Source organism: Octopus bimaculoides, chromosome 7 (genome assembly GCF_046866305.1).
Source record: "Octopus bimaculoides isolate indiv1 chromosome 7, ASM4686630v1, whole genome shotgun sequence".
NCBI lineage: Eukaryota > Metazoa > Mollusca > Cephalopoda > Octopoda > Octopodidae > Octopus > Octopus bimaculoides.
In genome coordinates this window covers 105,971,629-106,043,717 of record NC_142934.1, presented here as the reverse complement: position 1 = coordinate 106,043,717, position 72,089 = coordinate 105,971,629, and the positions used below count along the sequence as shown (strand labels likewise).

The 72,089-nt window shown below is 38.4% G+C and overlaps 1 protein-coding gene across 3 annotated transcripts; it reads left to right on the top strand.

Annotated features, from left to right (window-relative positions):
- Window positions 1–34,585: 34,585 nt before the first annotated feature.
- On the top strand, window positions 34,586–70,469 carry LOC106876063 (uncharacterized). 3 transcript variants are annotated; one of them, XM_014924467.3, is made up of 3 exons: window positions 34,586–35,230; window positions 39,459–40,454; window positions 69,671–70,469. In XM_014924467.3, exons 2-3 carry the CDS (start codon window positions 39,505–39,507, stop codon window positions 69,954–69,956), a joined length of 1,236 nt encoding a protein of 411 aa, XP_014779953.1. In that variant the 5' UTR covers window positions 34,586–35,230; window positions 39,459–39,504; the 3' UTR covers window positions 69,957–70,469. The 3 variants fall into 3 exon arrangements, with proteins under 3 accessions (XP_014779953.1, XP_089211887.1, XP_052825792.1); XM_089355761.1 differs by lacking the exon at window positions 69,671–70,469 and adding an exon at window positions 54,782–54,971 and having other exon boundaries at window positions 34,609–35,230; XM_052969832.2 differs by lacking the exon at window positions 34,586–35,230 and adding an exon at window positions 38,730–38,990.
- Window positions 70,470–72,089: the final 1,620 nt, after the last annotated feature.

The following is a 72,089-nucleotide window of genomic DNA, read 5'->3' as shown; positions in this document are numbered from 1 at the left end:
GCCAGATGGTTAGATAAAACAGGGGCTTGAGGGTTATGTAATACTTTTAAAGTATTTAAAAGTACAAAGGATTTTGTGAATGCACTATCTAATTTATTATTAATTAAATTATCATTGTTCCTATTTTTTGATATTTCATATAGCTCCATACAGCACAGTCCACACCCACACCCGCGATTGGAGTATGTTTGAGCTCTACGAATCATGCACCACATTATGTCGAACTTAATATTATTATCCTTACGTTCCCAAATTTTCGTGAATAATGATGTGCTACTACCTTTATGTCTGAGTTTAAAAGAAGAGAAATGATTGCACAATCGCTTCTTTAGGTCAGCAGAACAACTGATATAAGTGAAAGGATTAGTGTCTGTCATTACGGTACACTCATATACCACAATTTTGCCTAGACATCGATCCTAAAGCGGACATTGGTTTCTATCTCTACAATTACATTTATTATAGGTAATCATGTTATTATTATCACAAGATTCAACGGCGATATTATACTCATCAGTTAAACTGTCGCGTGTAATACTGTTAAAGTCTATGTAGATACAACAGTTGCTATCAGAAGCTGTGTTTATATTGTTTGAGTTGTTATTGTAATTTTTTTATATTAGCCGCGTCAACCTGCACATTATGATTTACATTATTAGGAATTACATAACAAGAATTTACTGGCTGCAGGTCGTGGGATCATGGTACAATAGATTGCTTGTCAATATCATTAATCACATTCGGCTTGTTTATACTACTTTCAGCAGATGGTAGTACAAAAATAGATTTGTGAAGGCAAGATCCTGATTTAGTCAAAAGTTAAGAACCTCTAAATATCTGATTGATACAATAAAATGCTTTTGCTCGTGATCTCGAAGGTGACATATTTGGAAGCTGACAGTATTTGTCAGTCCGTGCGTTAAAGTTCTCTCTAATGCCGAACTTTGAAACATGCACCTCCAGGAGATAGTATATCTCTCTCTTCGACATTAAAGAGAGTAGAGACGTAACGCTTTCAAATGCCCCCAGCAATTAAAGCTTTTAACCGAAATTATTTTACTGATGAATGTTTTTTTAACCCTTTAATTTCTCCTATGAGACAGGATGAGTTAAGAGACCAAAGCTGTGAGCAGTAATCTAATCTGCTCAGAACTAAGGTTTTCCATAGTGACCGATTCTCTTGTTACGAAGGTTCGTAAGATCCATCCTGTGAGATGTCTGCATTTAGAGGTCAGTTTGGTGATGTGGCTAATGAAAGATGCATCACTTGACATAATTATTCCTAAGACCCGTTTGTCATTAGCGTTCTGAATCATTGTGTAAACTGGTGTCAAATATTGTGATTCGTGTATATTCCCTCCGTAATGAAGAACCTGGAATTTCGATATTGTAGCGAACAGCAAGAAAGTCGTAAAAGGTGGTAATATGACGTAATGGTAATGTTTCCCGAACAAGTATAATTGTTGGTTTCCCATTGGTTAAAATTAACTGCCCATATTTGAATTCTAAATTTTCGTCAAAGAGAATTCTTTCACGAAATACGGTTCTTAGAATTCAGGTATGAGCAGTTATAAAAACCCTGATTTGGGGGAAATTAATCAGTGATCGTTGGTTGCTACTAAACTTCAGAACACTCACAATAGTGATCGTTGGTTGTTAATAAACTTCACGACACTCACTCCTTCGAGATATTGGCTATTTTTATGCCATGTCTATTACTTAAAGCCCAACAAGACTTATTTGAATTGTTGTGTAAACTCTGATAGTTAGCATGAAGGAATTAGGTAGTAATAAATTTATGTCGTAACTCTCTACGACAAATTAAATGTACATAAATAAACCAATGTAGTAAATATTTTCTCTTTCTTCGCTTCTTTTCAACCTGTTAATGAAATTTATTTCTGAAATTATGAAACTATTTTTATAGCGGCGAAAAAGAACACGAACTTATCTTCAACAAACATGCACATTCAATATGTCCTTTCAAGCGTCTTGATATATGTAAGGGACGACCGTGCGAACTCATAAAAGGAGAAATGGTGACGAATGGAAAAACAGGACTCCTTTTATTTAAACGTGTCACACGGTCGAACATACAAATATATTATATCAAAGATGATATAGATGATAATATGTTATGCTACGATAACATAGATGACCAGTAATGAAAGACCACAACCGTATTAGATGAATAACAGAGATATTTATTGTAGTGTTAAAGATGTATGTCTGTGTGAGAGTGTGAATGCGACATATAAGAACATAATCAAAGACAGGCCGTCGTACAAAGAAAAGTATGTATGTGTATGTGTATTATTACAGCGGATAGAAAGAGTCAGTAAATGACACGTGAGCAATTATACCAGATCGTTAGTACACTATAGGAAAAGTTCTGTATGTGAAAGTGAGGAGAGGCTGAGTGTGGCAGTGCTGATCACTAGTTGTGATGTCGTGGCATCGATGCCGGGCCGTGATTCTTGTTATACAGATATTCATCGCTGGCTGAGAATTTCTTGTCTGTTTAAGAACTCTTGTCTGTTTATTTACCGTGGTGAAGCTGAGTCACCTAACAGAATCGAAGAGAGAGATGTGCCGCGGAGGTTTGGTTTGGTGTACATAGTAAATCGTGTTGACGCTGGTAGCGTAGAGGCTGCTTGGTAGGTGCTCGTAGAATCGTGTTGGTCATGATGATGATGCTGGATAGTAGTAGTAGACTCTTGTTGCTGATGTGGCGACGGCGGTGGTCATCGTTGGCTGGACGAAGCTGTTGAAGTGGTCGCTGGAACTGCTGCTGCTGTCGTGTGGTACACGGAACAGTTCTCAAAGAGAAACTGGACCGAGACAAATTATTGGGTATGAGTTGATCTATATATAGCGTTAAGAGGGCTCCAAATGCCTTCAGAATTTTACTCTATCACGTGACCTTATTAGGGGTCGTGATTGGTCAGTTTGCGTTCTGGCGGGAACGGTTCGAAGAAGTTGCCGATTCGAATAATGATCAGTCACGTGATGGACAAGAAATGGGTTCTCTACTACGCTCGCATTTATTTATATTTAAATGAGAAGATGTATGTAATGGCGATAGTAGTTTGTATCTAATGGCAGGAGGTAGTTTCACTACACCTATATACTTATCATTATGTATCTTGATTTGAGCTTTATGTATAGTGATAATACTTATAATTAAGTTATAAGTGACGGGTTTATCAATATAGATTTTTACTCAAGAAATAAAATATATTTATTATCTATTCCAAATAGAAACTATATAAATAAGATAAAACACCGCATTATAATTATAAAAGTGGAAACCAATCAGCCGTTATAACAATTCCACCGTTATGATATATTAAGTTTCATATTATTTTTATTTGCTCATTGACAAATGAGGTTTAGTTCATTTTGGAGTGTGATGTCTTCGGGAGCTTGGGTAACGATCGATATTTGTGCGTCACTAGCGTAACTTGTAACGCTATACCTGATACAGTGATGATATATAATAATGGTCCTAGAACCGTTCCCTGGGGTATACCACTTATTACATTTGACTTAGCAGAGAGAAAGCCATTTGCAGTAACATATTGACTCCTACTGTGTATGAAGTCAAAGAGCTATTCTCCGAGTTTTCCTGTGATTTCTTGATTTATGACAGCTGATTTCACGGACAATCTTGTCAAAGGCCTTAGCAAAATCAAGGTGTATACAGTCAGTGAATACAAGGTATATACAGTCAGTATATCCAAGAGATTGTTGAGAATAGTGTTATGGTACTGTAATAGTTGTGACAGGCAACTTCGTCCTGTTAAAAACCATGTTGTGTGTCATCTAAGAGATTGTTTTCCTCAAGGTATGTAAATATTCTTTTTCGGACAATACTTTTGATAATTTTAGGTGTGTGAGATGTGAGTAAAACAGGTCTGTAATTTTTAGCTTCATCCCTGCTACTTTCTATTGGGTCTTTCAGTAGTTTTGAGAATATGCCGGTTTCTAGCGACTTTTGAAATAGTATTTTTAATAGTTTCACAAGGTTGTTTTTTTTTTCACGTTTTTAACAGTATGGCTGGGAGATCATCTGATCCAGATGTTAACTTTGAATTTACATCATTAATAGCTGTAAGATTTGTGAAGTGTGAAAGACATTGTACATTCATTATAATCATTGAGTTGTTGTCTGGAGGTGTTATGGTGGCACTGTTGAATATGGTTGTAGTTATATGGTTTGCTGGTGTTGATTTTACTATTGTATCCGATGGATATCTGGGTGACTTCTGGGTTTCGGTGGAAGTCTGGATCAACACTGCCACTGTAAGGAATGTTTCTGCTAAGGATTTGGTGGTGGCTTGGAGTCATGCTTTTAATAGTGCGTCGTGTCCCTGGAAGATGAGCGAAGAGACAGTCACATTTCAGACACAATTTATCGAATTTGGAATAGCAGCAGATTTTAGGATTTTAGTTGCAGTCACTGTGTATGCATAGTCTCTCGCGTTGAGAATAGCAGCATATTTTGGGGTTTCGCGTGTTCATAATTTTACTTTATCTACAGTTGGCAGATTTATTGAGGCGAACAGTGGCGGGGAGGGGGAGAGAAAGAAGTGATTCTTCACTAATTGGAGTAGTAGTAGCGGAAGAATAGGATGGCAATGGTAATTATGGATCTTTTGTGTTATTCTGAGAGGAATTTGAGTGACCTGGCTTGCGGAGAAGAGCTAAGAACTGCGTTGTTTAATAGGTCATCATCAATTGTACTTGTATTGAAGAGTGACTGTGGATGTTGGTCTTGTGCTGTTGTTGTTGTTGTTTAGGCGTGCCAAGGATTATAGTAGTAGAACATGATTGCAAAGATAAAGATGATGGAGTCAATTGTATTCAGAGGAAATGATAAACGTGGATAGCTGGAAAGTGAAGGGCTCTTCATTGAAGAGTTTAATAGATCATCGATTGTGTTAGTATTGAGGAGTGACCATGGTTGTTGTTGTTATATATATATATATATATATATGTGTGTGTGTGTGTGTGTGTGTGTGTGTGTGTGTGTATATATATATATATATATATATTGATAGAAAAGGTAAGACAAGGATGTCATTTGAATTCTTAAATGTTTATCTGAAGCACTTTACACAAAATGGAACAACTCAAGTAATATATGTTCCTAACATCAGTTTATAAGTCTTTCCAATTATACGTTTACGAATGGAAAGATGAGTAGCATGAATACTTGTCAGAGATGCAGCAAACATGTATTCTTTGAATAAATTCTAGCCACATGCAGAAAATGTTTAGTGTAGAACATTAAACAGCGTAGGCTTTTGAAACAATAAAAAGGTGGAGTATTAGTGATATAATGAAAGTTCACAAATACTCCCGTTTCATATAAAATAATATAGCCAAAAGTTTTCTATAACTGCATCTCATTGACATGGAATTTCATTATTGTATCATCCTATCACTGGAATTCGACGAATAAGTTGGTTAGTAACAGGCTCAGTACATGCATTATCAGCTGACTCGACCACCCAAGTCTGGCTCAATGTACCGACAACTCTGGCGATCGTCCAGGGTGTCACGGTCACGTCCTTGGGAGCACTATACCTTGTATTTGGGATCTTTGAAATAAAAGGCGACAGGCGCATGCGTAGCTTCCCAACCAAGTGGTTTAAGGTTCAGTCCCACTGCGTGACAGTTTGAGCAAGTGTTTTCTACTATAGCCTCGGGCAGACCAAAACTTTGTGAGTGGATTTCGTAGACGGAAACTGAAAGAAGCCTGGCATGTATGTATGTATGTATGTATGTGTGTGTGTGTGTGTATGTATGCATGTATGTATATATATGATAAATATGTGGGTACAGGACGCCACCAATGGTGCAAATAACATGAAATACGTAAACAAACGAAGGAAACGAATGAAAAACGTAGACAACGAGTAAAAAAATGGAAAACAGGACAAGTAAACACAGAGAAAGGACCCTTCATCAGTTGTCGGCTGTCTATCTACTCCTCATTTCGAGCATTCAACAATATGAGTCTTCAAAGACAGATGCTCCCATAAATTCTAAAATAAAATTTAGGATTTATGAAAGGTCAAAGTTGCACACACACACACACACACACACACACGCGCACGCACACACATGCACACACACACACACACACACATGCACACAAACATGCCCACATAGAAAGAAAGAAAGAAAGAAAGAAAGAAAGAAAGAAAGGAAAAAAGTAAGATAGACAGATAGATAGATAGATAGATATAATTGTGTGTGTGTATGTGTGTGTGTGTGTGTGTGTGTGTGTGTGTGAGGGCACCAAAACTCTGTTTTTCCCAGGGCGTAAGCAACTGTAGGGTCGGTCCTGTCACCACTTACCATCTTTTCTGTTGAAAAAAAGGAAATATTTCGAGCTACACTGTAATCTATTCAAAACGTGAGATAAAATTAGTTGATACTAGTGAAAACCTTCAAAAACACTGTTGTCAGGAGAGCTTTTAAATAGATTCCTTTCATCATTTGTAGTCAAAAGGTCGTCATTGCTATCGGCGTCTATTACAACCAAAGCACACGGAATCTCATTTTTCTTAGAAAGATCTAGCAACGATTTCTTCGGTGTTATCATCCTTCTTTGCTCCAATGACATTTGAAGAAAAAAGCAGGCGCTTGCATACCGCCATCTTTTCCGTATATCCCCCTTCTCATTACTCGTCCAGAAATTCAATTTTTTACTTATTCTTTCTTGATCCGCTTTGTTAATTATAAACATCATGTAACTATAGGCTACTGGCAAGTCCATCTGAAATAACTTTTCTACTCTTGGCACAAGGCCCGAAATTTGTGGGGAGGGGATCAGTCGATCAGATCAACCCCAGTACGCAACTGGTTCAATCCCACTGCGCAGTACAATGAGTAAAATTCTTGCACTAGACCGATCAAAGCAATGTGAGTGGATTTGGTAGACGTAGACTAAAAGAAGCCTGTCATGTGGGGCGGGGGTGAAGATACACAGCTCAGTGGTTAGAACCTCAGACCTGCAATTATGAGAATGCTAGTTCGATTCCCAGAGTGGGCTGTGGGTTGTGTTTTAGAGCAAGAGCTTTATATTAAAATTGCTCCTGTTCACTCAGCTGTAGTAATGAGTTGCGACGTCACTGGTGCCAAGCTGTATCGGCTGTTACCTTTCCCGTGGACATCAGTGGCGTGGAGAGGGGAGACTGGTATGCATGGGTTACTGCTGCTCTTCCACATACAGCTTTGCTCGGACTTGTACCTCGAGGGCGGGGACTTTCTAGGTGCAATCCTATAGTCATTCGTGACCGAAGAAGGGGATTTTCTTGTGTACGTGTGTGTGTATGAGAGAGCGAGAGAGGCGATAAGTGTAGTTAACTGTTGCCAAGATAGACATAGAATGAAGGATATTAGTTGCTGGTAGTTGAGTTCAGGCTGTGTATAATGAATGCACAATACTATACCCGTGAACTTTTAACAGAATTTAATTTCACCGCACAAATATTTTCCATGTCAGTCACGAATTAAAAATGCGGCAATAAAGTTTGCACACGGGAAAGAACAATCCTGTAGCTCTCATGTTGTTTGTTGTTGTTGTTGTTGACACTCCGTCGCTTACGACGTCGAGGGTTCCATTTGATCCGATCAACGGAACAGCCTGCTCGTGAAATTAACATACAAGTGGCTGAGCACTCCACAGACACGTGTACCCTTAACGTAGCTCTCGGGGATATTCAGCGTGACGCAGTGTGACAAGGCTGTCCCTTTGAATTACAGGCACAACAGAAACAGGAAGTAAGAGAAAGTTGTGGTGGAAGAGTACAGCAGGGTTCACCACCATCCCCTGTCGGAGCCTCGTGGAGCTTTAGGTGCTTTCGCTCAATAAACACTCACAACGCCCGGTCTGGGAATCGAAACCGCGATCCTATGACCGCGAGTCCGCTGCCCTAACCACTGGGCCATTGCGCCTCCACCGTAGCTCTCATAAATTGTTGATTAAGAAGGCTTTGTAACTAAACTGCCAAGGCAGTTCATGAGTTCATGACGAAGAACTGCAGCTGTTTTCGAGAGTGAGTAAAGAGTCTAACACTCTACTTAATCTAGAATCTAAACACTACGTCTGCTCTAAGCGAAAAATAAATATTAATTTTTGGTATTAATACTGCTTCTGTTGCTGCTAATTATATAAATGTATATATTTAATAACGAATTAAAAGCACCGCTAATGTTATAAATATTATCGCTCTCATATATTCAATGTACCGTAAATCCTCGAGTATAGTCCGCCCTTGAGTATAATACGCAGGGGATTTTTGGGGGGCTGTACCTCTGAAAAACCTAAACCTTGTGTATAATACGCACCCCTTCTCTAACTTGAGTCAAGGAGATCTATATAACGTCCTTGGTTTGTTAACGTATATACGGTAACGTCCTTTATTATTATTGTATATACAACATAATGCAAACATGTAGCTTTTTTGTGCACTTTGTTTGCAGAAAATAAAGAAATAACAGTAATAACGTCAGTGAAAAATAAATATTAAGTAAATGGCCTTTACATATTTATCACTATCAGTTACAAGCCTGACATCACAAAATGCGCCTGAATATACATTGCCGGACAAGCAAATAGAGACTCGGACATGGCTTAGAGAATATTTTTCATTTTCAACATCGTATATAGTACGCACTAGGGATTTGACCTTTAAATTTTGGGGAAAAAATACGGATTATACTCGAGGATTTACGGTATGTGTTTTGTTTGTTCGTCGGATTCGCTGCAATATAACGGTTGAGGACGACACCCTCGTAACACTGGATGCTAGAACACCTGAAAGCTATAGACAGGCGAGATAACCCGCCTTCAGGATTGATGGATACCGATATATCGCTATTTTTGTGGCTTATCAACATCACGTACCTGAATCGAATCGGTGACAAATCATCTCACCAGTCTATGACTATATTTAAATAGAATAAGAACTATTTGCTGACGTGCTACGGCGATGCATATGTAAAATGAAATTCGTTATTGAATTTAATCTTATATGTGCATCGGCGTGACACTTCAGCATAGATAGATAGATAGATAGATAGATAGATAGATAGATAGATAGATAGATAGATAGAAATACAGATAGATAGATAGATAGATAAATAGATAGATAGATAGAAATACAGATATCTTTTTATTATAGCCACACAGGGCTAAATACAGAAAATGGACAAATTACAAAGTAGAGCTTTTCTTGGGGGGGGGGGATAATTTGGATCAAAAGGGATCGCGGGAAGAAAAAAAAAAAAAAAACGTGGGGAGGGCGATCAATAGGGATCGTGTATCACAGTCGATGTAAAAAACGGGGAACAGATTAGGTTTATCCGTGGAGAGAAAAGCCTACGGAAAAGACCACGGTCACCTCAGGCTTTTTTTTTTAAAGGTACATGAAAGTAAGTACCTTCTCTCTTTTTGTCTCTTTTTGTTACAAGTCTATGCTTAAAATGGTGTCGTCTTTCATTCTTACCATTCTTGCCACATTTATCCATTTTTTATTGAAACTTTCATTCGACAACACCTTCTTCTCTATCCTCATCCTCCTTTTCAAGTGGTACTTGAAAAAGTTGACGAGGGACTGACCAGAGAGGAAAGTGTTTGTTTGTAGACCTTTCAAACGCGTCCACCACACGCATTCTTTTGCCATAGCTATCAGTGTTACAAAAACCGTTTTTCCTTCCCGTTTAAAGGAAGGTGGCGGAACAATATTCACGATAGACTCGGCTGATAAGTGGGCTCGTCCCACACGCGACAACAGCCGTTCGACGAAGGTCCACAGCTCTGAAATATCTGGACACTGCACGAGTGCGTGCAGAACGGTTTCGTCGCTCTGACCGCATCTCGGGCAGGTCGGTCCGGTGGTTTTCGAACCGTGTCTGTAGATCTTCTCTCGAACTGGTAGTGCATCTCGATAGCATTGCCAAGCCAGGTATCTCTGGAAATTATCCATAGGCCCCGGCCCGAACGTCGTCTTGAAAAGGCGGGTTAGGAATTTCTCGTCGACACCCAGGTTTGCCCCGAGAGTGTCGTCAGACCTCCCCTCCACTAGTCCTCTATAGAACGCATTGGTCGTTTGGAAGTTGCACAAGTTTGATCCCGGACGGCAGAGCTGTTGTAGAGCTTGGCGACACTCGCGGTGCCAATCGCCCAGTTTCGGTCTCTTCCTGATCCATGTTTGCAGTTCGGTGAGTGAGACGAGCTGCGGGAAGGCGTGCCTCACAAACGGCGCCCACACCTGTTCACCGTCGTCAATGAAGTTCCAGAGATGCCGCAGTCTCAGCGCATGTCTGCGCATCATTAACCACGGCATCCCCAGTCCTCCACGTAACGGTTGTTGACAGCAAATGGATCGCCTCACCATCGGAACGCCACCCTTCCACAGAAAGCGGAAAAGTATGCGTTCTAGTTTCGTGATGGTGGCATCGGGACAAGGCACGACGGTCAGGCGGTAATCGATGACTGATGCGATATACACATTAGCCACCTCCGCCCGGCCTTTTAGAGATAACTTTCTCTCAGCCCATGTTTGGCTGAGTTTGATCACTCTACTGGTGATCTCGTCCCAGTTCTTATCCATTTGGAGGTCCGGACTGAACCAGACCCAGAGCAGTTTAACCGGTCCGTCCGTCCAGCGTCCCACTACGGAGTCACTGTTGGACGGTATGGGCTTGCTTCTCCAGGTGCCGAGTAACAAACCCACTGACTTTTCCGGGTTAATTTTTGCTCCTGTCACCGTTTCGTATTGTTTAAGTGTCTCGCCTAGCATCTCGACGTGCTTTTCGCTCGACACTATGACGGTGACATCGTCCGCATATGCAGACACGCTCGTCCCGCAACCGAGCTCTCGTGGGATACCCCTCAGTGTCGCCAGCTTCCGCAGTAGTGGTTCGATCGTCAATACATACAGAAGCGCCGACAGGGGACATCCCTGACGGACCGAACGCGTGATGTCGAACGGTTTTGACAGGTGACCGTTTACCCGTATTACCGATCGGATGCCGCTATACAAGGCAGCGATCCAACCGCGGAAGACGGGACCAAAGCCAGCTGCCCTGAGGACGGCCGCTAGGTATCGATGGTCGATCCTATCGAAGGCTTTAGATTGATCTAAATTGATCAGCGCCCCACCCATGCCAGGATCCTTAACTACCCTGTCCATGATGTAGCGCATGAGGTGGAGGTTGTCATGGATACTTCTGCCCGGCACGGCGCATGTTTGCGCCCTGTCGACCAGTTTAACGATGACAAGCGCCAACCTCTCGGCTATTACTTTGGCCAAAATTTTCAAATCTGCGTTGAGCAGAGTGATGGGCCTGAAATTATCTATAAAATTCCCCTTGTTTGGGTCTTTCTTCAGCAATGTCACTGCACCTCGGCTCACGAAACCGGGAATTCTCCCGTTTTGTTGCCAGTTGCAGTAGACTGATGCCAAGAGGTCGCCAAACAAGTCTGGCATTTGACAATACAGCTCGTAGGGTAGACCATCCAATCCAGGTGACTTATCCCTCGCGCAGCCCGCCATAGCATCCCTTACTTCAGCAGCTGTGATGGGACCCTCACAACACTCTGCCTCTCCCGCCGAGAGCCGCGGCAGGCCGGTCAGGTAGGCAGTGAAGTCCATCCTGCGTTCCGACTCACCGCTCGCACCGAACAGTCGAGCAAAGTGCTGTTGAAAGGCCCCACACATCCTTTCGGGTTCGAGCAGACTACATCCCTGTTCATCGATTAGAGACCGAATGGTGGCTCTGTTACCGCGTTGCGCCTCCGCCACCCGGGCTTCTCGCGCAGCTTCGATCCCTTCGTTCCTTAAGGCACGCATTTTAGCTCTGACGACGCAACCTTCGTGTTTGGCGTTGAGGTGTTGGTCGAGGGCCATCCTCGCAGCCAAAACGTTGGTTGCGCTGCCAGTTGTAAGTGCCTCTTCTAGTTTCTTAACTAAGTCTCCCTCTACTCTATTTCGATCTATCGCTAGTTCTTTACTAAACCTAATAGATTCCGATTTGATTGCCATTTTCATGGCTCCTGTTAACGCCCTCTTAATTAATTCGCTAATCCGGTTCCTGTAAACCTGCCGCGCTCAAATTTTTTTGAACCCAGAAGTGAGCTGGAAAGATTCTGGCTTCAGAGATTTGGGACAAAGACGGAGTACTCCTCATAAAATACCTGTCAAAGGGTTATACCACCAAAGCAGAATATTACATGTCTCTGTTGAAAGAACTGCATGAAACTTTGAAGCAGAAACGCTGTGGAAAGCTGGACCGTGGTGTCCTGTTTTTGGAGGAAAATGCACTAGAACACACAGCACATGAAACTCTACGTAAAATACGCGACTTTAGCTTCGAATTGGTCTCCATACTCTCCAGACTTAGTCCCTCCGAATATCACCTATTTCCACAACTGAAGAAACATCACAAGGCAACGAAATTTCACTCCGATTCGGAAGTGATCGCTGCAAGAGAGGCCTGGTTGGAGACCCAACTTTCACAGGGCTTAGAAAAACTAAAGAACTGCTGCAATAAGTATATATAGTAGAAGACAGTAGCCCAAGGTGCCGCGCGGTTGAATTGAACCCGAAACCACGTGGCTGCAAAGCGAACTTTTTGCTCACGGCATCCTTCTTTATGAATCATTATTCGCTAATTTTATTTACAAAATTTGGTCATTTACAACTTTTGGCACATTTGTATGACGGTATTTAAAAAACAATCTGCGCATTTTTTATCTCCAAGTGTTCTATGCTATTTCAAACTTATTTGCAATCTGTGCATTGTTGCTCCACCCTGCAGCTGTAATTAAAACTTCATTCTTTTTAAGATGCAATTCACGTACTATTTCCTTTTTAAAATTTTTTTGTATTCCTCTCTCTAAATAGCTTCCGTATATTTCTTCAACAAGACAGCTGTGTTTATATGCAATATTGCAAACAGTAGTGTCGTCTGCTCGTCCTGTTTAAGTCTGTGAATGAATAAAGTATACAGACATAACTGTGTTGTTTGAGAAGCTTGCTTCCCAACCATATGGTTTTCGGTTCAATTCCATTGCGTGGTACGTGCGCGTGTGTGTGTCTTTATGTTTGTGTTTTGTTTGTCTTTCAGTTCCATTTGACAACTGGTGTTGGCTTGTATATATCCACATAACATATTAGTTTGGCAAAAGAGACAGAGACAGTAAGTACCAGACTTTTAAAAAATGTAATGGCGTCTATTGGTTTGACTACATCTTTCAGCATGGCCACAGTTCAGTGACTAAAACAAGTAAAAGGTAAAATGCTGTCTCCAAGGTTTTAGCCTGGTTGTGGTGTAAGATTATTATGGATTAGACCGGGCTGCGTGTATTATAAAACAGGAACGAAACCCGCGACCGTTTCATAATATAAGGCCGCACGTATCTTTCACTTCTATCATTTGTGTCAGTCATTAAACTGTGGCCATGCTGGGGCACCCCCTTAAAGAATTTTCAGTCAAATATATTGACCCCAGTACATTTTTAGAGCCTGGTACTTGTTCTATCAGTCGCTTCTGTCGAACCGCTAATTTACGGGGACGTAAACACACCTGCACCTGGTGGGGTGACAAACACAGGCACAAAGACACACGTCTAAACGTATATAGATATACTTACATTCGACGGGCTTCTTCCAGTTTCCATCTACCAAATCCAGTCTCAGAGGCTTGGTCGGTTCGAGGTTATAGATGACACTTACCCAAGGTACTACGCAGTAAGACTGAATCCGGAATCTTGTGGTTGAGAAATGCAGTTGCAGTTACTCACTGGTAGAGATATAGGATATAAAGATCGATTTTCATAATGTCTAAATTCAACAGTCATTAAGGGCTTACTCTAGAGACAGGAACGAATTGGTCTTGAATGAAAATTGAGATGTAAGTTTATCCGAAACTACACACGTCTCTGGTTTGCTTTGGACATGAATCAAATAACGTGTCTTTAACTGTGTTTACTCAGTCGTTGATTTTCTTAGAGTGAGAGGCAAAGAAATGTGAATCCGCCGGATCTTACTAAGCTTCTGATTTAAGAGGGCTTTTTGGTTTTATCACTACAAAAATCGGGAAATCTAAGGACATTCATTTTTCTTCTGATTTTATGGCGTAATTTGCAATCCAGGTGGTTGATAAGTAAAACGTACACGAGATAACTGCGTGATCTATTCGTGGCACTGGCCTGATTATTGGATTTAAATCCTAGGGCTCACAACAAGATAAAGGACATAATATTGGAGTATTCAATGGAATACAATGGAATAAACGCTCTCGAAAGACTATTCTTTCTGGACATAAGTAGAAAAGAATAAAAAGATTGAAAACACTGTGTACTTCACGAAAGCATTAGGCTTAGCATGAACAATCAGATAATTTTCTCGTATACTTACGCTACAGGAAAACATATTGGAATTTCGAAAATTCAAATTACATGTACTGCATCTATTATTAGCAACTTTATAACCCAAACTCTAATATTATACAGAGTATGCGATAAACCCGATTTGTGGAGCAATAAAAGGGTCGAACATTACGCAAGTATATCCCGTAGTTATTATTATCATTATTATTGTAATGTTACATTTTTGTAAATCTCAGGCTCTTAAATGTTAATCGGTTGGGACATTTCAGTTAGGGAGCAGTCAACTACAAGTTAACAAAGGTCCCTTACTGCTTCCTCTCCTGTGGCTTATATAGACAAGACTTGACTTTCCTTAAAATCCTTGCTGTACTAAGAAGTGCTGTCTTATGTAACATTGCATCAATTCCGATTTTATTTACAGAGTCATCCAATCATCACTAGACTCACTAAAACCTTCATCATCCTCCACGTCTTTCCAGCCTCTTCCTTCAGTGACTCATACTTCTCCGTCTTTTCATTCTCTTTATCTTTCACTCTTCTATCTCCTCAGATAGAGATATCAATAATTTGGGACTATTTTTCTTTCTTGCTGACAACTACAATGTCTGGCCTTCTTGACTAAATCATTCTATCACACTGAATGGTGAAGCCCTACAAAAGCTTAAATTTGTCATTCTCTAACACACCTGGTTTCTGCTCATATGATTTAGCTGTTATGACAAACCCATATTTCTCAGATATCTTCCAGTGGATATATCTGACAACACTATCATGTCATCTTTTGTACTCTCGCTGTGCCAACTCGGAACATTCGATTACAAGATGGCTGACCGTTTCTCCTTTTGTCCCACACGTTTCACATAACGGGTGATTCTTTCGTTTTGTCAGCATGATGTTTAATGTAGTTCGTTCGGAGAGCCTCTTCTGTGGGTTGTATATCAGAGCTTTAATGCAGCCTTTTAGATGGCCATTTCTGTGTCACGACCAACTCTTATCGTAATCAATGCCTACTTTATCTTTAGTGTACAACCCATGCATAAGTCCGTCTTGACGATCTCAATTCTCAGGTCTCCATATTTATCAATCTTTTCTCTTTCTTTCATGATATGTTGATCTCCTGGCACTGCCATGTCGATAATTAGACACTCTTCTTTGTCCCTCCTAAAGGTTACTATATCCGGCCTTCGGGGTTCTAACACCTTGTCTGTCTGGAAGTCAAATCCCAGAGTATTTTGTCTTCCCCTTTACATCCATTACTTTTTCCGGTGTATGTTGGTACCAAGCACCCGTTACCTCGTATCCTCACTTCCGGCATAGTAGCCAGTGAAGGTTTTGGGCTACCTTATCGTGTCTGTGCTTGTACTCTTTCTGTGCAAGACTTTCACAAGCACTAACAATGTGAGTCACGCTTTCGACCCTCTTTCTACACATTCTGCAGAGGCTCGTTGCACTTGTGTGGTATTTATCCCTTTTCACTGAGTTGGTACTCAATGCCTGATCCTGGGCAGCAATGATTAGGCTTTCAGTCTTCTACTTTAGGTCGCCCTTGCAGAGCCACTTGCATGATACTTCCTGGTCTTTCAAATTGTTTAGTTTCACGGTGGAACTGACCATGTAAGTCCATGCAGAGTAGGGTTTCTTCCCTATCGTTGTTTATTCGTGATCGGAATTTATGAGCACTCTCAAGTCCATTTTTGGTCAGTCCTTCTGCATTTGCAGCATACTGTAGGAGGTCTTGTTTGCTGTTTACCAAATATTCTGCCATGCTTCTCCTTTCACTGTTGATGCACTCCCGTACGTAATAGCAATAATAATAATAATTAGTAGTAGTAGTAGTAGTAGTAGTAGTAGTAGTAGCAGCAGTAGCAGCAGCAGTAGTAGTAGTAGTAGTAGTAGTAGTAGTAGTAGTAGTAGTAGTAGTAGTAGTAAAAAGGTAGCGAGCTAGCAGAATGGTTAGCACGCCGGGCAAAATGCTTAGCGGCATTTCGTCTGTCTTCACATTCTGAGTTCAAATTCCGCCGAGGTCGACTGTGCCTTTCGTTCTTTTTGGGGTCGATAAATTATGTACCATTTGCCTACTGGAGTCGATCTAATTGAATGGCCTTCCCCCACCAAATTTCCGGCGTGTGCCTATAATAGAAAGTATTATTATTATTATTATTATTATTGTTCAGTAGTTTTTTTTTTATAACGTGCTTTCACTTCACTACCGAGCGCAGCTCTGTGCGCCTTGGGTATGTGCTGTGGTTTGCTGTGGTGCTCTTATGTTTACTGTATTGAAAGTGTTTTGCGTAGAATGTGTGCAGTACCCAGTAGTGCAATTTTCTGTATGTTATATATATTTGTAAGTCCTGGTGTTTTTGTTATGTATTTGTCTGAATATTTTTTTATTATACCTAAGGCACCTACTATGATAGGAATTGTTTCTGTTTTTAGATTCCACATTCGAGTTATCTCTATTTCCAGGTCTTTGTATTTTGAAAGTTTTCCATTTCTTTTAGAGAAACGTTGTCATCTGCTGGTATTGATACATCAATTAGAAAGCATTTTTTTTCTTCATGATATTTGACAACTATATCTGGTCTATTTGCCTTAATTTCTCTATCTGTGTGTATTGGCATATCCCAGAGTATGGTTGCTTTCTCGTTTTCTGTGACCTTTTCTGGCGTGTGTTTATACCATCTTTTTTCTGTTGTTATTCCATAGTGTTGGCATAGCTTCCAGTGTATATAGGTCCCAGTTCTGTCGTGTCTGTGAATATATTCCTTCTTAGCCAGGACTTGGCAGCCAGAGATAATATGATTTATTGTTTCTTGTCCATCTCCACATATTCTACAGTTACTTGTTATATTTCTTTTCATTATGTGTTTTTGGTAATTTCTGGTGGGGAGGCTTTGGTCTTGTGCAGCAATTAAAAATCCTTCAGTCTCTGCTTTGAGTCCTGAGCTTCTCAGCCATTGCTGGGATTTTTCTCTGTCTATTTCTTTCGCATTTAGTTTAGCCCAGTATTTACCATGTAGGGGCTTTTCTTGCCATCGTATTATCATGGTTCGTTGCTGTTCTAGTTTTAGTTTGGATTTCATTTGTTTTATAGCTTTTGTTGTTTCTTCTTCTTCTTCTTCTTCTTCGTATTTGTTAGGTAGATTGATTTCTTGTTTGTATTTGTCAGCTTCCTTAAATACTGAAAACAGCTTTTTGTTTTGCTCGTGTTTTGTGGCTATTTGTATTAGTTTCCCTTGCTTTTGGAGTAAGTATTTTTGCAGTCCTATGGTGGTTATTTTATAATAGTTTTCTAGCTGTATAAGACCCCTGCCACCTTCTGTGCGTTGTATATATAGCCTTTCTATGTCAGATTTTGGGTGGTGCATCCTATATCCTGTCATTATTTTTCTTGTTTTCCTGTCTATTTTACATAGTTCGTTTAGTGTCCAGTTAAGGATGTTGTAGCTGTAGCTTATAACTGGGACAGCTAAAGTGTTGATACCCATTATCTTGTTTTTAGCATTGAGCTCTGTTTTTAGTATTGATCTAACTCGTCTATAGTACTCTTTCTTTATTTTTTCTTTCATATATGTATGTTGTATCCTATCTAGTTCATTGACTCCTAAATACTTGTATGGTTGGCTTTCGTCTAGTTCTCTTATTTCATTGGCTTTATCTAGTGTTATATTGCTGCTTTTAACTAATTTTCCTTTTTTCAGGGTTGCTTTGGCACATTTTTCTAATCCGAATTTCATATCTATTTCCTTGGTAAAGCCGTGTACTGTCTGTAGTAGTGTTTCTAGCTCTTTGTCGTTTTTAGCATATATTATTATTATTATTATTATTATATATATTATTATTATTATTATTATTAGCACTTCACTTCACGCTATTCTACGATTCCTTCGACACTTGACGTGTGTTACTCCGTGCACCTCTGGATGCAACATCGATTTGATGGAGTGAGCGAGCTAATGTGTGGCACATACATTTGATCACTATAAAATAAATCATTCAACAATAGCTGAACTTTCATACGTCGTCTTCGATGAGAGAGTCCAACATTATTATTACAGAAAGGTATATTTATTGTTTTGCAAACCAGATCTGTCCACAACGACCTCCACATCATGCGATACATCATAGAGAGAACGGTTAAGGAAGGAACCTGGCATTAGCTGAGACGCTGATCAACTTAGATCAGTCGAAAACTTTCGATGATATTGGCTATCAATACTTGGGAAACGTCTTCAAAGCAATTAATTCTGATTCCGTCTTCGGAGGTTGGAACCCGCAATGTACAGCGACATCAGCTCGGTGGTCAGGTTGAATGGCTACCTATTGGAACCATTCAGTATCATGAGCTCGGGCCGTCAAAGCTGTCTCCTCTTTTTTCTTCCGTGGTTACTGTTTCTTGTTTCTGCAAGTCTGGGCAAACAATACCTAGTCGATCACGATCATATGGTATTTAGTTGCAACCCTTGATACTTAGTTTCCTATTTCTTTACTGCCCACAAGGGGCTACACACAGACGGGACAAACAAGGACAGACAAATGGATTAAGTCGATTACATCGACCCCAGTGCGTAACTGGTACTTATTTAATCGACCCCGAAAGGATGAAAGGCAAAGTCGACCTCGGTGGAATTTCAACTCAGAACATAACAGCAGACGAGATACCGCTAAGCATTTCGCCCGGCGTGCTAACGTTTCTGCCAGCTCACCGCCTTGAAACTTAGTTTCCATCTATATTAAGGCGGCGAGCTGGCAGAATCGTTAACTCGCTGGATGAAATGCTTAGCGGTATCTCGCCCGTCGCTCTTTTCTGAGTTCATATTCCACCGATGTCGATTTTGCCTTTCATCCTTTCGGGGCCTGAAACACTGGGGTCAATGTAATCGACTGCTCCCCTCCCCCAAAATTTCAGGCCTTTAGTAGAAGGGATTATTAAAACGGTATTATAGATATAAGTCAATTGTTCTCAGTAGATCATTTTGTGACATATTTCACAAGCCTGTTGATTTGCTTATCATGTTGAGGTCTAGCTGTCCTTTGTCTCACAGCAATCAGTATAGAGTTACTAATATTAGACAAAGTACATTAATCGGATGTAGACCTGACAAACATAAATCAAAGCAAAACAAATGCCATATAGTAAGTTTACCAAACATTTCACTATGTGAAAATATATTTACTGTTTATTATAGATCCATTTATGTAAACAGTATTAGATAATAAGAACAGAAAAAAAGATGGGGGACGGTGTATTAAGTAGCACAACTGGAAAAGCCAGGAATCGACAGAATGCCAAAATTTTGATTGAAATGCTTCTCAAGGATACAAGATCTTGCCAGAGTTTTCAATAAAAGTCATATCAACCTCATATCAACTCTTATAAACCTCATATCAACTCTTATAAACCTCATATCAGCTCTTATCCTTCGACACTAGTAACCAGGAAATTTTCCTATCAAATGACCTAGCATGGACTCCTGATACGCTAGATAGACAGACGTGTTAGATTTGTGTCACTATTTAATGACAAAAAAAAAATTACAAGGTGCAGCGAGAAAGACAGAAAGAGGAAATATTAAAAAAAAAAAAGAGGTGTAAAATATTAAAAACCTGACACATACAGGGGTTGGACAAAATAATGGAAATACCTAATTTTGAAATATTTATAAAACCGTCAAAAGCTTGTTTATTTTTTATGTTTTTTTTAAAATTTATTATTAGTGTTGCTTAATATGTTTTGCTAAAATTGTTGTTTCTTTTCAGATATCATCAGAAAAAGGTAATTAAAATTCATTGAAATGACAGATCTATCGGACTTTCAAAGAGGTCAAATTGTTGGTGTTCGTATGGCAGGCGCTAGCGTAGCGAAAACAGCCGAAATGCTTGGTGTATCAAGAAGTACTGTCTCGAAAATAATGACAGCCTTTGAGAAAGGGGGAAAAAACCTCCTCGTCGAAACAAAACTCCGGAAGAAAACCAAAATCTTCAGATAGGGACCGTAGGACTCTTACACAAATTGCTAGGAAGGATCACAAAAGTACAGCTCCCAAAATTACTGCAGAGCTTAACAACCACCTCGAGAACCCAGTTTCCACAAAACCTGTTTGCTGGGAGCTGCACAAAGCCGGATTTCATGGGAGGGCTGCAATCAGAAAACCACTACATTCAAAAACAAACGTTGCAAAGCGTTTAGAGTGCAGAATAAACCTACAGAATTGGTCCTTAAAGCAGTGGAAGAATGTTATTTTCTCGGATGAGTCATCCTTTACCTTATTTCCGATCACCGTCCGAGTATACGTATGGAGACAGCCAAAAGAAGCATTTGACCCAGACTGCCTTCTTCCAATTGTTAAATATGGAGGAGGATCTGTGGTGTTCTGGGGAGCTATATCTTGAAAATCCGCCGGCCCAATGGTTTCCCTTCATGGCAGAATTAATAGTCAAGTCTATTTAAGCATTTTATCTGATCAAATTCATCTTATGGTTGCGGAACTGTTTCTGGAGGGAAACACCATCTTTGAGGATGATAATGCACCAATTCACACAGCTAAAGTTGTTACTGAATGGCACAAGGAACATTCTTGTGAAGTTGAGCATCTTGTCTGGCCACTACAGTCCCTAGATCTCAATATTATTGAACATTTATGGGGCGTTTTAGAAAAACAAGTAAAGAGTCGATATCCTTCACCATCATCACTACAAGAACTGGAGACTGTTTTAGCTGAAGAATGGACAAAAATTTGTTTGAAAACAATTCAAACTTTGTACAAGTCCATACCTCATAGAATTCAAACTGTAATTACTGCCAAAGGCGTTGCTACCCCATATTAAAATAAATTTGTTTGAAAGTTTAAGGTGTTTCCATTATTTTGACCAATCCCTGTATATTAAAAGGAAGTCGGTATTTCTACTACAATAAATTATAAACAAAGAAAAAGAAAGGTGAAGATAACAATGGGATATGGTGATTATTCACGTGGGTGTGAGGACAAATGCAGGTTTTTGAATCAGGCGGTTTATATGAAAGGAATGTGTATAATGTATGAGATAAAATGTGGAGAACTGATTACTGATTGGAGAAGTAGTGGTGAGTAAAATAACACTATTTTTACACGCACATGCACACGCTCTAGATTTTGTCACTTGCGTCAACTGACCTGTAGTTACACACTCAAACTATTATATTCGCTACTCTCCGTCACACACGCACACGCGCGCATATTGGATTTTATCCTGACAGAACAAAATCCTGAAGTCACCTGGCAACAAACACTACTGTGAGTACATCTATTAGATCCCTGCTCTCTCACAACTTCTGCAATTTTCAGGCTTTCCAGAACTTTCTAGAGTGCCAGTCTGTATTTAGTCTAGAAATCATCTTACAGCTTAAGAACTCATCCGGTTCCCAAATTTTGAGCAATGTTGCAAATGGCTTCGTCAGACGTACATGAGTTCAAGAAGAGGCTTGAAAGCAAAATGTGTTACCCGGTCTCCGTAGAAGTAATGTGGCAGCATTTCCCGAAGAAGCAATCGCAAAATTAATCCTGATTTTGACGGAACTTCACAAGCTGTACAGGTATCAAGGATATCGCTCCAATTTCACTAAGAACATCTAGCCAGCGAATTCCATCTTCTTCTTTCTTAGACCTGTCAAAAATAGCTGAACAGATCTGCAGTATGTTGGGTTCACTGACATGTGTTGTTAATGTATAAGGCAACAAGCTGACCGAATCGTTAGAACACTGAATGCTTGCCAGCATTTCGTTCTGAGTTCAAATTCCGCCGAGGTCGACTTTGTCTTTCATCCATACAGAGTCGATAAAACAAGTACCAGTCGAGTACGGTAGTCGACTTCCTCGCTCCTTAAAACTGTTAGCCTTGTGCCAAAATAATAAAGGATATATGTTGTTCATGTATCAGCATTGTATGATCTTTGTATCTTTCCTTGACTCTCTTTCCCTCGTTCTCTCACTTTTTCTTTATCCCTCTTTTTTCTCTCTCACTTACTCTCTATTCTGCCCTCTTTCACTCTTTCCTTCTCTCTCTATCATTCTCACAACTTATTTTTTTCACGGGGTTTCCTTTTATGAAGAAGGTGCAGTGTCCATGACCTTTGCAAACCCTCCCGAACGAGTGAGATTAATGGGACTGATATAAGATAAACATAGGCGCAGGAGTGGCTGTGTGGTAAGTAGCTTGCTTACCAACCACATGGTTCCGGGTTCAGTCCCACTGCGTGGCACCTTAGGCAAGTGTCTTCTACTATAGCCTCGGGCCGACCAAAGCTTTGTGAGTGGATTTGGTAGACGGAAACTGAAAGAAGCCCGTCGTATATTTGTATATATATATATATATATATATAGTAGAAGACACTTGCCTAAGGTGCCATGCAGTGGGACTGAACCCGGAACCATGTGGTTGGTAAGCAAGCTACTTCCCACACACACACACACACACACATATATATATATATATATATAATGTGTGTGTGTGTGTGTGTGTGTGTGTGTGTGTGTGTGTGTGTGTGTGTTGTGTATCTGTGTTTGTCCCCCCAACATCGCTTGACAACCGATGCTGGTGTGTTTAGGTCCCCGTAACATAGCGGTTCGGCAAAAGAGACCGATGGAACAAGTACTAGGTTTACAAAGAATAAATCCTGGGGTCGATTTGATTCGACTAAAGGCGGTGCTCCAGCATGGCCGCAGTCAAATGACTGAAACAAATAAAAGAATAAAAGAATAAAAGAATAGGTGAGAGATGGTTCTAGTTCTGGGAAGAAGATACAACACGGTTTTTTTTAATGCAGGGGTTGGTAGGTTTGAAATAGTGATGGGAGGACGATTGGATTTGAATGGAATGAGTATGCAACTAGTTAGTTCAGAGGATTAGATTAATTCTATTAGTATTAGAACAGGCAGGGAGAAGAAACAGTTTGTATAATAGTTAGTGGTTGAAACTTGGTTATTAGATCTTTGCTGCTTCGTGAGATGGCCTTCTTTAGGTTTTAGTCTACTATATTTATATTTGTAGCAACAGTACAGTCCCAGAAATATATCCAGTGCTGCAATATTGGTGTTACTTGAGCTTTGTGAAGGATCTGAAATTAATCATAGCTTAAGTATTTCTTGTGGTGGCCACGAGAGATCTTCAGACATTGTAAAGCCTAGAATTTACAGTAAATTCGAGGGTGGTGGAAAGAACCGGTCGCCTTGTTAGGTTGCAAACAAAGGAAGAGTTTTAAATTAGACTACTATTTTTATATAGTGTTGAGAAATAGAGGTAGGAGAATTTTATTGAATGCTTGTAATATGGGATTGGTGATCAAAAGGGCAAAAGGTGCTTGTCTCTGAACAACAACCAACCATCCATGAAACATGTCAGAGCACTTAACTTAAGTTTATGCTTGAGATAGTTAGTTTCAACCACTATTATACAAGCTATTTCTTCTCCTTGCCTATTTTTTAAACTGGCACTCCGTCGGTTGCGATGATGAGGGTTCCAGTTGATCCGATCAACGGAGCAGCCTGCTCGTGAAATTAACTTGCAAGTGGCTGAACACTGCACAGACATGTGTATCCTTAATGTAGTTCTCAGGGAGATTCAGTGAGACACAGGTTCTATTCATTTTTGCCATCTGAGTGGGCTGGAGCAACGTGAAATGAAATGTTTTGCTCGAAACACAATGAGTCGCCGGAAATTGAACTCACGACCTTTCGATCGCAAGTCGAATACCCTAACCACTAAGCCACATGCCTTCACTCTTGCCTACTCTAATGTTAAAAGAATTACCTTCAATCCTCTGAACTAACTAGTTGCATACTCATTCCATTCAAATCCAATCGTCCTCCCATCACTATTTCAAACCTACCAGCCCCCGCATCAAACAATTCGTGTAGTATTTCCTTCCCAGAAATGGAACCATCTTTCACCTATATTTCTCTTGTATCAATTCCAATAATCTCACTTGTTCGGGAGAGTTTGCAAAGATCATGGACATTTCCCCTTCTTAAAAGAAAACAAGATTTATTGTTGTCTATTTACTTTCCTAAGTGTACGTGCAACAAGCTTTAGTATATCTTAATCGAATTTGTTGAGGTTTTTTGATTTTGATAAAAAGGAATTTTGATATTATAACACTTCATTGTCGGCAAAAATATTGTGACCTCTAATTGTCGACAAAAGAATCAATTAGTTTCGAATTGTTGGTTTCCATCAAGTTTCTTGCAATTAAGCACGACTTGCCGATGTTTTAAACAGAACTACAAATATGCAGACTGCAAACAACCGCTGCAGTGATTCTGACAACTGGTAGCATAGCTAAGAGACAAATTAGATCAGAAAGTTAAAATATATTTAATTTCACATATTAAAAAGAAATTTCCTAAAACAACTTTGGGGTTATATGACTCTGAGAACGAAAACAAATCGACGTTTCTTCACAATTGCTCTGCATCACATATTTTTTCAGTGGGTCTTTTGACATTACGAAATTTAGAATAAGATTGCCAAAATTTGCTAGACAGATATTTCATTGAGTTTATGTAGCGCAAGATATCTGTTCATGATCCACTAGAAAATATTTCACTAGTAAATACGGATAGTACATCGCTGTGTGAAAAAAAAAAAAAAAGCTTTGAAACATTTTTTTTAAAGTTCAGTTTTCTTTCTTTATGTATTCTATGTTATTTTTGCAAACACGGATGTTACATACTTTGCATAGGCGAGGGGTGCTTTAAAATATTTTGACATTTTACTTCTTAACAGATACAGTGACCTCTAGAAAGATTTTAGCCATTAGTTGATTTTTAATTTTTGTTGCTCTACTTTTTATCTAATACACACACACACACACACACACACACACACACGCATATACACACTCACACACTCACTCATTTACATACACGCACATATATATATATACACTCACTCACACACACACGCACATACACACACACTTACTCATACACACACTTACTCAAACGCACACACACACACACACACAAATATATTGTTAAATCATAAGAATTCCATAAACTTTCGAGAGAACTCGAAATAATTCTTTTTGGGAAAAATAAATACCGAAAGCACATAATACTTTTCTGTCCAAATGGGTTTTTGAACCTAATATTTACATGTTATTATTTATAGCTTTGTGTCTCAAGATTGAGCCCATATATATATACATACATACATACATATGTACATATATATATATATATATATATATATATATATATATATATATATATATATATATATATACTTACATATACATATATATATATACTTACATATACATATATATATATATATATTTATATATATATATATATATATATCAAAAAGAGCAACACAGATTTTAAAGGTTATTGCAGTACGCACGTTTCATGCTACTCCATGTATTTAAGTAATGCGAGCATTACATTAAATGCAAAATGCAGAGCAATCTTCAGGTGTACAAGAATATAGAAAATTACAGCAGAATGGACATATTACTATTGTGGCAACATTTAAAATCTAAGTGGGAAGAAGAATACATAAAAATCCATCTTGACATAGCCATGGCTAGCAGGCTTATATATATGTGTATATATATATATATTAGCCATCTGTGTATTAATTTGAATGCAAGTATATATCGGAAGGTAAAGTATGTGCAGTATTTGTCCGGAGATAAGACCCTTTATGGACGTACTGTTTTAAATCACAAAGCTATATGAGTACCTGACGAAAATCGTCCAGCAGCAGCGGTGAGAATGCTAGATGTACATTTCTGTCTCATTGAGCTTCGTCGGTAGCATAATTTACCTTTCATAATGTATCTGCATTAAGTATGATACACAACTGGTTATTTTGATCTAATACTGCTTCTGTGGCATATAATGAATATACATGTATATATATCATATGTGCCTGTATATATTTATGTGTGTGTGTGTGTGTGTGTGTGTGTGTGTGTGTGTTTTGAATTAATTATAACTTTTATTTGATCAAATACCACAATGAAAACCGTTTGGGAAAATATATCAATGAAGTTACACAAGGGCAAAAGCCATCGTCTTGTATCAACGTAGAAAGCCTAGCAGAAAAAAAGCTCACATCAGATATTGAATAATATTGTTAAGAGGTGGATTGAAGAAGGGCATTATAGAATGGGGAAGAGATATGCCGTGGGCAGAGTTTCTAAAAAGATAACGACGGTAGTTATGAAACATCGATGGGCAACTGTAGGAGGGCGTTGCAAATTCTATGGATATGTTGCCACATTGCGTAACAACGATATCGAAAAACCTAGGATGTAAACGAAGAGTTACTCTTTACTCTTTACTCTTTACTCTTTACTTGTTTCAGTCATTTGACTGTGGCCATGCTGGAGCAACGCCTTTAGTCGAGCAGATCGATCCCAGGATTTATTTTTTGAAGCCTAGTACTTATTATATTGGTCTCTTTTGCCGAACCGCTAAGTTACGGGGACGTAAACACACCACCATCGGTTGTCAAGCGATGTTGGGGGGACAACATATACATATCTACATACGACGGCCTTCTTTCAGTTTCCGTCTACCAAATCCACTTACAAGGCTTTGGTCGGCCCGAGGCTATAGTAGAAGACACTTGCCCTAGATGCCACGAAGTGGGAATGAACCCGGAACAATGTGGTTGGTAAGCAACCTACTTACCACACAGCCACCCCTGCGCCATTTGTGTTGAAAATCATTTAAATGGTCCTCAAATACTGTCAAATACTTGAACTACTCAGAGTAGTAACTGTATAAGAAGGCTTTGACAACAATGTGGAGTCCTGTAATACAAGTAAGATATTTCAAGCTTAGGAAGAACATATGAAACTGAATGTCTGGAATGTGTTATTGAAAACCCCGATATTTATTATACAGAACACGTTTGGAACAACTTCATAGAAGTTTATGAGCAAGATCAAATTAATGTACATAAATTAAAGCAGTTAAAGGAGCATTGACCGAAGCATTGATAAATATGAGTCAGTGTATCGTTGATAATTAAATCAGATCCATGCCTCATTTTCTGAAAACCGTGAAATTAGATAAAAGGCACTATTTGTTGGCCACTGAATTTTCTACAAAAATGCAAAAACACACACACAAACACACACACGCGCACACCGCATACATACATTTATACATATCCTTCAATGTACACTGTATAAAGATAAGAACTAGAAATAGTTTCATGCATTGGAGGCGCGATTCTCGGCAGATTTTAAAAATACGTACGTACAAATTTCTTCAAAAAATTCCGGAACAACCTCCTACACCTGGATATGTCTCCAACAATAATAACTCTTTGTTAGAGTGGGTCATGGTGCCCCATATATGACTAAAAGACTTCACCACGTGGTGCTATTGAGTTAGACATGGCCTGGGTCTATACTGGCTGAAACCTATCAGAGTTATTACAGTTATATATATATATATATATATATATATATATATATATATATATATATATATATATATATATATATATATATACATATATATATATATATATATATATATATATATATATACATATATATATATATATACATATATATATACATATATATATATATATATATATATATACATATATATATACATATATATATATATATATATATATATATACATATATATATATATATATATATATATATATATATATATATATATATATACATATATATATATATATATATACATATATATATATATATATATATATATATATATATATATATATATATACATATATATATATATATATATATATATATATATATATATATATATATATATATACATATATATATATATATATACATATATATATATATATATATATACATACATATATCAGTTTCATTTCTATTACTTTCAATATGTATTTATATGTGTGTTTGTATATGTATGTACGTACGTATGTATGTATGTATGTATGTATGTATGTATGTATGTATGTATAATATTAAAAAACATCAATGCATGTCATCAAAGTGACAGAGAAACGGGTATGAGTAGGCCTACACCCGAGGCAGAGGTTGGGTGCCCATATAGGGGGCAACACAACTTGTCCACTGAACGACCATTGCAATACGGAGCCAGTTGTATACGAGGCAGAGGTAACAGCCAGAAGATTCAAGGGACAACCGAGCGTGTGGAAGTATGTGGGGGCAATAGAAGACCTCTTCAGAACCCGCTTGAACAAGTCCTCCTTCATCATCCCGGAGAGACGCAACACCACAACCCTAACCAAGCAAGTGTGGTCTTTGAAAGAAAGCGCTACAGAGTACAGCATAGGGTGGAACATCCTGGAGAAATGCAAATGATACTTATATAACAGCAGGAAGTGCAGGTTGTGCCTGGCTGAGAAGAGAGCAATGTTAAAAGGTACCCAACCCCCGGATGTTTACCTGAATAGCAGGAGTGAAGTGTTTAATCCTTGCCCACATGAAAGCAAATAAATCCTATCGTACTTGCGCGCCCCACCATGACTGCAACCACAGGCCTCCTGCCGCGACCTTCCACCAATACGTTCGGGCCCGGCAAAAGTTTCACCAAAACACCCAACAATGCACCAATGTACACACATGCACACCCCTATAAGGTGAACACCCCACGAGATAATCTGCCTCCCTCCTAACATACATCCTTTCACATACATTGTACCCCCGCACATATACAGACCCCTTCACACACATACACACATTATACACCGCACACTAACATAAAACCCCCGAGGAACTTAACCATTACAGAAAGAAAACAGACCAACGAACACAGCTATATATACCTACCCACCCCTACCCCCCGCCCCGGAAAAATTATGCCTGCGTCACCACTACACATATCACAAACCCTATCCCCACAGGAGCACCACACTTAATGATGCGCACCTTCCCCACAAACATTTCAGCAGACCCAACCAATGAGCAGAACTCCTCTGGCCCTTTATCGTTCCACCACCTTTTTCACAGCGGTCGTGTTAATCCACCTCCAACAACAGAGAGTAGTCGCCATATTCCCTCCCATATCGGCTAACTCTGATGAGCATAAGGTTATATAATCGAATTGTTACCTAACACTCCACTCTATTCCTTACTCGAAACCTATTGGTAAGATCAGCCGTGATGGATATATAATACTATGCATTTCGGATAGTATATATCTATCTATCTATCTGTCTACCTATATATCTATCTATCTATCTGTCTACCTATATATCTATCTATATATACAATAGACAACATATTCAATATAAAATATAAGAGAAATTGCCTATAACAGGCAATTTATACATACATATATATATATATATATATATATATATATATATCAAACATATATATATATATATATATATATATATATATATATATATATATCAAACATATATATCAAACATAAATTAAAAACCGAACACAAAGGGTATCACGGTACACGTATTTCAAGCTTTATAAACAATCTGTTATTACATCAGCATAGGTATATTATTGATATAAAAGACGGTGTAAAGCTCTCCTCAGCCGCAGAACATTGTTAGTCCAAAGATTACATCACAAAAGAAAACGTACAAGTAGTATTATCCATTATAATAGGTTTATCACATCCCTTTGAAAAGGTATATTTGTATAAAGGTTGGATTTCAAAAATTTGCCCATATTGTACCACTATTCAGCATAGAGTGAATGCTAAATAGATTGGATTGAGTTTATATTTAACTAGCGTGTATAAGATAGAAAGGAAAGATAAAAGGTACAAAATAAAAGTAAAAAATAAATAGAAGTAATAGAAGTAAAAACAAGGGATCTTGTCCAAAACGGGGGCACCAGTATTTTCTTAACGAAACACTTTGAAACTTGGGACACTGGTAGAATGTGTCATATAAAACATCTTTTTCTCTTAGTCTTCTTAACAAAAAAACGTACATCGCAAGTTATTTCATGTTAAAGTTGTCGTATATCTGTAATTTCAACCAATGACTGACGTCCATTCAGTCGAATACAGTAAGTGCTGACTACGTAAACAAACGATTCTCAAACGATTCTGGCGGTGATAAAATTATTATTTCCTTGTCAAAAAATGGCTGAAGCATATTGGCAGTAGGGTTAGGGTTAGGGTTAGGGTTAGGGTTAGGCAGTAGCTAATAAACCTTTCATACAGTTCAGGCAAATGTTAACGAAACACGCGTGAAAGAAAATGAAAAAAGCAAATGTTGTACACATACAGTTCAGGCAGATGTTAATGAAATTATAAATGGAGATTAAATACGCTTTACACCGCTTAAACTGCCAAAGGAGTAAGTATAAACAGCTGAATACTTGTCAGTGATTGGTTGAAATTATCGAAATAAGACAATTTTTTACATGAAATAAATTCGAATACAAAATTTTTTTTCTGTTCTATAACACAAAATAGATAAGTATACGAACTTTGAAAGTCTTTCGGTACCAAAAACACTACATAAAACATTAATGAAAACTGGTGCCCCCGTTTTGAACAAGATCCAAAACAAGAGTAATAAAAGTAAAAATAAGAATAATAAAGTTTGATACACATATAAATAAGATTTAGCAAAATTGGAATAAAGTAACAAAGAAAATAAAAACAAAGTAAAATACGAGATAAAGAGACAAAATAATATAGAGCTGAGAACAGGATGTTGGCTTGGATGAGATGTTAGGGGCCATAAATAATTTCTTAGCTTGCCCACTCGTTGAATTATATATTAAGGTTGTAATTTGATATCATTGTGTGGAATTGTCAGTTTACCCAAACACACCACTAGCATTTTCTAGCTTTATAAACTTATCTATTACATGGGTACATACACATACAAAGAAGTCATAGCATATGTATATGTGTGTATATACACGCACTCATACAGATACATACGCTAACATGCTCAAGCGTATACAAGTCTGCCTCGTTACGCACAGCTTTAAATACATGAATATACACACACATCTCTACACACACCTATAGTTACACCCTAGTAATCATTTATATATACACTCACACATCCACATATCCTTAAGCACACGTACAGATATAGATATAGATATATCTCCATGTATAGTATCGGCACGTCCATCCATGTATACACACATACAATACACCTTACAAGTGTATATCTTGTTTTTGAGTACCGTAAATCCTCGAGTATAATCCGCATCTTTTTCCCAAAATTTAAAGGTCAAAATCCCTAGTGCGTACTATATACGAGGTTAAAAATGAAAAATATTCTCTAAGCAATGTCCGAGTCTCTATTTGATGTCTGGCAATGTATATTCAGGCGCATTTTGTGATGTCGGGCTTATAACTGATAGTGATAAATATGTAAAGGCAATTTACTTAATATTTATTTTTCACTGACGTTATTACTGTTATTTCTTTATTTTCTGCAAACAAAGTGCACAAAAAAGCTACACGTTTGCATTATGTTGTATATACAATAATAATAAAGGACGTTACCGTATATATGTTTACAAACCAAGGACGTTATATAGACCACCTTGACTCAAGTTAGAGAAGGGGTGCGTATTATACACAAGGTTTAGGTTTTTCAGAGGTACAGCTCCCTAAAAATCCCCTGCGTATTATACTCAAGGGCGGACTATACTCGAGGATTTACGGTATGTAACAGTTATATTTAATATACTATTCTCAATAGATCGAGTTACATAGATTTAAAAATTTAAAAAGTTATTTTAGATTTGTCTATGATAAATCCAATAGGTCTGGTATTAGGTAACAACAAGTTGAAATGAGGGGTGATCAATAAAGGAAGTGATTTAAAAAGAAAATGTAGCAGCAAATTAACAATAACCGAATTAATTGATATAGAGATATAAGGTTCTATAGGAATAGAGTTTTACAAGAATCATTTTTAAAATTAGAGTTTTACAAGAGTCATCTTTTTAAAAAAAATAGTGAAAGAAAATTAGAAGTAGTAAAAAATAAACCGGTGATATCAGAAAGATGTTGTAAAATATCAAAAATATCAAAACCCATCAAATATATTTGGAAATACGTAAAAGACACATGACAAGACACATGACAAGATAAATCGTAATAGGTTACAACGAGGTAAAAATAAAATTGAAGGGTTAAAAAGTAAAGTGAAAATGTAAAATATGAAATAAATGAAATGAAAATTAAGATGGAAGAAAAATTATAATAATAATAATGATAATACGAAGAAAAATTATAATAACAGTGATAATATAGTGATTGGAAAAATATAGTTATTGGAGAAATTTTAAGTCTATCAAGTATTCCCTCTAAACTTATAGTACCTACGTTTCTATCTATATATATATATCCAGCGCCGCCGCGAGCGGTACATCATCTGTACGATGTGGAGAATATACCACCATCATTGCCCAAACGACCTGAACATTAGTTTCCAGGTTCATCCAAGGCTGGGACCACGGGTCATACGTCCCCTGCCCAATTCAGGATCACAACATATAGGTACACTGCGACACAATTTCTTTTCCTCAACAGGCCCTGCCCTGTTTAACATTGTCCCAAAACTCATTAAAGAGGAAAAGGATCCTATTACCTTTAAACAGAGTCTGGACAAATTTCTTCAAGGAATACCAGACAAGCCACCCATACCTGGATACAACTCACTCAACAAGAACTCACTACTTGAACGGACCATAAACAAAACTTGACTTAAAAAGGATTTGGATCTTTTTTAAAACGGGGGCCACATTTTTCATTAACGAAACACTTTGAAACTTGGAACACTGGTAGAATGTGTCATATAAAACATCTTTTTTTCTTAGTCTTCTTTAAAAAAAAAGAAATCCATAAATTATTCCATGTTAAAGTTGTCGTATTTCTGTAATTTCAACCAATCACTGACGTCCATTCAGCCGATATACATTAAGTGCCGACTACATAAACAAACGATTCTGAAACAATTAACCCTAACTAGGGTTAGGGTTAGGGTTAGGGTTAGGGTTAGGGTTAAAGCAAATTTAAAATGAAAAAAGCAAATAAAACGAAGGTATGGAGATTAAATACGCTTTACATCGCTTAATCAGCCAAAGGAGTAAATATAAACAACTGAATACTTGTCAGTGATTGGTTGAAATTATCGAAATAAGACAATTTTTTACATGAAATAAATTCGAATACAAAAATATTTTTCTGTTCTATAACACAAAATAGATAAGTATACGAAGTTTGAAAGTCTTTCGGTACCAAAAACACTACGTAAAAACATTAATGAAAAATGTGGCCCCCGTTTTAAAAAAGATCCAAGGAGGATTTAGATAATCCTATCAGGTGGTGCTATTAAGTTAGACATGACCTGGAACAACCTTTGGTCGAAACATATCTAAGTTTTATCTAAGTTTATATATATATATATATATGTGTGTGTGTGTGTGTGTGTGTGTGTGTGTGTGTATAATGTGAGTGCGAGTATGTGTGTGTGTGCGTGCAATTGGATGCAGCTTTAACTTTTAATTTATATCTCTCGTTTCTGTAACTGGACTTCGGCCATGCTGGTGCACAGCCTAGAAGAGTTTAGTCAAACAAAGAGACCCCATTACATATTTTTCTTTAAACGTGCTGATTATTCTGTCAATCTCTATTGTTGATCCGCTAAGTTATGGGAACATAAACAAATGAACAGCGGTTGTCCAGTAGTGAGAAACACAAATAAAAAGGCATACACGCACATAGATATATACATGTACATATACGCACATAGATATATACATGTTTCCATCCACCAAGGCTTAGATCGGCCCGTGGTTATAGTAGAAGACACTTGCCCAAGGTGCCACGGTGCCATGGGACTGAACTGAGACCCAGGTGGTTAAGAAGCAAACATCTTGCCACTCATCCATGCCTGTATCTATTTGTAGATGTATACACACGCACGTGTAAATTTGTGTGTGTGTATAAATGTATGTGTGTGTGTGTGTGCGCGCGCGCGCGTATATGTGTGCGAATATTTCTGTGCGTGTGTATGTGTTCATACACACACATATGTATATGTCTGTCTATCTGTGTATATATGTGTTTGTTGTATGCATGTTTGTATGTATGTATGTATGTATGTATGCATGCATGTATGTATATGTACACATACACGTATATGAAACAAAAACATAGTGTAACTTGTTAAACGTTATCAGTCAACATTGCCATAGCAAACAGTTCATTATGATTGGCTCTTTAAATACAAACGTTCTCTTATCATTCGAAGAGAGTAGCTGTGTACGTGATTAATAAATTTGGTGGGTGTCTGTCTATTTTATTTAAAATATTTCCCAACTTCTTACAGGGGATATTTAACACGCTTTCCATACGGATTATGAATATTATCCATCTAACAACATTTCTTTCCTCTTCATTCGATGTTAACAATTACTCTTGTTACAGGAGACACATATTACAAGTACATGTTTTATCAACGCTGAAGGCCGGAAACAAAATCGACGTCGATGTTATTTAAGCTGTGAAACAACTTATTTTGTAACTTTCTTTTAAAAATAGAATAATGATAATTGTTCGGTATTATCATGAAGCTTGAATTACGTAGCAACTATGATTTCCCTTTTTTGTCCAATTATTATCAGCTTAAACTGGCGTTAACTTTATTGTATGGTAATGTGACGTAAAGACACCTTCCCTGTATATCCGGCTTATTGTTGAAGCGACATAATAAATTTGGAAGGAAACGCAAACACATCAGAGTGATTCAGAGAAAATGTCAAAGAAAGACGACCGGCGTTCGGAAATTTTACCCATGTTTTGTTGACAAATTAATGTAAGTAGTACTGATTTACATTTTATATGTTATTTCTAAATTATTTATTTCTGATCCGCAGTCCGTTTCCCTATCTGCTGATTCTTATTTATGTCATATGTCGTTGTCATATGTTCTCTGATTTCAATTTTTTTTTTAACGACGTTTAGTGTTAGTTCATTTTTATTAAACTAGTGTTAATATTACTTATTCATTCTTTCATTCATTCATTCATAGTCTAACACTTTATTCACTAGAGTTATTCGCGTTTGGTGAACAAAGTTTCGATGTCATTCTTTGAGATGATGTTGATTACATTCATTAAAGAAACGTTTGAGTCGAGAGTTCTAACATGTTACTCTTAATTCACATATACATTTACTCATTTTGTTCGTTTGTTACCATTTTAAAAATATTTGCTATATTAAAAATGATAGGCCAATGGTATGCGGGATCCGAGATGCCACCCTTCTTGGGTTTCATGTTTCCCAGAATTTGGGACAGATATCCTTAGAGCTCAAAAGAATATGACGCGAACCACACGGCACTCTAAGTTAACAGATACAGTGTCAATGTCTGTTGCTTTACCGGATCGGAGTAACTAAGGGGAGAATCATCAGTCGGACTTGATCATGTTGATGGTTAGGGCACCATACTGTGAAAATAGAAGACAACCAAACATATAAAATCGAGGTACACTTATGTACTTTTTACTTGATCACAAAGTGATCTACTCGAAATGTCATTCCTGAGTTCGCTAACATACCTTAACCCTTTAGCATTTAAACCGGCCATATCTGGCCCAAATAGTCTACCTGTGTTTGAGTTGTGTGTGTGTGTGTGTGTGTGTGTGTGTGTGTGTGTGTGTGTGTGTGTGTGTGTGTGTGTGTGTGTGTTCAAACTGTTGAGATACAACCACTCACTTTTACCCTATTATGTCATTCTAATAGTAAGCAATCGCATCATCGAAATCTCAAAGCTATGAGACAATGCATGATTAATTAAAATCAATGAGAATAAAAAAGCTTTACTTTTGACAAAATAATTTGAATGCTAAGGAATTCATCTCGTATTTTACTTTGTTTTTATTTTCTTTGTTACTTTATTCCAATTTTGCTTTATTCCAATTTCTTGGATGCTGTCGAACAAAAAAATACCGAATTCTAACAACACAATTTCTCTCTCTCTCTTTCCTTCTCTCTCTCTCACACACTCTCCCTCATTCTTATTTTCTCTCTCTCTCTCTCTGTATACATATATATATTGCGTGTGTGTATTCGCGTGTGCGTGTTTCTGTGTATGTATGTATACATGTATGTATGCATGTATGTATGCATGTATGAACGCACTTAAACATGCTTACATGCAGGCAGCTATCTGAACACATATGTATGTGTATATGCATGTATGTACATTCATTTTCTTGGTTTTAGTTTTCAAATTTCCCGCCAACGAAGAAAGAGCCAGTCTGTTGCCTATAAGCAAGTAAACATGACTCTTTCATTATAATGTGTACATCAACTGCAGCCTTGTATGTATGCATGTATATTTGGATGGATGGTTGGATGGATGGATGTAGGTAGGTAGGTAGGTAGGTATACAAGCATGTATGTATACATGCACACATGTACATCTGCGTGTACATACACATGCATAAGTAGAAATAGACATAGGTGTCATTGCAAATGTGGATCATAACATATGCTAAACATCTTGTTTTACATATTTTGGGAATGACGGATAGTTTGCAGCTGTAATCGCTTGATTCGACGTATTCTTCCCGATTTTGTGACATCCAGTTTTTTTAGATTGATACTGGGGTAATTAGTTACCTATTCAAGTGCTCCAATAATTACTAGTAGATACCTACTGTTATAGACCAGGTGGAATAACTGCAGATTTCTCATTAGTTCAGTGTAGATGTTTTCGTTTCCTGTAATTTTTAACATCAACTGTACCTAATTTATTTTCCCCTTCATCGTTGTCTGGTTTGTTATAATTGTAATGAATAGTTTCCTAGATTCTTAGCCAGGATTCGAAACGGAATCTACATTTTTCTACGAGTTCCTTTCCTGTTGTTCTCGGCTTTTGCACTTCGAAATTCATGAGAGCCAAATGTCACACTTAGGTTCTATTGTTTAAGCTAGTTTCTTTAGGTTAAATAGGGATTAGGTAGTGAGAGACTTCGACGCCTAACCGAAGAGCATCTGTTTCTCTCTCTTCATTTATGGATTGTCATCGAGCGACAATACAACTTTCACCCTATCTACTTGACAGCCCGGAAACTGTCTTATTCCAAGTATAACGATGATATACAGCAATTAAAATAAGAAGAAAAAATATTGCTAATTGAAATGGCCCTTTTTAGTTTCATTGTTCCAATGTAAGATACAAATAATTTGCCATTCTGTAGGTACGTAGCTTCATTTTTTGTTGACTGCCTGGTAACAGGCGGAAAAGGGAAAAAGAAAAATAGTAAGTGTAGGCAAGTAGTGAGTGTAGTCTCTCGAATAAGGTGCATCCTCGTCGGCGTAGAAAGAAAGAGGGAAGAGCTGAATTTGGCTACTGTGTTTATATGTTTGAAAACTGGATGTAATTGTTCTCGGCTTTCTCACTTCGATATTTATGAGAGTCAACTGTCACACTTAGCTGGCTCTCATGAATTTCGAAGTGCAAAAGCCGAGAATAATAGGAAAGTAATGAATTTATCCCTCTCGAACTGTATTTAACCCAAGAATGTTTACTTAAACACTAGTACCTAAGTCTGACAGTTGACTCTCATAAATATCGAAGTGCAAAAGCTGAGAACAATAGGAATGGAACTGGTAGAAAAATGTAGATTTGGTTTCGAATTCTGACTTACAATCTAGGAAGCTATTCATTGCATGCTTAAATGATATTGAAGCCTGGACAGAAACATGCCATTAGTATTCTGTCTATTATGCATTATTATGCCCTTCACATCACTATAGCTTCAGATATTTATATCCTCAGGATTATCGTTCCTATGAATTGCGTTGTATAATGTTCAAGTTACGACATCACTCTTCATATGTAGGAAGTATTGTGATGACATTTTCGGACGATTGCTTATGATGTTGTGATTTCTTCAATGTTAATTCCACAGTCTGCATTTATTGTTGTAACTGCTCTCTTCTTTCTATTGTGCTCTCTTTTCTTTATTGAGCTCTCCTATCTCTATTATTCTCTTGTCTCGATTGTGCGTCATTTTTTTTATGTGTGTTTTTGTTATTTCTTACTCGTACAGCGTAAAAGCTTATCTTTCAAAGTGAAAGTAAATATTCCAGTTACTAGTCCAAAATAAACTGCACTGTTTTCAATGTTGTTGTCACTCTCAATATAGCTATGCATGACATTTTGGTGATCTATACACATCTCTTTTGATGACCTGTTGCAATAGGGTTGTGCAACTTTACTAGGTGTATGATCCGGGTCATCATTCAGGAAATACTTTCTCTTTTCCAACTCCCATGATGTTATCTGCCTCATGTATGCAGATGTGGTCCGTGACAGAATTTCGACACTTGATGATTAGTAGATGTCGAAAGGATACAATGTGACATTCAAGAGCTGTTTGAATCGATGTTAAGCTTTTACTGCCTTAAAATATTTTTCGAAGTAGTCTATATCAGTGTTGATGTTGAAATATTTGGGATGAGTTATCAGTTTTCATGTCTTAACATCAATATCCTGGATCATGTCTAGCGTTCAGTTGAATAAACACAAATGATGGTATGCGTACTACTACAGCAAACATATTGTGAGTTTCTTAAAAACCATATTCCTTGTTAAATATCATAGGCGATATTTTCATTCATCTTAACACTATTTTCATTGACCTTAACAATTATCGAAGAAACTGACAGAAATGTTATTAGATGGGCTTGTAGTTCTCTCTAGTTTTACAACCATTTAAGAATATAATTATCCTGGCCAAATTCCATTCTTGTATCTTTTGAAAATGTCGTAACCAGACCAAAGTTTTTCTTCATATCATTCATATTCACGGCATATATTTTCGAAACCCTCACAAGGAAGCAATGTATGTATGTATGTATGTATGTATGTATGTATGTATGTATGTATGTATGTACGTATGTATGTATGTATACGTAAATACACGTAAATATGTATAATATATTGTATTCTTTATTGTTTAACCAATTAAATTTTGTACAACTAGTGTTTTTGCTTTTCTTTCAAACCATATAATATATTCTTTTCACAGGACATTTTAACCAGGATTGAATAACGGATTACCAAAATTCTCAACAATGAATAATAGTTCAACAGATTATAGTTCAACAGAAACTGCGTCCAAAATCCTATGGGGGTTTTTCTCTCCGATCCTGTTATTTGTTGGAGTTACAGGAAACTGTCTTGTTATTACTATTTTAGTGTTCAAGCGCAAAGAGGTGGTAAATTCTTCAATAATTTTCAGAAGTGTATTAGCTGTAACTGACATGATTATACTGTGTACTGTTCTAACTAAATACTGGGCTCAATATGTAATAGATGTTGATATGCGTAGCGTTTCTAGTTTCGGGTGCCAGTTCAATTTATTTATTACTTATGTTAGTATGCAATATTCAGCTTGGATTATTGTCGTTATGACTATCCAACGTTGTCTTCTTATTCACAGACCTTTCACTTTTAAACGACTATGGACTACGAATGTATCAGTTATAGTACTTGTCTGTGTCTTTATTTTCCTAGCTTTGGTAGATTGTCATTACTTCTTCACGAATGAAGTACAGAAAAATAATTGTGTTTCAAAAAATGAAGAAATAGAACACTTCGAAGATTTTGTTTTTGTATTTATTGATTTGGCATTTTTGTGCCTGATTCCTTTCGTCTTCATGCTTGTAGGTAACATATATTTCATGTTAGTTATGAAAAGGCAAAGTAATTTTCGTAGATCACTCACCGAGGGCCAAAGAAATGCCAATACAGGCATCAATCAACGAACTGCCCGAATGACACGCCTTGTCATGAAACTCACATGGTTGTTCCTAGCAACGACCTTACCAATCTGTATTGAAATGATTGTCGATTCTGTTTACAAAACAGATAACGATTCCTTGGCAGCTTTAGACCTTGCAAAAACCATCTGCTATTTGATCCAACTGACTGGAATTTCACTAAATGTTTGCATTTACATCAACTGTGATAATAACTTTCGGCAGCAGTTAGGAGTCATGTTCAACTGCTACAGAAGAAAAGAGTAAGTATTTGAATTTTACTGTTTTTAGTTTGAGATATTTTCTAAACAAATATAAATTTACTACGCCAACCACAAAATAATATTTTAAGTTTACTCTGTAATTCTTCCATCAATACTTTGGCAAATACGGGGAACTAGTTCGCTGATAAGGTCACAATAAGCTCGAAACATTTCCAGCGTTGCTCCCTGTATTTGCTGGAATAATTAAAATAATATTAGCTATTGACTAACATTGATTTTTTCTCGTCGCAAAGCAATTTCTAGTTAACTTTTAACCATTATGTTAACATTCAATTAACCCGTTCGGAAAAAGGAAAAATTGCTCTGGTAATTATCAAAAATTGGATATTCAAAAATTTTAGAAAATGTTTCCTTTTTCCGAATGGATCAATTGAATGTTAGCATAATCAACATAACGAGCGTTGAAAAGTTAACTAGAAATTGCTGTGTGACGAGAAAAAAACTATATTAGTCAACAAGTAACGATAATTAAATTATTCCGGCAAATACGGGGAGTAACGCTGGAAATGTTTTTGACTTATTCTGACCTTATCAGTGAAGTAGATACCTCGCATACATATACATATACCTATATATATAAACATACATACATAAATATACATAAATATGTGTGAATACGCACATACAAACACACACACACACACACACACATGTATATGTATGTATATATATATATATATATATATATATATATATATATGTGTGTGTGTGTGTGTCTGTGAGTATATATAAGGTGGGTGAAAAGTAAGTAGGCATTAGAAATTGGTAATAAAATCCATATTCCTTTTATAAAATTATCGAAACAAATTATAAATGTTCTTTGTTACAAGGGAAAATGAAAGTAAATCTTCATATTTCAACGTAAGCACCTGTGGCGTCAACCAGTTTCCTCAAACGGCCAGTGCTGGAATGAACAACCTTCTGAAGGACGTCATCTGGGATATCATTGTGAACCTCCTGAATCCGTGTCTCCAAGGTTTTGCCTTATACACTCCTCTTTTGTGTAACCGCACAGGTAAAAATCACATGGAGTGAGGTCTGGACTTCTTGAAGTTCTGGACTTCTGAACTTCTGCGGTCACAGTCTTTAGGTTTTAGCTCCTGCACGTAATGGGATTTCCACAGACGAAAATTCAATTCTTTATGCATTGTATGTCGTTTTAGTCCACTTTCCCGAGCTACTTGACGTGTTGATTTTTGCGGGCCGCGATTAAACATTTCCTGCACTGTTACCACGTTTTCTGCCGATCGGGGTATGGTTGGATAGTCACTTCTTCTTGCATCGTTCACAGAGCCCGTGGTCATCAGCTTTGCATGACCCAAGTTGTCTCCGAACGTAGTGCTGCATGCTTACCTTTCCATGCACGCCACTATCTCTGAACCAAAACAATGGAATTCCACACTTCATAGCGTGCTGCTATCCTAGCTCGCTCCTGGACAGTCAAGCGACAGATCATTTAGAAAATAAGAAATAAGAAGTAAGATAAGAAAATAAGAAATCCTCATTAGTGTTGTCTGTTTAAAAAATGTTTTCGTCATGACTTTAGTGACACTAAGAATTCTATAAGCAATTTCTAATGCCCAGTTACTTTCCGCCCACCCTACATATGCAGCTGAACCACCGCATGCACACAGTGCTTGATATTATTTATATTATTATACTCATGTGCACATTACAAATTTCACATTGCACGACATTCTACATAGCTTTGAAATCCAACTGCTACGGTGAATGCACAACACACTGGCTTTCACATAAAATATTATTAGCAGCTATAGGAAATTTCATCCAGTTTAGTCTTAACATCTGTATTAAAAGAAGAGGGACTCTAGTTCATTAAGGCAATTTGTAAAGGTATTTACATAACTTAATACGTTCATGAATATTAGTAGAAATATAGTTTATTAATAATAATGTTTTTCCTTCCTCAATTGTTGTGACCTTGCTTAAGAAATTCTGAAAAATGCAATATCATTGTAATCACTGTATAAATTGAGGCTGCAAAAATTTCTCCATTGTTTTATACTTTCAATAATCTGGAAGATTTTCATCTGTTTCACTTTATTTATATTTCCTTATACATGTTGATTTATTTTTCTGCACAAGATATGCCGACCTCTAGTAATGTTGCAAAGTAGAGTGACATGCATGATAACGTTACATCTTGTTGTTCTGTAATACTTATCCTAAAGATGTTTTCCATTCTTGACTACTAATAGTGAAAAAAAAAGTGATAGCTGTAATAGAACTAATAGCAGTTGTAACATTTATACCAATAACAATAGAAAAGCATTAATCAATTGGAACGACATTAGAAATACTTCCATAATTTTTTATTTAGAAATTCAAATCTGCCGACGTTCATTTTCTTGTTTATTTATTGTTTGTTTAGTTTTGTTTGGTTTTACCTTGATTGTTTTATTGATTGATTGACTGATTGATTCATTGATTGATTGATTAATATTAACATTTAACACATTGCACACACACATAGCAAATTTCTCATTACAGCAAATTTTAGATTGTATTTTTGCAACTGTGATATTTTATGATATAAGTGAACCAGGGCTTCATTCTACTGGATTATGATTAAGGTACTCTATGTAGTGTATAAAAGAGGAACAGCATTTGAGTCCTCATGGATAATTCATTCGCCCTGAAAAAATTCTGTTACAATAAACACATTGTGAAACACTGTGTTTACAATGTTTACGATACTTAGTACTCATCTACTAAGTATAGACTTCCTAGTACATGAGTAAAGAATGCCGGTGTTCAGTTCACTGAATTCGGTGAATTCATCAAACACATTTCAAAGCATGATAATAGCTGAATAATATGTGCAACATGTCAGCAATTAGTCAGTAATGTGTAAATTAAGAGATAGCTTTATAATTATAAATATCTGCACAGCTGATAAGAGAGCATACGATTTAAGACACAGACCCCACACCTACCTCCGCACACATTCAAAACGAAAAGCTCTCTATATTAAGTATCCTTCAAAAACTCATTATTTAGGTTCATTAATAATATATATAGATATGGCTATGTGGTTAAGGAATTTGCTTCGGAAAAACACGGTTTCCAATTCAGTCCCACTACGTGGCTCTTAGGGTATATCTTTTTTGTTATATACCCTGACCAATCAGTGCTTTGTCAGCAAATTCCATATGTGGAATTTGGTTGGCGGAAACTGTGAAAGGATCAGTTGTGTGTGTGTGTGTGTGTGTGTGTGTGTGTGTGTGTGTGTGTGTGTGTGTGTGTGTGTGTGTGTGTTTGATATTGCATAAATAATTAATATACACACTCTAATGACACATATATAAGTGCCTATTTTCTTCTGACTCATAGATTCTTAGAAAATTGTGTGCGCGCTCGCGCTTGCTTTTGTCTCTTACCGCTTAGCAACTGTTGTTGGCTTGTTTACGTACACGTAGCCTGGAGGTTCGGCAAAAAGAGACTTTAGGATAAGTACGAGATTATAAAAACTAAATTTTTGAGTCGATTTGATTGACCAAACCCTTCAAGGCAGCGAAAGAGTTAATCAGAAGCAAAGAAAGGCACACAACGACAGAACACCTGATGCTAGCTAGGCGCAGATGAAACAACAGAAGAGGACAAATTCGAAAAAAAATGTGTTATGTTTTGATTAGTGGAGGCGCGTGGCTTAGTGGTTAGGGTGTCAGCATCATGATCGTAAGAATGTGGTTTCGATTCCTGGACCGGGCGATGCGTTGTGTTCTTGAGCAACGCACTTCATTTCACGTTGCTCCAGTCCACTCAGCTGGCAAAAATGAGTCACGCTGCGATGGACTGGCGTCCCGTCCAGCTGGGGAACATATACGCTATTCAAACCGGGAAACTGGGCCCATGAGCCTGGCGAGGTTTTAAAAGGGCGCATTTATTTATTTATTATGTTTTGATTAGTTAATGTCATTGCAGAGTTAAATTTACGTTACGTTGATTAAAACGTCTGTTAAAATGTATCTGTTTCTTCTAAAAAAAAAAATACTCCACTGTATCTAGAAGTGAACTTGCCAAAAAAGTCACAAGTTAACACATCGATAATTTACTGACTTGAATGATGAAACTTTTGCTACTGAAACGCCATATTTACCGTTTGAACAGAGAAAGAAAATTGGAACACATTTGCCGTTGATTAAATTTATTTATTGAATATAAACGTTGAGAGCTGTTTCCAAATGTTTGTGACAGTCTGAGACTATTGTTAACATTTCCAGCTACGGTAGCTGTAGCAGAATCTTTTAGAAAACTCAAACATCGAAAACTCTGCCATGTTAAAACCTGATTTGTTAACTTAGTGATATTTAACTTTTGATTCAAGCTTTGTCAGAGAAGTTGGTTTTGATAATTTTATACAAAATGTTCGTAGATAACGGGCCAGAGAAATTCATTTCTTTCACTGAATAGCTTTATCGTTGCTTTGTTATATTGTTATCAGGTCATGCTAGTGCACAGAAAATATAGCATTTACGAAAGTTTACTGGTGGTCATAATACAGATAACCTCAGATGTTTTAACATGTTAGTCGTGTTTTCGTAATCATAAACCAAAATCTGTCTTTATTGGTATTTATTATAACCATATTTTCTGCAAAAAATTATTAATCAAAGAACCCAAAATTGAGTATTTAAGATTCATTTGGGCCTTAGACATCAATTTTGAGAATGTCACAACCCGCGGGGCTCTAAAGCAGTCTTGTTCCGCAATGCAATATTTCTCTCTGATGCCCTGCATATCTTAGTTCTGTCTCACATGAAACAAGATCTTGCCCAACCTGCTAATTCAGACGTAGGAATCAGCAGACTACAAGTATCAAATGATCTACTCATGGAAGTAGAATACATTGACTGAGATCCTGTATCAGTTTTCTATTTTACAAATGTTTGTTTGGGTTATGATAAACATTTTTATAAAGCTTTATCTACATGTTTGCGGAGGCGCAATGGCCCAGTGGTTAGGGCAGCGGACTAGCGGTCATAGGATCGCGGTTTCGATTCCCAGACCGGGCGTTGTGAGTGTTTATTGAGCGAAAACACCTAAAGCTCCATGAGGCTCCGGCAGGGGTGGGGGTGATCCCTGCTCTACTCTTTCACCACAACTTTCTCTCACTCTTACTTCCTGTTTCTGTTGTGCCTGTAATTCAAAGGGTCAGCCTTGTCACACTGTGTCACGCTGAATGTCCCCGAGAACTACGTTAAGGGTACACGTGTCTGTGGAGTGCTCAGCCACTTGCACGTTAATTTCACTAGCAGGCTGTTCCGTTGATCGGATCAACTGGAACCCTCGACGTCGTAAGGGACGGAATGCCAACAACAACAATCGACATGTTTATGTACAATATATGCCTAATAATTTGTAATACAATTTAGGAAATACAACACTCGTAATACAATTTAGGAAATCTTCATTGTTTACTTTGTTAGATTTTCGAAAATTTGACATAATTTTCCATTGTAGCCGATTCTATGGCACCTCCTACAAACCATACTGGGAAAATCTTTTTGCGGCCACATTGCGCAGCAATTTCCTTTCATGATAAGTGAACGGTAGCTTATTAGTATATTGTAAATTACACGTGTTTGAAATAACCAGAATATTTGTCGTTGACCCGCAGTCCTATTTAGCTCTTGTAGGCCATCTTGTTTATTTTCTTTGGATCTCCTTATCGTTCTCCAGAGATAAGAGTGACTTTGTGCTGGCTGAATATCTTTATCTAGTATACACGTGAAGGCACGTGGCTTGGCGGTTATGGTATTCAGCTCGCAATCGTAAGGTTGTGAGTTTGATTACCAGCCGTGCATTATGTCCTTGAGCAAGACACTTTATTTCCCGCTGCTCCAGTTCATTCAGCAGACAAAAATGAGTGGTACCTGAAATTCAAAAGGCCAGCCTTGTCACATTCTGTGTAACGCTGAATCTCACTGAGAACTACGTGAAGGGTGCACGTGTCTGTGGAGTGCTCGGCCACTTTCACGTTAATTTCACAAGCAGACTGTTCTGCCAATCGGATCAACTGGAACCCTCGTCATTGCAACTGACGGAGTATCAGAATACACTGATTACATTCACTGGTGAACTTTTTCTTTGAATCTTTGAATACAAATAATTGTATTTCGACTCATTTTGTTTGAGACATGACTGGCAGTTCTTGACTAAAAAGCATAATTTTGATACGAATGGTTCTATGGAATACTGATTTTTTTGTTTTATTGTTGAGTTTTAATCTATTTAACACAGTATTTAGCTTGGGTTGAACAGACATTAAATCAGTCGCAGTGTGATTTATGTAACTTTCGACTATATTTGTTACATCCCACATTACAGAACTGCTTTGCTTTTTCACCTGTCCAATTAAATACCTTTTTAGTGGGAGTTGTGGATTTCTCTTTATTCATTAGAGTACCGTCCAAAATCAATTCAATATGTTGCAGGATTTGCTTCCATAGAATTTTTTTAATTCGTTTTCATGTATTCTAAGTCATTCCACACACAATTTTATAAGAAGGTAGGAGCATATCTAGTTCTGTTTCATTTCATGTTGATACTTTTTACTGCGAGTAAGATATAAGAGTTTATCTCTCCCTGGAACTGTATGAAGTTGGCCTTCAAATAGCCAACGAGACACTAGACGTTTTGAGAGACGAAAGAAAAGATAAAGAGCAGATTTATGAAGAGGTAGGCTTCGATAGTGTGAAACATGTACACATTGTGAAACGTACCTAATAGACTCTCAGAGTCTATAAACAGTTATAACTTAGCTTCCATGAAAACGTCGGCTTTTTCTTACCCAATCTAAGTTGCTTACGGGCATCTATAGAACTGAACATTTTGAATACATGTTTACGGGGTAAACAAGCTAAAGGTAATGAAGTTAGTGCATCCCTGATCTGCACAGATAATGGCCATGTATAGAGTATGTTTACCATAGATTTAATATGGCATGCGGTGGCCCCATCTTAGTCTTTAGCATTTTTCAATTTCTATCGTTGTCTGTCCTTTTTTTTCTTGTAACCTCTTTCATTGTAGCTTCTATTTTGTATTTGTTGACTTCCTTGAGAACAGAAAACCGTTTTGTTTTTCTTATATTCGTGTTTTGTTTTCTATTATTCTTCACGAGATAGTTTTGTGATGTAATAGTAGATATTATTATTAATATTGGTTTCAAATTTTGGCAAAAGGCCAGCAATTTTGAGAAGGTGAGGGCAAGTCGATTCCATCGACCCCAGTGCACAACTGGTACTTATTTCATCGATGCCCTAAAGGATGAAAGGCAAAGTAGACCTCAATATTGGAAAGGCGACGAAGGTGGAGAGCTGGCAGAATTGTTAATACACCGAGAAAAATGCTTAGCTGTATTTCGTCTCTCTTTACGTTCGTAGTTGATTGGAACTTGGTAATTAGAACTTACTGCGATATTTCCAGTATTTTTGTTTTGTAGTGCTGTGTTTTCTGTATGTACAACTTGAGACGGTACTTTGGGTACTTCGAACTCACTTTTATTGGAGCCCTTGGTTCTCTATGGATCATAGGTTATCAATATCGTTCTCCACTGTTCTCGACTCTGGTTTGACTTTTCCCCTGTTAGGTTTTGTTAGTTTTGAATTGCCATCCCTGCTTCTGTGACTCTGCATTTTTCTAAGTAGGTGTATTGGCCTTTCGCAAACCTATTCTTAAATCTGGTTGGTTTCACGAGCCGGCTGTTCCGTTGATCAGATCACCTGGAACCCTCATCGTCGTAACCGACGGAGTCCCAGTTTATGTATGGTTGCGAATGTTGTGGAGGAGTTGTATGTAGCTCATAATGTTTTTGGCTCCCGAATGTTTAATCTCTTGAGTGAAAAGGTTAGTTGTACTTGATGTTCTCCGATATTACTGGTTAGAAGAGACACGGTGGATTTGATAGAGAAAATGAATGTAGTACGAGGATATGAGATTAAGGGTTGTGTAGAAAGCTGTGTGTACACTTTGTGAAGGTTTAGATATGTCGTGTAGGTACAAATCTAAAAGATCGGGTGAGAAGTGGGATCTTATGTACTCCAAAGAGGACTTTGCAAGTTCTGAATGTGTTTTTTTGAGTGCCTTTAGAGGAGCTTTCTCTGTTGCAAGAAGACATGCCACATTTCCGGTTTGCGTATAACATTCTCCCTTTCTCTCACAGTTCTCTGAGGCCTTGCAAAAATTAAGGGATTTTGGGCGTTCCTTGACTAAGCGGGAAATAAACTAAAAGACATTTTTATAATTCATTATTCATTTTATCTCTGGCTTTATGACAGAAATTCCTTTTTATGTGGATATTGCTGTGGTTATTTTTATTGCTACGGTTGCTGTTGTTGTTGGTGGTAGTGTTTAGAACAGTAGGGATAATTTAAGGAAATGTGGCTGCTATTTCTAGAAAGTCGAGGGACACATAAAACCTCTGCGCGGTTCAACTATGGGCACGAGGTTTGAAATTTCGACATAGCTGTGGTAATTACGTTGAGAACTGATTCCTACAACAGCATTAAGCATAGTGGTGTAGCTGGGGATAGAAGAGGAGAGCCGTAGGATGGTCTACTCCGGGGGTTGATTTTATGGGGATAACACTATTGGGTTTCTTGTCTAAGCTTTGGGGCCTGAGTGGGGTCAGCAACTTAAAGGTTGCCACGCCACTGAGTAATAAAGATGTGATTCGGAGGAGACAAAAAAAAAATATGTAAATCTTTCATTACCACCAGTTAACGTCAAGATTAACAGCAGCATACTTATCTGAATAATGTATTTGATCGATCCAAAAATATTGCGTGTTTCGCTTTTTAAACTCGCTGCTAATTTTGGAATAATCTTTCCTGTAACTATGTTTGTGTAATATACAACTGGGAAGTATATATTTCTGTCTATTGATTTATATTGTAGCAGGGATTCGAAACCGAACTGCTAGTTAACCTATCAAATATCACGCCCGAACCACAATAGATTCATATGATCAGTTTATTTAGCAACCAATCAGCGTAAAGCCATCGCATGATTCAATCTTCTAGAATCTTCTTGTACCCCCATAAAACGCCACTTTTAGCGGTAATTAATTGCAGAATGCTAAGGCAGCTAAGCATTATGGATACATCTCCGATCAAGATACTGGCACCTCCTTGACTACGTCCCAGTGCGCCAACGAGACCAGTCTGACGTCATGCACACCAGAGTAATGCCTAGCGCAGAATGCCACACTGACCTGGTCCGTTGCAAACTCAAACCCCACTTCAAGTCCAAACCAACAAAAAAGACAGGATCGGCCAACAACAAGGAAACTCAAAACTAGCAGTCTGCAGTTAAACGAAGTGAAAGTAAACTTCCAGGTGGGACTACAGGCAAAGCTTGATAAATCCAATTGCCTATCAGATCCCTCTCCAGAAATCCTATGGGAACAACTGAAAACCGTCACCCTTCAGACCTCTTCAGACCTCCTTCGGTTTACGAAGAAAAAGAACAAGGATTGGTTTGACGAAAACGATGTACTGATCCTGGAATTATTAAAGAAGATGGGGTCTGCCCACCAAGCACACTTGGCACAACTGTCCTACCCAGAGGAGAAAGCGGCCTTTCGCCAAGCCTGCAGCTTTCTGCAACGCAAACTCCACGAAGTTCAGAATGGGTGATGGGCCAACCTCGCACGGAGAACACAGGTGTGCGCTGATTCTGGTGACTACAGCGGGTTCTACGAAGCTCTCAAGGCAGTTTACGGCCCAAAACATCAAGTCCGGAGTCCTCTACGCAGCTCCGAAGGCTAGGCGCGTCTCACCGACACAGCATCCATCCTCAACCGCTGGTCTGAATACTTTCATGCCCTCTTAGTGCAACCCGTGTTGTCCAGGAAAACGCAATCCTCCACATCCAGCAGCAACCAGTCAGAGTGGAACTAGATGAAACTCCATTCCTGGAAAAGACCACAGTTGCCATTGGATGGCTGAAGAGTAGAAGGGCAGTAGGAGTCGATGGGATACTACCAGAGATACAGAAGCATGGGGATCCTGTCATACATGCTAAACTCCACGAGGTCCTCGTTGCATGCTGGGAACAGGGCAAGCTGCCACAAAATCTCCGCGATTTTATCATCATTACACTGTACAAAAACAAAGGGGAAAAGTCAGACTGCTCAAACTACCGGGAGATCACCCTGCTATCCACTGCAGGAAAAGTTCTGGTAAGATTATTCCTCAACAGACTTGTTCTGTCTATCGCCGAAAATCATCTTCCAGAAAGCCAATGTGGTTTCAGGGCCAACAAGAGCACAACAGATATAGTTTTCGTTCTCAGACAGCTCCAAGAAAAGTGCCGGGAGTAAAACAAATCATTTTATGTAACGTTTGTCGATATGACGAAAGCATTCAACACTGTGAGCAGGAAAGGTCTGTGGCAAATCCTAAACCGATTTGGCTGTCCCCCAAAATTCCTAATCATGATCATCCAGCTTCACAAAGACCAACAACGACAAGTCCGCCTGAATAGCGATATATCACAGCCATTCCCCATTAACAACAGCGTGAAGCAAGGCTGTGTCCTGGCACCAACTCTCTTCAACTTGATGCTCAAGCAGGCCACTGTAGACCTCGACGCTGAAGACGGTGTCTACATCAGGTACCGTCTGGATGCAATCATTTCAACCTCCGGCACCTACAGGCCCAGACCAAGACTCAAGAGCAACTGATCCTGAACCTCCTCTTTGCGGATAATGCTGCGCTTGTCGCACACACAGAAAGAGCCCTGCAGCACATCAGATCCTACTTTGCAGAGGCCGCCTAGCTCTTCAGGCTGGAAGTGAGCTTGAAAAAGACTGAAGTCCTACACCAACCAGCTCCTCAGGAAGAGTACATCACGCCCCACAACACCATTGCTGAAACAGAACTGAAGTCGATACAGTAGTTCACTTATCTTGGATGTACCATTTCATCAGATGCGAGTTTCTACAAAGAAATTGACAACAGACTTGCAAAGGCAAACAAAGCATTTGGCAGACTGTACAAACGTGTGTGGAACAACAAACATTTTAAGATCAGCACAAAAGTCAGCGTCTACAGGGCCGTCGTCCTCACGACGCTCCTATATGGCTCTGAGTTCTGGGTCCCCTACTGCTGTCATTTCAGACTCCTTAAACGTTTTCACTAATGCTGCTTCTGTACCATCCTCAACATTTACTGGAGCGACTACATCACCAACACTGAGGTCCTCGAGCGAGCAAAGGTCACCAGCCTTGAAGCCATTTTACTTGAGACACAACTGCGTTAGGCAGGGCATGTTGGCAGGAAGAAAGATCACCGCCTATCCAAGATCATCATGTACGGTGAGCTCACCACTCACCACCGCAACAGCGGGGCACCAAGGAAGCATTACAAGGACTGCCTGAAGCCGTCCCTTAGCGTTTGCGACATTGATTATTATGAGTGGTCCACTCTAATTGCTGACCGCGTCGCTTGTTGACATACCATCAGCGATGTCACAAAAGTCTTCAACAACAGATATGACGTCATCATCACTAGTTCCCAGCCAAGTGTTTCTTCATGGGACCTAATCAGGAGAATGGAGAAGATAATCAGCCAGTTCAGAGCCAGAGTCGCGCACAGCAGCCATTGAAACCAAGGATGTGTACGCTGAAACATTATCCTGATGAAACAAGACCCCTTTCGTCAGTTTTCCTGAGCGTTTGATCTTGGTAGCTTTTCGTAACTGTTTCAAGTTAGCATAGTACTCTCCATTGTTGGTGTAGATAGTCAATAAACACAATGCTTTTTCCATCCCAAAAGACTGAGACCATCACATTCCCTGCAGATGAAACGATGTTATCCTTCTTTGGAACAGGTGAGGAGGAGTGTTGCCATTGTATAGCTTGCCTTTTTGTCTCTAGTTCAAAGTGAAGAATCCAACACTCATCATGACTTAAGGAAACGTTCAAGGAAACTAGCTGGATCTGCTGTGAACAATGTCAGACTTTCCGTGATGTAATCAGCTTGGTGCGCTTTTGGTCAGGTGTCAGAAGACATGGCACCTACCGAGCAGACACCTTCGTCGTACCAAGTTCATTGTACAGAATATTCTCAAATTTCTCACGGGATATGCTAATAGCATTAGCTATTTGATTTATACTCAATAGTCTGTCAGCCATTCCCCGTGTGGTGAACACAATCAATGTTTTTCCTCGGTGTTGGCAGTTACAGGACGTCCAGACCTTCGGTCATCTTCTGGACTCTCCTTTCCCCTCCTAAATTCAACTGGCCACTGTTGGTGAAGCTGGAGTGTCATTCCCTAATGTAGCAACTTTGTGAGCATGAATGTCCTTGGGGGCCAAACCCTTTTTCTGCGGGTACTTGATAGCACCACGATGCCATATTTTGTCAACTTTCAAGAGAAGTCGCAACTAGTTGCATTTGAAGTCTTCTTAGAACAGTCAGGTGCAAGGGCCCGGGAACAGGGGGTGCAGCGGGTGCACTCGCACCCCCTAGAATTTTCAGGGGGTGCAAGATCAAAATTTGCACCCCCTACATAATCTTACCAGTTGCAGAAAAAAAGTGTCTAAAATCTATCGGTATAAAATGCTGAAGTTCGATCTCGTTTCAAAACAAAGAAAAAAATAAATATATAAATAAATAAAAGTGATGAAGCTAGCATAAAATTCCCTAGGGAGTTCTGAAGGCAAGTAGCTTCAAAATACAAAAAAGTAAGTGACAATAACAACAGTAGCAGCAACAATAACAACAACAAAACCAGCATGTATGGTTAATTTTGAATATATAGCATTACTTGAATTATTGAAGACAGCTCCCACCCAGTTTCTGCTTGTCAATACTTCTCTCCATCTTTTAGTACCACTCCCAAGTTCTTTGTAATTGGTGTTGCTAAAGACTTAAAACATGGTTGAATGGATTTGACCGTTTGACCCCAGTCTAAAAATAAAACCCCTTCAGAATTCTTTCAATACAAAACGACCATTATTTGCTTGACCACTGCCTGGGTAAGTGCCTTTTTTTTCATTCTTTTTTTTTTCAATCTACGGAGAAATGGCTAAATTTGCCCTCTTTATAAATATACGATATATATATAAATATAAATAGACCTCGATAATCGGCTCAGGATTCTCCCCAATGACTTTACAAAGTTCACTTGGGGCCCCAGTTCGCCGTGAAACCATTTGGTAGCTGGTATCGTTACGAGGTCTATTTATATTTACCCACTTCTCTACTTGTAGAGTAAGCTCTCCTCCGGTTATATAGTTTTACCGTATATTATCACAATGTGTGTATATATATATATATATATATATATATATATATATATATATATATATATATATATATATATATATATATATATATATATATATATATATGTACAGAGAGAGAGAGAGAGGTAGGTAGGTACATATGCAAGCACACATACACGCATGCATATACATACGAATGTATGTATTTGTGTCTGTATGTCACCCCCACCATCGCCTGATAACTAATGTTGATGCGATTATGCCCCTGTAACTTGGCGGTTCGAAAAAAGAGGCGATAGAATTAATACGAGGCTTCCAAAGAATAATTCCTGGCGTTGATTTGTTCAAATAAAAGACGGTGCTCTAGTATTGCCTATCGTCTTTTGAAGCATATTGGATGGGAGGTCATGTTGCTGGTTTTGCCAATAAAAACACAAGCACTATTTATGTGATGTTCGCTATTTGTTTTTCAGGTTTTTGTTCGACCAGAGTTCTTTCGTTACAATTCAGTGGCCTTAGACGGACTATATGTAATCTGAACCTTTCCCCGCTTATTTATTTATTTTTTTACGGAATCCCACGTTTTAGGCTATGGAGATTCCGATTCTGAAAAACATTGTTTGAAAAATTTCAATTCCACCCCCCCCCCCCACCCCACCCCCACCAAGCAGGCTATTTACATGCTAGAAATAACAGCCAAATCTCACAAAACTAGTGTTAGAGTTAGGGTTAGGGTCAGGGTTAGGGTTAGGGTTAGGGTCAGGGTTACGGTCAGGGTTAGGGTTAGGGTTAGGGTTTGAGTTAGGGTTAGATTTACGCTGTGGATCTATATAAAAACTGGGGGGGGGGGATCGAAATTTTGAAATTGAGATTTTTGAAAATTTTTTTTTTAGAATCAGAATCTCCATAGCCTAAAACGTGGGATTCCGTAAAAAAAAAAAAAAAAAAAAAAAAAGTGGGGAAAGGTTCAGATTACATATAGTCCATCTGGACCATTTTTTTCTTTCTTGTGTCTGCCCTTTTTAATCATCTGCCATGTTGTATTCAACAGAAATTCAAAATCTTATGGGAAACTTCATAAATCTTGTAAGGGAACTTGCTGAAGAATGCAGTGCAGAAGTAAGCCAGTGGTTTAAGCGTCGGAACAATTTCCTCTCTGATACAATTCAAAATGAAATTTTAGAGGCATATGCTCATAACATTTTACGAGATCAAAATAAAAGTAGAAAATTCCAGATTTATTGGTGTTGTATTTCCCTCGGAAGACTCGTAGAGATAACACAACGAGTTGTACAATTTAATTATTACATTTATTATTCAATTACATACAAAGAACGCACTCACCCAGTGTTCGTTATGAATAAACAAAAGTCATGTCCGCCATATATATATCAATGACATTCCACTACGACAGTCACACAAGACAACAACAATGAAACAATGAACTCAGACGAACCACAGTGACACACGAAACGTCAAACGAATGACATATCCAACAGTCCATATAACACCTCCCCACTGAAATTGATGCTACACAAGAAGTATCAACAGCAGAGTCTCTCTTGGGTTTTACGGGTTCTCTTGGACCGTCTTGGGTTGTCTGGTCCATACTCTGGAACGGGTAACATGGTTTTGGGTCTGGTTTGTCTTTGAGTTAGTGGCACAGTTTCCGAGATCTCCATCGGGTGATCTGTTGCAAATTCAAATACAGTGTTTTCTGCATCACCAGGTTCATTGTCTTCCTCAGTTGTGTACCGCGGTCGCAGCTGTTCCCAGTGTCGTCTCCACATCGGGCCATGAGGTATGACCTTCACGTTAAAGCAGCGAGTACCCAATGACTTCTTGATGATTGCTGGTACCCATCGGGGATCTTTGTCTCGGCGAGGTCCATAGTATAGTGCATACACAGGATCTCCGGCCTTGTACTGCCTGATAACTTTAGCGACATCAGCCGAGCCAGGAGTCACCTGAGACTTATGTGCTTCCTTAGACTGTTTGCCTTGAGCAATGTGTGCTGGCGATGGCAACAGAGAATCAATCCTTGTTCGTATCTGCCGGTTATTCAAAAGTTCACTTGGAGAGAATCCACAGGATGTCGGTGTTCTCCGGTACTGCATCAAGAATTCTTGAAGTGCTCGTGTCGGCGGAAGAGAAGACTTCCTCAGAGCTTGTTTGAAGGTTTGCACCAAACGTTCCTCTGCTCCGTTGGTAGCTGGGTGGTAAGGTGCCCTTGTCAGGTGTGTGATTCCGCGTTCTTTGCACCAGCTCTGGAACTCCTCAGACGTAAAAGTTGGTGCATTATCGGTGACCAGTGTGTGAGGAAATCCGAAGTGCGCAAAGTCTTCCTCAAGCAGATTTAAAGTGGCTTTGGAGGACGTGGAGGAAGTAGGATGAATGCATGGGTACTTGGAATAAGCATCTGTGATCACCAGCCAATCTCTACCCATAAACTTTATTGCATGGGCCAGATGTAAGCGGCTCCACGGCTTTTCTGGTAACATCCATGGGTGAACTGGAGGCTTAGATGGCTGCCTTTGATGTTCGTTACACGAATCACATCGTCGACTGGCTATCTCTATAGCAGCATCGATACCAGGCCAATAAACAGCAGTTCTTGCTAGTTGTTTCATGCGTTCCATGCCAAAATGTCCAAGATGCAGAAGATTGAGGATCTTTGGCTGCAAGCTATGTGGAATCACAACTCTAGATCCATGTATAAGGCATCCATGACAGATACTAAGTGAGTTTGATAACTTACGGAACTTGTTGACTTCGTCATCGATCTCCATGTTCTTTGGTAGCCAGCCTTCACGGACGTAGCGCATCACTGTAGATATCACTGGATCTTTCCCTGACTCTTGACGGAGGAGATTAGCATCCACAGGTTGGACTTGAATACTAAGAGCTTTGATGGCACACACCATGTCTATGTCTTCACCATTTTCCTTTCTGTCAAAGTCGTTGTCATCACCGAATGGCAAGCGACTGAGGACATCAGCATTGCCATGATCTGCTGATTTCCGATATTCAATGGTGTAGTCAAACTGGTTCAGCCACAGGGCCCATCGTGCTAGTCTGTTAGCAGCGAGAAGTGGCGTCCCTTTCTTCGGACTGAATAGTGATGTCAGTGGCTTGTGGTCAGTCACGAGTACGAATTTACGACCGTACAAATATTGGTAAAACTTCTGCAAGCCAAATATGATAGCTAGGGCTTCCTTTTGAATTTGACTGTAGTTACGCTGTGCAGAAGTAAGAGTCTTGGACATATTGGATATTGGGCGCTCGCTTCCATCAGGATAGCGGTGAAACAGGACTGCTCCAACACCAACGTGTGATGCGTCACAAGCCAGTCCCAAAGTTTTGTTTGGATCGAAGTGTATCAGAACTTGACTCGATGAAAGTACATTTTTCAAGTGATCAAAAGCTGACTGTTCCTCATCTCCCCACTTCCAAATAGTTGACTTTTTTGTAAGGCAATAGAGTGGCTCTGTGATACTGGCTAGGTTTGGGATAAACTTTCCATAAAACTGAACTGAACCTAGGAAAGATTTCAAGCTTGATTCGTTCGTTGGACGTGGCATCTTTAAGACTGCTTCGACTTTGGATCCCTTCGTGATCCCTTCAGCCGACAAAATGTGTCCAAGGTATTCTACACTGGGTAGTGCAAACTGGCACTTTTCACGGCACTTTTCACTTTTCACTTTTCACGGCACTTTTCACATTGTCGCTTAGACGTGTGAGCAGACACTTTAGGTTGTTCAGGTGACTGTTTGCATCTTTCCCACTGACGAGCATGTCATCCTGGAAGACGGCCACTCCAGGTAGATCATGGGTCAGGTTTTCCATGATCTCCTGAAAGTAACCAGGTGCTGACTTGATTCCGAAAGGGAGTCGTTGTTGCAGGAGTACTCCACGGTGAGTGCTGAGTGCGAGTCTGCGTTGACTTTCTGGAGCCAGCTTGATCTGATTATAGGCATCAGCAAGGTCTATCTTTGTATATCCGAATCCACCTCCGAGTTTCTGCATCAGTTCAGCAGGGAGTGGCATTGGATGACGGTGATCAGCAAGTTGGTCATTAATTCCCACAGAGTAGTCACCACAAATCCGTAGTTTGGGCTTCAGGTTGCTTGAAGCGTGTGCTTTACGAATCGGTACCACTGGTGTTCCGTATTCATTGAACTGAACAGGCTTCCAGATTCCCTTGGCGATGCCTTCTTCGTAACCTTTGGCCAGGTCATCACGAAGAGCAAATGAGACCGGACGTGCCTTGTGAAAGACTGGTGTTGCGTCCGATTTGAACTTCACTTCCAGTTCAAAGTTCTTGAGACATCCCAATTCTTGCTTGAAAAGATCTGGAAATTCATCACACATGTTGTGACAATCTTGCTGCAGGGAAACATAGGGCTCACTTGAGGTCTTTGGGTATATCCCTTCTGCACCTTCCCTCTTAGCTTGGCTGTCTATGCTTTTCAAACCTAGAGCAGTGTCTACGGAAATTCCCAGAGTCTGGATAGCATTCCGACCCAGCAAATTAAGATCAGAGATCTTGGTGACTATGTAAGGTATAAGATCCTGCTTACCAGTTGTCGGATCCTTGGTTTGGCCCATGAAAGTTCCTAGAACAGGCAGGTTGTGCTTGCTGGCAGATTCATAGCGATGCTTGACATCTTGCAGCTTTGGTCTTCTAAGTTGTTTCCAGACTGACAAGGAAACAAAATTGCCTGTAGTAGCAGTGTCCAATTCCATTGTGAACAGTCTGTTCTGGATTGTTACTGGCACAATTAAACTGTGAGTGTCTCGGGAAACTTCGCCTAGGATCGCCTTGACTAGCTCAGCTTTTGTGATTCTTTTCACGGGAGTTTGTGAATGGCCATTGCGTTGCTGATGTTGTTTTTTCCTACACACCGCTTGCAAATGACCCTTTTTGTCACAAAAATGACATTTGGTTTCCCTGAAAGGACAGTCTGTTGCTTTGTGGGCCTTTCCACATCGGTAGCATTTCTCCTGGTTTGTGGAATAAGACTGCTGATGTTTCTTTTGAGGACTCTTATTCTTGTTCTGTTGGACCTTGTACACCTGCTTGGTTTTGGAACCGTAGACAGTTTCTTTTGCAACCTTTGCTGCGTCTTCAGTCTCAATGGCAACTTGGACAGCACGGGCAAAATCTAGTTCTGAGTCTTTTATCTTAAAAAGCGCCTTCAGAACTGCTTCATTGTTAACCGAACATATGAATCTCTGTCTCAGAGCTTCATCCTGTGGGTTGGTGATCGCTGGAAAATCACAGGTAGCTGCATCCTGGCGTATACGTGCTGCCAGCTCCTGGAGAGTTTCGCCTGGCTTCCGCTGCATATCACTCCAAAACTTGAAACGCTCTCTCACAATGAAAAGTTTAGGGTCGAACTGTTCCTTCATGAAGTCAACGATTTCGTCCATTATCAAGTTGTTGATATCTTTAGGCGGATTTTGTTGGGTAGCCAGATTAGCAAGTTGCTTGTAAACAGTAGCGGTCTGATTGGTCAGGAACACCTGTGCTATGCGTTGTTCAGGTACAGCATTAGCAGCCACAAACGTACGGAATCTTGACCAGTAATCAGGCCATAGTTCTGTCGCTGAATCAAATGCAGCAAATGGTGGAATCGACACTGTTGTTGAAGCAGCTGAAAAATAGCCACTAGAATCGCCTTCAACTTGTCGAGCACCAAACAGTTTTAACAGAGCGTCCATATCTCTCTGATGTTGTTGCATTTGCTTGTCCATTTGTTCCCTAAACAATTTAATAAGTTCTACTGTCTGTTTTTCAGCCATTGTTATTACGATGAATAATCTTACGGTAAAGTAAGCATGTATCCTATCGATCCTATCGGCGACGCCAATAAACTCTGTTGTATTTCCCTCGGAAGACTCGTAGAGATAACACAACGAGTTGTACAATTTAATTATTACATTATTATTCAATTACATACAAAGAACGCACTCACCCAATGTTCGTTATGAATAAACAAAAGCCATGTCCGCCATATATATATCAATGACATTCCACTACGACAGTCACACAAGACAACAACAATGAAACAATGAACTCAGACGAACCACAGTGACACACGGAACGTCAAACGAATGACATATCCAACAGTCCATATAACAATTGGCATTATATGTGATGGTACCACTAATTGCTCTGGCATGGAACAAGTATCAATCACTGTCCGGTACGTTTCTGAAGACCTGAATGTCAATGAGGATTTTCTAGGTTTTTATAATCCCCGTGACTGCTCTTCGAAGACACTGACTAAGATTTTTCTAGATATTTTTTGTCGCCTAAACATTTTACTTGACTCAAAGCTATACTGTTTTTCATTTGATGGTGCAAGTACCATGAGTGGAAACATTTCAGGTGTACAAATGCGATTGAAAAATTTGTTCCCAGGTACATATTTTGTACACTGTGGAAACCACTCTCTAGACCTTGTCCTCCAAGAAGTTAGTTTTAAGGTTACCTTTGTAGCTGATGCACTGAACTTTGTTCATCAATGCGCCATTCTTGTAAAAGAGTCACCAAAAAGAAAAGCACAATGGACAAATCTTTGTGTTGCAAGCAGTGTGTTCAACTCAGTGGTGCATTAGAGCAACAGCACTGAAACAAGCAGAAAACAATTATAAGAATATTCAAAATTGTTTTGCTTGACTTTCTTAATGACTTCTCATTAAGAGCAACAACAAAGGCTACTGTTAAAGGGCTGCTAAAGCAATCTGGCAAAGCTTCCATTTTGTTTGGCATTAAAATCGCTGGGGATATATTTGGGGTATGTGAGCCAGTGGCACGTAGCTTACAGCGTCCAGGCACGACAGCCGGTGATTGCTTGAAATTGATTGAAAAGTTGAAAAACTCTCTTTCAAAAATGAGAAGTGAGAAGGTTTTTGAAAAATATTTTGATGAAGTATCCTCTTCTGACTTGGTGAAAATGCCCAACATTTCGCGATCTAAAAATACATCACTGCGCTTTAGGCACACAACTACTGAAGAAGCTGCTCTTTCTGTCACCGATGACTGGCGTCGGCAATTTTTCCCTATAGTGGCTGTCATCGAAAATGAATTGACTCACCGGTTTCAGTAACAGGGAATACGTGTATGCTCTGAGCAAGAGGAGTTGCTATTGTCAGCAGTCAAATGTGGAGTATTTAACTTTGAAAATGCACCTGCTTCTACCTGCTTCTTTTGATTTACTCTTACTGTCATCTCAAATCAAACTTCTTGCTGGCCTATGGACGGAAAGGGAAAATTTGCCTAAATCATTTAATGACATAGTTGAAAAATGGAGAGTGTCTGATGCTATCTTTCGTTCTAGTGTGCTACAAGTGTTGGCGTTAATGCAGCTTGTCTTGTCTTCACCTGTATCTGTTGCATCAAGCGAAAGAACATTCAGTGCACTTCGTCGTTTGAAGACCTGGCTCCATACCACAATGACACAGCACCGTCTTACACATTGTACCATAATGCATGTACATAAAAAAATATACGATGAAAACACTTTGCACATCCTCATGAAACGTTTCATTAACAAAACGTGTGAACGTAGGAAAACTTTTGGAATATGTTGATACAGTTTTTTTCATATATGTGTGAATTATGGAGTGATGCAAAAACTCGGCTTACTTCCATTTTAACACTACTTATAGCTTCATTATTTCTTTCTTGGTAAACTGACATTTGAATGTTCGGACGCGTGCTACTTGCTGTAAAAGGAGCGAGGTTATCCATGTAATACAAAAAGAAAATTGCAGATAAGTTGAATATAAAAGTGAAAAATAATCATTGAATACTGAAAAAACATTCACCTCCCCTAACTTTAAACCCTAACCCTAATCCCTAACTCTTAATAAAATATGGGAAAAGCTGGAGATGAATGTTTTGAAAACATTCTGAACTATCTTTCAGAATGGTTTACTTTTCAATGAAATATCATTTTGTTATTTTTCATGTTTTTATTCAATTTATCTGCAATTTTCTTCTTGTATTAGATGGATAACCCACCCTCAATTTACAGCAAGTAGCGAGCGTCTAGTTTTTTTACCTGTGTGCTAAATTTGACTACTTGCGACTAACACGGGCACATGCGCAAATTTGTGACATGCATACTCCCAGAACTCGGATCCACACTTCTCCAGTAGTGCCAAATTTTGAAACTGAGTTTGCACCCCCTAAGCAAATTTTGTTCCCGGGCCACTGGTCAGGTGTCGGTTTAGCTAGAAAGAAACACTTCAATTATTAATAATAGCTGAAATTAATGCATGCAAAATTTCACAGCTCTAGCGTCACACCTTCTTAGTCAGCCTATGAACTTTGCAACCCACCTTCGTATATATAGCTATAAAATTTTGGTTTGTTGTTAGATTAGATAGCAATGTTATTCCGGTAGTGTCTAGATTTTGATATAAACAAAGAAAAATCTTCTGAACTCGACTTTCGTGCTTGCTAGCTCATTAATAGACGGCGCGAGATAAGCGGATAATTGAATGAATTGGTAAGGTGCAGTAAATAATTAATGGTAACAATATCTAAAATGAAAGAGGGAGTTGGTAGGTGTTAAAAGAGGAAGCTAGATAAAACTGACATGCTAGCTGTGAATATAACTCTTAGCCATTTAGTGTTGCACACATGAAGCTTGCCTTGAAAGCTCCACACTGAGAGTGCCTGCTGACAGCGACGAATAAAATAGGCAATAAAACTACGATATCGTTTTTACAATAAAACTACGATATGGCTTTTACACGTGCTCAGCGATATCAAGAGCAGAGACAAAGCCGTGTGGTGAAAATGCCTGCTTTGCAACCACGTGGTATGGGCATTCCCACTGCGCCGCCTCTTGACTATCTTCTACTAAAGCATGGGCCAACAAAATCCTTTTGAACGAGTATAGCAAAGAGAAACTGTGTGTAAGCCTGTCGTGTGTTTAATTTTCGCCGTTTGACAACAGATATTGCTTTGTTTGCATCCTGTAACTTGGAGATTCGGGTAAAGAAAAAAGTACTACATTTCAAATAAGTACCAGGGTCGACTTGATCGGCAAAACCCTTCAAATTGATGCCCCAGCATATTTTGGTTGGCATGTATTCCCTCAGCTCATGCATTAAATCAATCAATTCATCGTTGTTTTTATCGAGAACTGTTGAGTTTCACACACGTCCCACTGATTATATATAGTTCTCTTTCGCTGTTCTGAAACGGAGTTGGGACTTTTTACTTCTTTTATTTTTCTCTTGTGATGGGCCACGAGTCCTCGTCGGCCTGCATTTGTTTATCATCCTTTGGCTCTTATCATTCTCTTTCTTTGCTGAGAGAGAGAGGGTGGGAGAGAGAGAAGATAGATAGATAGATAGATAGATAGATAGATAGATAGATAGATAGATAGATATTATATATATATATATATATATATATATATATATATATATATATATATATATATATACACATAATGCTTATCGGTATTTCGCCCGTCTTCACGTTCTGAGTTCAAATGTCGCTGAGATCGACTTTGCTTTCGGGATCGATAAATTAAGTACCAGCTGCGTACTGAGGTCGATCTAATCGATTGGTTCCCTCCCCGAAAATTTTGGGCCTTGTGTCTAGAGTAGAAAAGAATACTTTGCTCGTTTTGTTTTACTGTTTCGAAGATTAATCTTCCCTGGAGGAGAGAAGGTTCGAGATATTTTTGCTAAAAGCCGGCTGTTTTACGTAAATATGATTACAAAAAAAAATCGTTAACAAACAATAATCTCATTACTTTCTATATAACATTTCGGCATAAATATCTAATTGTTGATAAGATAAAACGTAATCCATTTATGAGAACACATGAAATATGTCTTGCAATGGCATGTAACAAGGATAGTATTTTCTAACATAGGGCGGTGAGCTGAAATTTGAAACTAATATTTCTTATCATAAGCACAAGGCCAGAAATGTGTGAGGAAGGGTTCTCCTATTAAGGAATGTTGAGGCGTGTGGCCTAGTGGTTGGGTGCTGCACTCATGATCGTAAGGTTCCGGTTTCAATTCCTATACCGGATGATGTGTTGGGTTCTTCAGAACAACCTTTCATTTCACATTGCTCTAGTCCACTCATATGGCAAAAATAAAATGAATAGTCATGCGACGGATCGGTGTTCCGTCCACCGAGGCGAGGGTGGAAGATATATACCACAGAATCCAAGAAGCCGGCCTTATAAGCCTATGAATCGGGAACGACTTCTATTTATTTAATTTTACTTAACATGAATAATAGTTGTTTATTAGTCACAAGGCATCGAAACAAACAATACAATACAATACAATACAGTAACCGGATAATCAATGTAACTTACAATACTTGTGGGATTGAACAAAGCTGTATATAAACGAAGGAGGATGAGAATGTTATACAATAACTGATGTTTATAATGAAATAAAACACGAAATATTGAAAATATTATAGAACACAGTACTTAAGACATGAAAAATGTTAGAGTTATCCACATACAAGTGGCAACCCATAGTTAAGTCGAATCAGTGTGACCCACATTTTTACTCGCTTACCGAACATTATATGCTTCCAAGAGATCGCCGAAATCATTTGCAAACATGTCTTGAATTGTTTCATCCAAGAAAAAAAACATCTTGACAAATGTATCTCGCTTGTAAACCTCTCCAATGATTCTCCAATGATGTGTGTTTTAGATCAAACTGTTCCCATCACATTCTGGCCAATCCAAAAGTTGGAGCATTTTTTGATTGCTGAGAAGCTACACAAGTTTCAGTATTTTCAAAGTCCACAGTTCACCTTCACCATTCTGAAAACTTTCTAATGAGACCGATCCTAACTTTTTTACCCATTTCCTGCTTTGTTTTTTTCTTTTCTCATTAAACTGGATGCCAATATCAGTCTGTCTACACTCGGTCTTCACCATTACAATTAAATGTAAGATTACAGGGAAAACGAGTCATAGTCGGTCTGCCTTCTTGTATCGAAGACAGGGCAAATCCTCCGATCCCTTGCTAATAGGTGCTACTTGCTATTGTTGCTTATATTCGTAGCACTTTCTTTCCCTAAGTACCTTACTGATATCGTCTGTTGTGGCTACTCGAGGTGGTCTTTCATCCCCCGTCAGGATCCATCTGGTCCCCACCCTCGCAAGTAAAAAGGATGGCACTATTTGAAGAGGATATTTCGACACCGTCCACCTCAGATACGGTACGCAAAATGATCTTCTGTGACATTTTCGGACTGGCGGAAGATGTCTAGATGTTGTTCACTTCTGGAACCGAGAAAGAGACCAGTTTTCAAACCATCCTCGGAGCTGGAATCGGTTATATGACTGGTGGTGGAGCAGCTGAAACAGCAGTCTTTTAATCCTGTTTATTCTTTTATTCGTTTTGCAACTCAACTAATCTGAAAGTGTAACAATTGAGTTAACTGTTTTGCACCTTCTGTCTTCTTAGCTTTGGCTCGGGGCTCACAGCATGACACAGCTCATATTCCACTAACCTTTCACAGAAAGCTAGTGTGGCGGCTCCACAGAACGCATTTGCCAACTGGTGCCTGGAAATATTCCTACTTCGGTTTGCACTTGATTCATGGATGCAGCTAACAACAGAGATGATTAGTTACGGAGAGACGTGTTTCATAATCGGCAGCCTTCTTTTTTCATCATCGTTATGAAAGAATCTCTAGAAATGTCTTAGTTTCAGTATATGCCTGTATATTATCAGTAACAGTATCCCTAGATCCCTTTCCCCATGGAATGAGTGTTGGCAATAAATGACCTTCCTAACCAGCTAAACCTGACTCTTCCACAAGAAATGAAAAAGCATGCGCTTCAGTTTGATCAAATATTCCTGCGTCAAGACATAATGTTCAAATGCTAGTTCCCTATCGAAGAGGTATAGGTGTTCGCTACTTCCAGCTGACCTTTCGAGGACAGCTTCCTCTTAGCGTATTTCTGAGTGAGACTGGCCGCCCTACTCACAGCAGGTTTCTGATTTTTTTTTGTTTTGCTTTGTTTTTCTAATCCACTCCTGGTTGATAAAAACTGAGAAGAGGTTTTAACCGTACCGACTTATCTTAGTTAATGTGTCCTTCGTTATTGTTTGGTATTCCTCCTTATGATGCGAATCACCAATATGTTCGACACAATGACAGTGACGTCGTTCGTGTTAGTTGACAGAGCCCAACTGTGTCCCACTTTGAATAGGAAGTTCTTTAAGACCTCCAAATTTTATAGCGAAACCGAAACTGAACCGACAGCGAAGCGATGAGCAAGTGCGTCAAAGGTTTTAATCTGATCTGATTTAAACTGGTCAGATCTCATCACATCCCGATCTATTGACCACCTGATCTGAAATATATCAGGAGATAGAGGTTGTGGTAAATATATTTGCCGAGGATTGCACAGGCTTGTGTTTTTCTATCTTCACTACCAACAACAAGCGCCAACCGCCTGGTGAGTACCTTCGCCAAAACCTTCGATTCTGCGTTTAGCTGAATTATAAAACTAAAATTTGTTTAAGACGTTCCCGTTTGTTCAGACCCTTCCTTAGTAACGTCACTATACCTTGCACACACTATTAGGAATGCTCAAAATCTTCGACTTCAAGTTTAACAAATTATGGACCCAAATTTTGTCAAATATGTCCCTCTTCTTCGGCTCTTTCTTCAGTAGCGTCACTTCTACTTAGCTTACACAGCTAGGAAGTAAAACATCAACAACTGAAAAAGACAACTGTACAATTACTCAATCAAAATATTTTTTTATACCATATTTTGATTGCCTCGATAACTGACGAGATGCCGGAATCTTATTATGGCAACCGAATAATTGTCACATATTATATTACAGATAAATTCCTCTATTTACATAATATCGAGGTCTCTTTCATTCTTTTGTTATCATACCATTACTATTAATGTGTGTGTGTGTGTGTGTATGTGTGTGTGTTCTCCCTCCTCCAACGCTTGACAACCGATGCTAGTGTGTTTAAGTCCTCGTAACTTAGCAGTTCGGGAAAAGAGACCGATAGAATAAGTACTGGGCTAACAAAGAATAAGTCCTGGGGTCGATTTGTTTGACTAAAGGCGGTGCTCCAGCATGGCCGCAGTCAAATGACTGAAACAAATTAAAGAGTAAAATAGTATGTAAAGAGTTTGGTTGCTGTTTGTGGCAGATAGAGAGAAACTACTGATTTTTCTTTTCCTTGGAAATCATTATATCTCAATTTCAAAGCTGAATTAGATTGTCCGAAACGAAAGAAAAATTCGGTTAATCGAGGTTAATCTCTGCTTAAACTGTATAGGAAAGAAAATCACCAAATAAGTAGTTTAAAACAACAGATGGTGTTTATAACTAGTTTAAAACAACACGAAGATTTTTTTCGCAATGTATTTTCAGACTACATAATGATGGAAGCCCGTAAAGACTTTTTATAGGAACTGTTTATGTAAGTGGCTGTCTTAAAGCAGGTTCACACAGGTCTTGGGGCTCAATGTTAATCTATGCACACTGTGATCTGTCAATAAATACTATAGACCTCAGTACAATGCTTCTAGGAGCCTAATTACTGTTAAAACGTCCCTGGTAGATAATTTGTAGTGGAAAATATGATTGCATATTTTATGGTTTCGGAGGAAGAAAAGCATCGTTTTTAAGAGTCTCCCAGTTTGGTGAAAGAATGGAATGACGATCTCAGTATCCTCAGACCTGAAACAATTAAATAATCACTGCGTGTATGGAATGAAGTGAGAAAAGATAGTCAATAATTTATCACATATTCCATTCAATTGTCTTAAATTGTTACTCAACTGCAGAAACTAGAGTTGTGAATAACAGACCATTTATTGTCACATTCTCTTATCCGGTTACTTTATAGTAGTCTGCCAATAAGCGTGTAGAAGGAGGAAGATAAAGAAACTTGTTAGGTGTGTGTGTGTGTGTGTGTGTGTGTGTGTGTGCGCGCGTGTGTGTGTGTGTGTGTGTGTGTGTGTGTGTGTGTGTGTGTGTACGTGCTTGCATGTGAGAGTGAGAGAGAGACAGACGGACAGACAAACAGACAAGGAGAGAGCGAGAGAGAGACAGAGAGAGACAAAATGCTGTCTGCGGCTGATAGAAAGAAACTACTGATTCTTTTCCTTGGAAATCATTATATCTCAATTTCAAAGCTGAATTAGATTGCCCTAAACGAAAGAAAAATTCGGTTAATCGAGGTTAATCTCTGCTTAAACTGTATAAGAAAGAAATTTTTCTCAGCGTACTAGTGCAATTTGTTCCCCTTTTGTTTTCTGATTGTGCCCACTTCGGCAGCCTTCTTGTATCCAGGGTTTTTATCCTTTTTTTAAAATTATTTTTTCTCTGGACTTTGTGCCTCCAGTCTTCTCAATCGTGTTATCACTTTATTATTCGTTTTATATTTTTTCACTATTCATACAGGTTTTTCATCAGCACTTTTTGTTAAACACTGCATTCTTCTTACTTTACCTTTCAGTTCACCATCGTACCTACCACACACGCACAACACAATCGTGCATACATACATACATACATACATACATACATACATACATACACACACACGCACACACACACACACACACATATATATATATACATTACATACATACAAACATCCATTTTTGTATTTTTTATAATACACTTATGTTTATGTATTATTTATGTATTTTTTTTTACGATTCACTTAATTATTATAAACGAATCGTGAAAATTGCAAAAAAGAAGGATGTGTTTTTAATGTGTGTGTGTGTGTGTGTGTGTGTGTGTGTGTGTGTGTGTGTGTGTGCGTGTGTGCGTGCGTGTGTGCGTGTGTGCAAAACAAGAAGAAAAAGAAATCACTTTCATGGAAATGAGCGATAGAGTTATATGTAGCGCCTGGGGTGATTCTGTCTTGCCGTTCTATAGTCCAGCTTTTTATAACATTTAGCGTAACTTCTAGAACCTTCGGAATATATAATTTTGCGGGGATTTTACGCAGATTTTCTTCTTTTTTTTCCTTCTTTTTTTTTTTTTTTGTTAAGTTTACCGACTTACTAGTTGAAAAAGTTCACGTAGGCGTTCTCGGAATTGGTCCTGCGTTTTATTGAAATATAATTAGGCCGTAGTTCTAAATTAGAAATTTAAGCAAGATTATCTAAATTTAAATAGGAGCCTTGCTGCATTCGTATTTTAAAAACTGATTATGAAGCAGTTTTTTTAAGCCATTAATGCATAGCGTCCAGAAAAATGGACACAGGAAAAATTACATTTACCAATTGAGCTTATTTCTGGTGTAGTCTGCTTCTAAACTAGTGCTCTATGAATGAGCTGGTGCTCCGTACAAACAAACCAACTATACACACGTACGAAACAAGTAATAGTAATTTTTCCTGCGTCCATTTTTCTGGACACTATGCATTAATGGGTTAAGTAGATATGTTTTAGCAAATATGGTATAACGTAATTTGATTAAAGTCTACTTCTAACTGTTTGACGTCACATATTGTGGGGAACATTTTTAGACTGTTATGAATTATACTGGGATTTCACAATAATGTTCTGAAATAATTCAAATGCGTTTTACAGATCCAAAATATCTTATTCCATATTTATGAATTAGTGAAAGTGACTTTTCTTTGATGAAGCATTAAATCTGTAAAATAAACAACATATTTGCTCTTTCGGTTTGATCTTTGATATAGGAAATTTCGAATACATATATACATGCATACATAGATATACAAATACACACACACACACACATACATAAGGTAAATTTGTGTGAAAAACTATACTTTTATACGATAAGAATCATCAGTCTATTTGTATTTAAATTCATTACAATTATCAGTCTATTTATATTTGATTAAAGCATTATTTGTCTGAGAAAATCAGTTAGAACTTACACTCCTTATTTTCAGTTGGTCAAGGGGCAGCGGATCGAATTGCGTCAGCAGCATTTGCAGTTTTGATTCAGAAAGAGAAACGGCCTTCACATCAACAAGGAGAGATACTGAAAAAAGTCTTCGTAAACCTAGTCAAGCAAATAATGCAGCTGTACAGATAAATGCTTGCACTCATGATTCAGAAAGAGAAACGACCTTCACGTCAACAAGGAGAGACACGGAAAAAAGTCTTCGTAAGCCTAGTCAAGCAAACAATACAGTTACACACATAAATGATTCTGAAGATGCTACACAAATGTAAAAATAATGCTTCTTTCAAACTACGACTGTTTTATATTTTACTTCAGATCTATCAATTGAAAATGTATATATATATATAATTGCTTGATTTTTTTCAAACTTAATCCATAAAAATTTGTTCCACCTATTTTTCCCACAAAAAAAAATAAAACATCATGATATCTTACACTATTTCTAATGAAAAATATCTTTCATTATTACATTTCTGAACATTTTATACAATTATGAATATCACTGAAAAATATTGCATCTGGACCTTGAAAAATTGCTTGCTGTCAGTAAATTTTTATGTCCTTGAATAAGATCGCTGTTAGGCAGTGAAGACTGGACATAGAAAAGGACAATTACTATAGCAATACTACCCGGACTTCATTGTGAATTACACTATTATTAAATACCTACATCTGTAAAAACTCGTCTTTTATTCAACGATGCCAGAAAATGGCAAATGCTAGCATCAAAACATCTATCACCTTGACAAGCGTTAATAAAATTTGTCTTTGTTATTTCATAATTATATTTTGTTTGCCATATAATGTATCCTGATAAGGCGGCGCGCTGGCAGAAACGTTAGCACGCCGGGCGAAATGCATAGCGATATTTCCTGTCTTTACGTTATGTGTTCAAACTCCGCCAAGGTCGACTTTGCCTTTCGTCCTTTCGGGGTGGATAAATTAAGTATCAGTTGCGTATTGGGGTCGATCTAATCGACTGGCCCCTCTCCCTACAAAAAAATTTCGGGCTTTGTGCCTAGAGCAGAAAAGCATATTATGTATCCTGATGTTCAGGGATGGTTAGCATTCCATTCGGTCATTATCTTAGCGCCTACATTGTTATTCAAGTGAAATCGCCTGGCTTAGAGGTCAGGATATTCGGCTCATGAGCGAAAATCGGAGACGTTAAGGTAATGCATGTCTGTGGAGTACTCAGCCACTTGCATGTTAATTTCACGAGCAGGCTGTTCCGTTGATCGGATCAACTGGAACCCTCGTCGTCGTAACCAACGGAGTACCAGTACATTGTTATTTATTGTTAAACCTTATTTTAGAATGCACTGAAGTGAAAGCAAAATTCGAAAGAAACGGAGCAACGAAAGTAAACTTATAAAACAAAGGAAACTAAAATACGGTTTTCCTTATTATTATTATTATTATTATTATTATTATTATTATTATTATTATTATTATTATTAAGACCATGAATGATGCTGCATCCACAGGTGCCTATGTTTATTGTACCTGCAGGTAATGTATTAAGCGTTTTAGATGATACCCCTTTAAAAATATAAGTTTCACCTGTAAATACTATACAAAACGCTTGTTCCGAGTGTCGAGATGGTGTTGTGCTTGTGAATTTAATGTTGGTGGAGAATGACAAAGTCTTCTTAAGACTACGTGTCAAAATGATTAACAACATTCACGAACAATTAACAGAAGCTTTATTAACTGCAGGTGGCTATATGGTAAGAAGTTTGCTTCCCGACCACATGGTTCCGAGTTCAGTCCTACTATTGGCACCTTGGGCAAGTATCTACTACTAGAGCTTTGGGCCGACCAAAGTTTTGTGAGTGGATTTGATAGACGGAAACTGGAAGAAACCCATTATATATACATATATATATTCGCCATGATTGATCGCTAGCCACTAAACCTTTTCCCTCTCTCTCTCTCTCTCTCTCTCTCTCTCTCTCTCTCTCTCTCTCTCTCTCTGCTTATTTCTGTGTTCCTTTCTGTTGAAGAGCGTAGGCTCGAAACGTAAAAGACTTTCTCACTTCCCGAGCGTTAAACTAATACATTTGTTTGTTGTTTACACACCCGTCTTCGACTTTTTCTTTGTTCTGTTTTTTGTAAATTCCAACTATATATATATATGTTTGTGTGTGCGTGTTTGTCCCCCTGCCATTGCTTGACAACCGATGTCCCCGTCACTTAGCGGTTCCGCAAAAGAGACGGATAGAATAAGTACCAGGCTTACAAAGAATAAGTCCTGGGGTCGATTTCTTCGACTAACATCCTTTAAGGCAGTGCTCCAGCATGAACACAGTCAAATGACTGACACAAATAAACGAATAGTGTTTGCTGCATTGGTCTTTGGATGAAAAATAACAACGACATTTACACATTGGAAGAGACAT

Bases quoted from the DNA above. Each gene is read 5' to 3' on its own strand.
- LOC106876063 (XM_014924467.3), top strand. From the start codon at position 39,505: ATGAATAATAGTTCAACAGATTATAGTTCAACAGAAACTGCGTCCAAA. The intron at 40,455-69,670 runs GTAAGTATTTGA...CCTTATTTTCAG, and splicing joins AACTGCTACAGAAGAAAAGA to TTGGTCAAGGGGCAGCGGAT.